General features: G+C 30.4%; 2 protein-coding genes across 4 annotated transcripts; one reads left to right on the forward strand and one right to left on the reverse strand.

The window, feature by feature from the left end:
- Positions 1 to 1,064: 1,064 nt before the first annotated feature.
- LOC112694101 (soluble scavenger receptor cysteine-rich domain-containing protein SSC5D-like) lies at positions 1,065 to 2,632 on the forward strand. Its single transcript, XM_025569474.1, has 2 exons — positions 1,065 to 1,591; positions 1,622 to 2,632. The coding sequence occupies exons 1-2, from the start codon at positions 1,284 to 1,286 to the stop codon at positions 2,034 to 2,036; spliced, it is 723 nt and encodes a 240-aa protein (XP_025425259.1). The 5' UTR covers positions 1,065 to 1,283; the 3' UTR covers positions 2,037 to 2,632.
- Positions 2,633 to 10,942: 8,310 nt separating this feature from the next.
- LOC112694107 lies at positions 10,943 to 53,592 on the reverse strand. Of its 3 annotated transcripts, none has more exons than XM_025569480.1 (6): positions 53,345 to 53,592; positions 19,178 to 19,329; positions 13,362 to 14,541; positions 12,812 to 13,260; positions 11,240 to 11,378; positions 10,943 to 11,150 (listed from the first exon to the last, which is right to left on the reverse strand). In XM_025569480.1, coding segments are annotated over exons 1-6 (1,977 nt in total). In that variant the 5' UTR covers positions 53,347 to 53,592; the 3' UTR covers positions 10,943 to 11,095. The 3 variants fall into 3 exon arrangements, with proteins under 3 accessions (XP_025425265.1, XP_025425266.1, XP_025425267.1); XM_025569481.1 differs by lacking the exon at positions 53,345 to 53,592 and adding an exon at positions 36,353 to 36,663; XM_025569482.1 differs by lacking the exons at positions 19,178 to 19,329; positions 53,345 to 53,592 and adding an exon at positions 18,406 to 18,510.
- Positions 53,593 to 72,089: the final 18,497 nt, after the last annotated feature.

Here is a 72,089-nt window from a genome sequence, read left to right on the forward strand (position 1 = left end):
TAGGGTATTAATTATATAAGTTATGGTTATTAATATTACGATTAATATTATTATGTCGTTTTATATATTATCATTTATGTATTTGAGTATTTAAATTTTTTTTGAAAAAGTTTCAACATTGTTTAGATAAGAATAAAACATATTAAAATAGCAGGGTTACAATAATATTTGATGTTAAAATAATTTAATCATTAGTTTTATATATAATTAGAAAAATGTTCTCTACGAAAAAACCAGGAAAACTCCTTAGAAAAATAGGAAGCCCAGAAGGTTTAGTTTGTCCGGGGCCCGCCAAAGCAGAGTGCGGCCCTGCTTATCACACTTATATTTTATCGTATTCAATTTTTATGTGCTCGTGTTACTGCTTATATTTGTATGCGTTTTAACTAAGTTTAAAACTATTAATACTTTTTTAAATTTTCAGCGAGTTACATTTTATTTGAGAACAATTGAAATCAATTTTAATTCAAAATACTTTTAATCTTATGTAGGTTTTATTCGGGTAATTGTAAGCAACGCCCGAATTATTATTAGATGTAATGTATTTTTTTAAACACCTAATATTAATAGTATACAATAAAACTCTTTTGGCCTATTTCACGGGCTTACGGATCACGATATAACGCACGTCCAAATAGTTTTTATTTCTATAGAACTCGAGCCCCTGAATATTATTAATTAACAATTAATAATTTTGTTCAAGGTCAAACACTCGTCAAACTGCAGCAGCCGGTCTCAACAGTACGCACGATACAATGTTCCAGGCGAAACATAATCAGTACCATAACTGTGCGCACATACGACGTTTTTGTTTTTCCATCAAATCGTGCGGTTTTCGCGATAACGCCGGCACGGATGTTTGGGTACGCGCGCGACGTGGCCCGTCGTCGTGGTGTCGGCGCGCGTCCCTGGCACGTACGTAGACTCGCACACGTTTGATAGCACAACGATAATAATAATAATAAAACAAATTTGTTTCGCATTGCAATTTGGCAATAAACGAGGTTACCGCCGCTGCTGCTGCTGGTGCCTCGGTCGGCTTGCAGATATAAAAATAAACGGCACGTCGCTACTGGGGCCGTATTATGCATGTAGTATTATATTATTATTATTATTACTATTATTATTATTGTTATTACCATCATCATCATCATCATCATCGTCGTCGTCGTCATCGTCATGTCGCGTACCTATTATACTGCTGCACCGGTCGCGGTTGGTGTTGAGATGTAGCGTTGCGCATAGCAAGGCATAGCAACTGCACACCGATCGCGCGCTCAATCATGACGTCGATTAACACGCGCAGGTCCTCGGTCACGTTGATCCGCTGCTGCCGTTACCTGCCCGTCGTCGTCTTCGTCGTCGTGGCTGTCGCGGCCGCGGCACCGCGGTCTGACCACGAAGAATTAGCGAGACCGACTGTCGACCACTCCGTTCGTCACCCGACCGCCGGTGATCACGTACCCGGGCGATCGCAACCCGGCGGCGTTCAGCGGACACGCCAGGACGTCCGCGACCCTCAGTCGTCCTCACCAGCCGGATACGTTCATTCCAACGCTACCACCGAGGAATACGTTCATTCCAACGCTACCACCGAGGAATACGTTCATTCCAACGCTACCACCGAGGAATACATTCATTCCAACGCTACCACCGAGGAACCCGTTTCCACTACGGTTACCGCCGATTCGTCTACGACGCCCGATCCGGCTACGGTGACCGATCCCATTATGGTGACCGATCCGACTACGGTGACCGATCCGACTTCGGTGACCGATTCGACTACGGTGTCCGCCGATTCGTCTACGGTGTCCGATCCGTTCGCGGTACTCGACTCGACTGCGGTACCGATTATAGCGGCTACTACCGAATCCGACATGTCGTTGCAGATCCCCAGTCCGCCGGGTCGTCACGACACACCGACCGCCATTTCAACCACGCCAATGCCGTCGTCCGTGTCTTCCGCCGCTTCGTGTCGGACGGTTTTTCTGATACACTTCGCCGCCGTCTCCGCGGCTTCGTTGCTCACGGCGTAGACAAACACGCGCTGTTCGTCTGCTGCATCGTGTTCGCACCGCCCAAGTAAGCCTCGCCAAACGCGTCCGGTTTTCTCTACGCAACGTTTATCTCCCCTGACGTGTAATTGCTTCCCTCCGAATTCAAATATTGTCTGTGTCGACGTACATCCATAACGTGGCCAACATCGTTTCCGCGATGGCTTCACGGGTGACCTCCGATGACATTTCTGTCTCTTCGTCGTAAATACGTTTTCATTGGTTTCTTCTATTTTCACAAATCAGACAACCAATACCATCTGATCAATCGTTTTACGTGTACTTATAGTACATTATATTCTATTTAAAATGTATTACCTTGTAATTTTTCAATATTTTTTTTTTTTTTTACTGCGTTATTATTCTATGCTTTCTAATACATATACAAATATGGCATCATTCAAGATGATATATTGTAAAAAATTAATTTATGAATTATTTCAATGTAAAATAGTTGTTGTTGAAATAGTTGTTACATCAAATGAGCAGTAGTTATCGTGGTGTCTAGTTTACGAGTATTGTTCTTTTTACTTTTTTTTTATGATTTACTAAATTTTGCAATTAGTTTTATTAAAATTGAAAATTAAATAAATATAAAAGTTATATTGTACTATTCTGTTCTATTTTATATTTATATTAAATAATATATTTGATTTCCCATCAAAGTGAAAATGTACAGGGGTTATTTTATAATCTCTAGCCAAACGTATTAAAAATCATTTTGTTCGTTTGAATTTCTTTAGTTTATATTAACTGTTTTTCTCCAAACTTTTATGTACACCCACGTATGAATTATGTGAGTTATAAAAGTGTTCAAAAAAATAGATTTTTTACATAAACATTGGTTACCGCGTTAATTATTGTTAACTAATAATTTACATTATGTTAGAGATAAATTATTTTATATTATATAATTTGTATAAAATATATTATTAAAGTCATTATTAAGTGTCTTGTGAATCAATATAAAATTTTTAAATAAGTAATCAATTAATTTTTAAGTTTACAAATAAAGAAAATAATAATTATTTTATTAAAAAAAAGAAGGTAAAATTCTTAATCTATAATCATATAATATAATACAATAAAAATATTATATTAATATACGATGAAAAGAAACTTTTCGACATTTTAATTCAAGAAACACTAGTTATAAATCTTTCTTCTAGTCTTTGGTATTTTCATACGGATTACGTGACATACTAAAAGCATAAATTAAACTTGTATTATTAAGTTCAGAATATTTTTTTGATGTTAATCTTGAGAAAAAAGACGTCTGATGCTCTATACATAAATAATATCGCAAAACTTGTAATTAAATTATAAGGAAAAATGTGTACGGGTAATACTGATGAATGTTAAATATATACTCGTATAATGTAGCAGTATAAAGTATAGTAAAATTATGACTTTCATATAGAGTAATACGTTCATAATTTATACAATAGATAAATTCTTATAAATTCTATATGAGTTAATATTATAATATAATATATTACTGCCATATATATAATATAGTACTGTTTAGTACTGGGACTAAAATGTTTCATTCGTCCGTTGGCCTCGTATTGAAAATGACTATTATTATAATCTAATATAGGAATAACAATTTAAAAATACATATACTTTTAAAGTTTTTCAATCAAAAATCTACATTTCATTTAAATACATTTTTATTATTTTGAGTTCTATTAAATGTTCATACTCAATAAAATTTTTGATCTGATAAAAATTTATTTGATTGAATTTTTTATTTCTTACGTGACACGTAAATAAGTATTTATTTAGTATTATTCGATGTAAAAAGTATAATTATTTATGCTATCCATGATTCGTTTGAGGAAATAATGTTTTTATAGTATAACATAAATATTTGCCATACTTATAGCTAGTTTTATTTAATTTTTCATCACATGCGTAAATTTGGTAGGTCACCTTATACATTACGCGAATGCCAAATTCCAAGCTATTTACATTTCATTTACAGGTTATCATAAAATTGTTATTTAAAAAAGTAGATAACACTATTATGTTTTCATTTAAAAAATAAACCGATCTCACTACAGTGGCATATTTACGGGGGAGGGGGGTCCCTGGTTCAAACCCCCCTTAACAAAAATAAAAAAAGAAAAGAAATACATAATGTTAAATCAACGTTTTATTACAAAAGTAATTGAAGAACTGGTGAAAAAGAAAACACGATTAACTTTTTAAATTTAAAATTTGAAATGAAGAAAAATGTAAGCTAGAAGATGACATTGTAATAAATTACTTTATTTGACAAAATATTATACTGATATTCTAATATATGTAATTAAACTAAAAATTAATTTTACTAAAATTGTGAATTTTTTTTCAGTTATAAAATATTATTTTTTATATTTATTTTATTTTTTTATTTCTTGTTTCAAAGTAGGATGAAATAAATAAGTTTTATCATATGACTTTTAAAAATCTTAAAAACCCCCTAAGAAATTATTGAAAATATGCCACTGGCTCACTAGAAAATAATATTTAAATTTAACTTTATACGTGCATATTTTTTTAAATTTAATTTATCATAATTATAATATAAGTAAATTATTGAACACTTTTTGTATAAACCACTTTATCTAGAGAAACTCAGGAAACACAATTGCCTTGTATAGAAAATGGAATTACACAATTATCATTAAATAATCGGGTTGAGAATGGAATTCAGCAGTCATATCGGGTTTCAAGATTTATATCGCATGTTTACATTTGAAGAGTTTTCTGAAGGTTAGTTATTGTTTATATAAGCATTGCGATGTCACTGTGTTATCAGTGTTATCGCTAAACGAATGTTCTAACTGTGCAAATAGTAATGTGAAAATACAAGTTCTCGTCCGACATAATTATAATATTCAAAAATAATATTCGAATGATCCAACAAGTCTACATAACTTTTAATTTAATAATCGCTAACTATTATACATGGAGAAAATATTTTCTATAATTAGTCAGCTTATCACAATAATGAACCGGATTGATCTTATCATTTTTTAATAATTATACGTAATGGCATAACTAAGATGGATCAGAGAGTACGGTCACATAGGGGCCCGAAGTAATACAATTTTTTTTCGAGTATGGTTAAATGTACTTATTTTAGACGAATTGCTGTTGGATTAAAAAAAGATTATGGTCGAACTTCACATGGGCTAAAAAAAGGAATTTCAACAAAAATATCATTTCATGAGGTTAAATATTAAGAAAACACTAATTTCCCTTACTACTTATAGGCTTAGGACTCACAATATTTTAATTATTAATTTGGTAAGAAATGATAACCTATTTTATTCATACCATCATATTAATTTAAATTATAAATAAATATTAAATAATAAAATGTAATTTACATTTAAAAACATAAAGTGTTGAAAGTATAACGGAATTTAAATTAGAGTTTAAAAAATCAATTTGTTCATTACATTTCAGTAGAGGTTAAACTATTGAATTATATTCATATTTAAGCATAGACCTAACTAAGGACACAAATAGAGTTTTAATTGTAATTTGGTTTTTAAAGCCTTTACTATTTCTAGTAATGAAGCCTAAATTAGAAGAATTATTATTGATAATATGTAATGATACAGCCAATGGATGGGGGAGGGGTGTAATTTCTCCCTTCTAACCATAGTTAACAAATATATTAATTTTCTACGAAATTTTTAATTGATCCATAAATGACCTAACAATTTAAATTGCTGATAACTTTTCAATATATTTTTTTAATGTTATATTAAAAGTATTCAAATGATTATTTCCTACCTGCACAGTATTTTAATCTTTTTTTTAACAATACATTTTCACATGACATTTTACATTTTTCATTAATTGATAAAATGTAATGTTATAATTTAAATTTTAATGAACTATAACTTCTATGCACTTTTATAATAATTGTTGAGTTAATTAAATCACATTTTTAGAAAGACTTTTGTATTTATTTATAACATTGGATTGTTAATCAATTACTTTCGAGTATATATTTCTATAAATTAAATTTTTAACTCATACGTTTACTGAAAAAATATCATAACATATCTTGAATGTTAAACAATAAAAAATATTGTGTAAATATTTAGTATTTATCTGGTCTGCAAATGTCAGGCACCTCGTCAGTGTTATTGTCACAATCGTCATGTCCATCGTGCGATGGTCATGATCACGACGATCACGTCTATGGTACACACTTGCAATTTCCACAAGTATGTTGCTGTAGAGTACATTCAACATGAGGTATTGGTTGTTTAGTACTACTTACTACCAATTGCTTGTCTGTTGAAACTGAAAAATTCATAACGTAATAATTATCAATCTCAAACATAAAATCATTTAGTTATGTTTTAGAAAATAAATTTGATTATTCAACGACAAGTTTAAATTTAAAAAAAAGATTCAAATAGGATTTATAGCAGTTATATAATTGATTTTTGAATTGGATATGTAAGCAATTTATTTTGTATGTTTGGTTACTTCGGAAAACATAAAACAATTTTGAGATAGTAAGTTCATGCGTGTTTCTATCAACGTTCGAAAATTTAAATATTAAGGGTGGTAAAGATATAGTTCAAGCATTGGTTGAAGTATTTCAGAATGGAGGAAAAAAATAAAATTAATGTTGCTCAAATGCTAGATAAGTATTTGAGCTTTTATCCAGACACAAAAAAATAATTTCTATAGAGTTATACTTCCTTAGCACCTCCTTACATGAACCTCTATTTAAATATTTAGCACATTAATTTTATACATTTGTATGCCAATTTACCAAACTTGTACGAATTTAGTTTTCGCATAACAAACAAAACACCAGGATGGTAGTGAAAAAACGTTTCCTCAGCACTCCTTGATGAAACCGATAGAAATAAAACGGTTTTTTCATAATTTAGTACAGAATTTCAAAGTTAGTATGCTTATTCACGATATTTATACTATCTCGCTTCTATGTCCAAATGGCGATTGCTGGATTGCTGTATATAGACATAACTTTTAACAAACTTTGTCATGTTTTAAATAAATATATAAGTGTTATAATGAGCAAATTATTTTGAAGGAGCTTCCAACTAGTATTTGTCTCCCGACCTTCTGAGACTTAAATCCGGCGCTGCATATTAAAACTACATTGGTTATTTAAATGGTTACAATTATTGTACATTAATTCATTACAATTGGTCGGTTCTTAAGGTCATTTAAAATTTAAAATATAGGTTGAAAAGTACATTTTTACAGATCAAAAAACCATTTTTTGATTGAGTTAAGTTGATAAGTTTCGTGACGACATTTGTGAACTCCGATAGGACTGAGACGTCGCAAGGGCATTTGAAAAAATCGGGATTCATTTATATTACATCAATAAATAAAGTATGGTGTTGACTAATATCTAATGATTATAGGTCATTTATCGTGTTATAAAAATACATTTTTTCTAATATTTGATATTTTTTTACTATCCATCAAATTTTTATCCTGGGTGAGGAAACCTTCCCGGAAAAATGCATAAAAGAAATACCGTTCTAAAATTTAGTAAAATTGTAAATTGTTTGATCTTCAGTTGCGATAGGCAAAAAATCTGCAAAAGCATTAGATACTTCGGTAAACGAAAGAAAAGCTAAACCAAATAAAAGATTTTGGTGCTTTCGTACGATACGATTATTTTTTTTCTTATATCATTTTGGCACTTATGTATTTTATTGCAAACTTGTAGGGAGCTTTGCGTTATATGAAAGTATCCGGTTCACTCATGTGACGACGGGTCGTTAAACTTCATGACGAGGCGAGCTTGCAAGAGTGTAAAAGAAGCATATCATTATGAATTGACAACATTGACCCATGGGTGGACTGAAGCCATAAAGAATCTGTTGGGTTTAAGTTAGTTTGTGATATAACTAATCTCACCTAATTAAGGACCAAACATAACATTTATGGAGGACCTGGATGGGATGGCCACCAGCCTTGCCAGTTATTATGAAAATGTATTTTATGAAAAACAGGCGCACTTTTATTATAATTACTAATCTCTAATATACTGTTTCGAAGATAACTTTTATTCTTTTAAAGGTTGAATGTTTTCAACTTCTTTCTGACGTATAATTCGTGTGTTACCAATCCGGGAGTTAAAGTTACAGGACACAGCTTATTTACTGCAGTGTTGATTGGTAACTACAACTACAGCTAGTGACCAATTAACTTAACCTAACTATTGGAACTTTGCACCTTTCCAAATATCACATGGTTGCTTTCGTCATAAATTCGTTTATTTATTTTGATTTCGTTTTATTATTCATTACATGTATCATGTATACCTATAACATGCAGTTGTTAATTATCGTTGTTAATTGATGTTTACACTTTCAACGAAGAAACCGATTAATAAAAAAAAGCATGTTAATAATTACAACCAATATACCAAATACACGGTGATCATTTTTTCGTACCATTAAAAATAGTAGATACTTCATTCATAATGTACTGCAAATTTGTTGATGTACAAAGATTCTGATAGTTCTAAATGTGTTGTTCAAAATACAGTATTATATAAAGTAGGTAGTGAAATATTCAAATGCACCCATTTATATACAAGGAAATAATTAACGTTATATATATTTTGCCGTTTTGGGTATTTATTGAATGTTTTCGTTGAAGATAATTACAGGCTTCCGGAACCATGGAATATACAAAAGGAACTTTAAGACACGCGTCATATTATAATTTAATGAATTGGTCTAATCGTGTGAAATCTGGGTGGATTACATGATATAAAACAATAAGACTGCCTACTCAAGTTTGAATACAAAAAAAAAAAAAAATAACAATACTAACTTGTCTCTACTATACAATAGGTTATACTGACATGTTTCAACGTTTGTTGTATTCATCAATTTATCACCTAACTTTGCATTATGTATATTATATATTTATATACAACCTTGTAGGGACAACTTAAAGTCTAATGTTGTTTTCCGTAATATTTAGTTTTATTACACACATTTTTGTCAAAATTCAAATAATTAATGGTGAAAAAAAGTTGTTTAAAATTTGTAAAACCATTTTTTGGTTTAAAAAATTAAATAATTTAACATAGCAATATTTTTGAATTCTGAAAATCAATTGAAATAATCAATTTAAATCTTAACTAAATAACATGGATAGTAAAACAGAAGAAATTATTTCTTATAAAAAAACAATTATTAAGCTTGAATAATTATGTAATCCTTATTATCATCGAATTCATTGTATACAAATCTATATAATCTATAACATATTTAACATTAAGAATCGTTTTATATTAATATATTTTAAAATTCTTTAAACAATATAGAAAAATAGGGTTATTATTCGTAGTTTTGGGCTAGAATACGATTGCGCAATTTTTCCTTTTTTGAACCGACTAATTACACCACGATTGTGCCCCGATCTCTTTTTAGCTGATAAAATCACAACACCATTGCGCACTAAATAATAATATGTGTATATACTATGTATAATAATTTATGTATAACATAAAATAATGTATACAAAACATACTTTCTACATTTAATTTTCATATACATGCACTCAAACTTATTACCTATTAATTCACAATTTTCCATCCCAATTATTACAGGCTTAGGGGTGTCAACAAATTATCATCGTTGGCTTGGTTAAAATTTTTTTTTTCTCTAAATTACATGTATGCTAAATGTATATACTGACATGGTTAACAGTCGAAATTTTTTTTATTAAAAATTGTTTTTTTTTTTCTTAACTAATAGTCATTAGTTGATATTATTACTAAAACTATCATTAGCTCAATTAACTTTTCATATCGATTTAGAAAAAGTGAATTTTGTGAATTAATAGTTTGAGTGCATGTATATGAAATTAGATGCATTGTATACAATATTTTATGTTGTACATAAATTATTATACATAGTATATACACATAATTTGGTGCGCAATTGTGTTGCGATTTTATCAGGTAAAAAGGGATCGGGGCGCAATCGTGTTACAAATTTTTTGCGTAATCGTGGTGTAATTAGTCGGGTCGAAAAAGGAAAAATTGCGCAATCGTGTTTTACCGATTGTATTGTAGTAGACACTATAATAAACTATTAAATATTTAGCCCTTTAGAATTAGGATCAATTCGTTCTAGCTTTTTCGAGTTCTAAGTATTTCTTCTTTTATATTACCATTTGTTTAATTTCTATTCAGTAAATAATTCATACTTCAGTTTGAATTATTCAGTTAATTTTACTTATACTTATCAAAAGTCAGTACCAGTTAATAATTGTATTCATACTAATTTAAAATGGCAGAAAGTTTGAAAATTATTGTACTTCATTGAAATCAGTTAAATAATACTATTACACAATTAGGTAAGTGAAAAAAACTAATTTCAAACTAAAACGATAATTATTAAAAATTTTTTATACACTTAAGGATAGTAGACCGATACGTAGTTTTATTTTTTAACGCTACTTTTGAATGGAAATTATTTAAAAAAAAACAGTTTTTGATATTTCTTAAAGGATCTATCTTAAAATTGTACTGTATTGTATTCCAGTGAGAAGATTATAATGCGCTTATGTTTTTACAATGTAAAATACAAGAAACCTAAGAGTTTATAAGTATAAAATTTATAAAGTGTCGTTTTCGTAGATTCTATATCTATGACACACCAGCACATGTCATAATAGAATTTTTTTAATTTTACCACGTAATTGTGAGTAAAATCTGAAACAGTTTCCAGTTGTGAAGCAATCTTCAACGGTCGCGTGCCGGCCAGTAGCTAGAGAGTACCTTTAAATATATTGAACACTTATATTGGTTTGATGACCCTATTGCTGGTCACTTTTGCATACACACGAAACACAGACGCACAAAATATCAGAAACAATATGTATATATATATATATATGTATATAGTATTTATGTACAATGTAATATTCGATTAACATTTGTCACGTGGATACATGACAATAGACGCAATAAATCCATTACAATGATTACGTGCAACGTCAGTTGCGGTCGTTATTTTTTAAAACGTTTGTGTTGCAGTAGCCGTCGTTATACTATTGCATCTGTGGTTGACGCTGAAAAAAAAACGTATGTATAAAAGTTATAGTAATTCATTTAAATATTTTTATTTCGTTAACAATCTATGTGGAAATCATAAACTTACTTGTAGGTGTCTGGAATTATTTTCCTTCGGCATATTTTTATCTCCAACGGACCTTGGCGCACTTTTTTGAAGCAGTTTATTGCTTGTGCATGCGTCATCCCGTTGACAGATTCGTCGTTTATACACAATATCTCATCACCTATAAACACATTTAATAGAATATATGAATGGTTATAGTAAAATATAATGTATCAATATATAGGGTCAAACTTTACGGAGTGTCTTTATGATTTTAAATTCCTCATATTTACTCTCGTTTATCTCTCTCACTGCATATACACAATGACGTTAGCATAATTTTCCCTATAGACTGTCAAAATAGTTGATCAAGGTTATACCAAGATTTACAAATAACAGTTCCAAATTTAAATACATATTTACATTTTACACGCGTAGATTTATAATTAAGTAACATTGATGTTTTTAAAAATACTAAATTTTAATCAGAAAGTATAGTTTTGTACCACCATTAGTTTAACGAATCGAATTTTTGTTTTAAATCTGTACAGTTTAAAATATGATTTAATATTAATTTAAGTTATATATTTATTTAAGAATTATTCGTCAGTGGCGGCACGATGTTTATATTCGAATGAAGCTGTTACTTGTACTTTTAGATAAATAAATATTGAATTTAATGGGTTCGAACCAAATAATGTATAATAATATTTTATGTCACATGTGCAAATTATATATTAAACTTTTCTGTCACACAACACCATCTACCCACCCCATTTTAGTCATGAAGCAGTTGCTTCAATAAAACCTGCTTCGTGCCGCCACTGGTTATCGCTAATATATGTTTTTCAATAATTCCGTAAGTCATAACCATAAGTATGCGCACATGGGCAGCAGGGTACTGGTTGTGTTCTTGCCGCCCCTGAACGGTTTAAATAGATTTATAAGGACTGAACAGTTCAAGTCGGGCTACCAAATAATGCACAATAAAAATTAAGTTGGTTATCCAAATAGTGTATTAAATTACCAAGGTAATTTTTTTGTGTTTAAATAGGTATATGCTATTAAAATATAACTGTAAATAATAACTAAGGAACGAATTTAAATGCTCTAAAAAACAAGAAAAATTCCTTAAAAAATACAATTTAATGCATTCATAGTAAATATTTTTTTTAAAAATTCACTAAAAAAGTACCTACTCTAAAAATTATTTTTAACATTGAAAATTTTTTTTGTTAGGTATGTGTAAACACTTATTCTTATTAATAATTCGTCTTTTTTTATCTATCATCTTGAAAATTATTTCCAAAAAATTAATATGCAATTAAGATAGATACATTTGTTACACGTTTACCTTGTGTTTCATATAAATTAAATACATTAATATATGAGCTTTAACTAAATTATTATCAAATTCTATACATTCTTAAATAAAAATGGCTTAAAACAAAAATTCACTAAATATGTTAAAAAATGTTGTAAAGAGTAAAAACGTCTTAAAAATGCAAAAAGATGCAAAATAACAATTACATTTTTTAATTCCTTGATATATGAAATTAACTTTATGCTTGTTTTCGAATGTTGAGCAATTAAAATCATGTATTACAATATTACCTTCTGTTAAAGATCCGTCTTCGGCGGCTTGGCCACTAGTGAAAATAGTTTTAACGAAAATACCCATTTCGCCTTTTGGTGAATCCGAGCCACCTACGATACTGAAACCTAATGATTTATGACCAGAACCCTTATAGAACGTCACAACCATGGATACGGTACTCATGCTCGGAGTTTGGGATTTCGACAAATGACTATTCATTTTGCTGGCTAAAACTCGATTAATCACTGATACGGCATTTTGTTTAGATTCGGCATTGTAACTGCGGTCATAAGTGATGAGCGAGTCCACGTGTTCGGATCTAGATAGTACGATGTCTACGTAATATTTGTTAGCTATCGAAAAACTGTGATTCAGTATTTTCTCTACATCGTACATGTCGGTAATACCACGTAATAATTTGCCATTGACGTTGATTATCTCATCGTTTACTCTAATCCTTCCGTCCCTGTAAAACGGTAAGTATAAATTGATTATCTGTTCGAGATTCGACGACCAAACAATAGTGATGTCATAACAATATAATTTAATAATTTCAACAATGTTTACCTGTACGCTATTTTCCCTGGCTCTAGTTTTATTACAATGAACCTAGTTTCGTTATTGTAGTTTGCCACTTGTTTGACGACCATTTTCAAATAAATACCGATGTCGTCTTCGTAACGAGATTTCAGCAGACGAATTATTTGCATACGGGATCGCAGCGTGTTGAGGTCAGCTGGCAACGAAGACAGGTCTGGTGTGCTAGACGGTGAACGGTTTTTGACGAACATTCGGCGGTGGAAATTAGGCGTGTCCTTCGACGTTCTATCCGATCGTATTCGATCGTTTATCTCGCGGTTTTTTTTATAGAACAGACACATGGATGGGACGTTGTAGTCCTTGTCACTGTGGCGTCTAGGAGGTGATGGCTCCAAGTGCTCCTCAAACTCGTTCAGACTGTCGGTGGTCAGCGATTTGGTGTCCCCAAACCCACTGTCTTCGTCGACCGCCTTCTGATGGTACGTGTCGAGCGTTCTGGGCCCGTCGCTATCGTATCCTGATTCATTGGATGAACTCAGGTTGCTAAATACACGTCGGTATTCCCTGTCATTGTCCATCTCTTTAAATAACTCTTCGGTAACGACTATCTCGTGGTGCGCGGGCCCACTCCTCTGCTTCACGCTGGCCCTCGCTAAATGGCTTATGACACTGCCACCGTTTTCTTCCGGTAGCACCGATAACCGGGACCTAAGGAACGCGTACGGGAAATTTGGTTTTTTCGTCCCCAATTTGGATATATTGTCGCAACTTCGCGTTTTCAGCGGCACGTAACCGGGTTCCGTTGGGGATTTAATTTCGCTAGAGTCATCCGTATTGTGCGAGTGAGACTCCCCTCGATCCAGGCAGTCGGCCGGGTCGTCGCCTTTCATGTACGACGTAGCTAAATGTGATGTCGACACACTTCTGTACAACTGACAATCGATTTGCTTTCTGGACTGTTGCAGTTTCTCCCGGAAACTGTTGCTATACAAACGCGAGTAACTCAGCATGCCGGTAGACCCGATGCGAGTGAAAAACCCTTTCAAAGTTGACGATTTGTCATTGGATGATGACGGTTGTCCTAGCGGCCACACGGCTTGTTTAGTTACGCTGTCCCTAGATGATAGGCTGTCCAAAGAATCCCGGGACTCGCTTCTCCTTAAAACCTCCAGCCGCTTTCCCATTTTCCTGCCCCAAGTAATTAATTCTGCAACGAATAATAAAATAAAAAATAATGTAATCACACATCAGGTTTTCCAAGATCCTTAATGTATAGAACAAACGTTTTATGGTAAGTAATTTAAAGGAGAGACAAATGGAAATACGGATTCTTCTTGTATATCACACTATGTATAATCAATTAACGAACGCATACTAATCGCCTTAAGATTTCTTACACGAGGCACGATGCAATATAGTGTATAACAATCGTGACCGGCAACAATTGCACTTGAGAAACCTATTTTTAATTTTCTTATAATTTTAGATCCTTTTATTCATAATGCTAAAGTCGTCTTATATCTACCACTCCTACCGAGATCAACCACTCGAATACCACTCAAGGTTGTCCGGTTTACGGTACGTCCAAAATTTCATTATCGTCCCAAGGACGTTAGCACAAGACAACGTTGCGCGTTTTTTTTAGCACGAGTATGCGCCTTCTTCTGGTATAATAAAAGGGTTAACGATTTGCCCTCAGGATAAAATTGTATTTAAACGAGTGTGATTTATTTATAAACTTCAGCTGTAGATATTACAGATGGTATGAATTAATTATCATCGTAAGAACTGTTTTTGATCGCTACTCAAATACATTGTCTGAAAATGTATGAGTTTGTTTGATTACACATAGTTTGTTTGTTTTCAGTAATTTTTTCTGTGTATATTATTGTTGTCTATGATAGCCATCGTAAGACTAGTTCTGGAGTTCACTTATTATGAAAACATATATCGATCAAATGTTTTATAATTGCGAAAAAATTATATTATACAGTGTACCGTTTTGATTATGTTTATAAGTTAGTAGGTTCACATGCGTTGAGTCAATGTTTTGTTAGTATACATTTTTATCCGTATTATTTGTAAATAATTATCGTTTGAAATACTAAATATATTTTATATTTTACCATTCTAAAATGAATCATAAGAAGTTTATTTATCTAGTTTACAATAATTTCTATTCAACAAATGTATTGTTGTAATTTTCTTAAAAATAATATTTACACATATACATATAAACCGATTTAAGATATATAATCTTAAATTATGTACATACACTTAAATTTTCAAGTTTAATTAGTAAATATTTTCTAAAAAGGCCTTAGGAATGTTTATTACGTAATAAATGATTTTAAAAAATTGACATTTGAATATTAGCTTTAAACACTGAAACATAAAAATTAATGATAAACTAAAAATAATTAGATTTATTATTTATCCTTTCCAAAAAAATGTTTTTCTACAAGAAAATTATTCAACTTTTTTTTGTCTTGTTTAAAAAAAATATATTTAAAATTACATTTTATAAAAACATGATCCAACGTTTAACGTAGTATGTATACATAAGTACATTGGTATAGGGGATTAACGGCCTTGGAAATTATAATTGAAACTATCGTTAGAATAAGTCAATACTTATTCAAGAATTATAAATACTTACTTTACTTTAGAATTATAAAGCGGATAGTGTAATGTTCATTTATTAAGAAAATAATTTAAAGCTAGTTTTTAACACAACCTCGATTTCAGTGTTGTACAAAAAATTTAGTTAAATAAAATCTAATTGCTGTATATTTTTGTGTTTTTTAAATATATATATCTACGCTTAAATTTGTTTTTAAATTGTCACTTTGGAATGTATAAAACGTTCAAAACAATTGTTCAAGTACTTGAATCAAGGAGGGTACGATCCGTAGAGTTACGAACAAGATTATCCAAGCGTACAAAGTATAAATATCTTTTATTTAAATAATATATTATGTATACATTTATAATGTAATATAACTTTAAAAATGCGTTGGATCAGAATGTGCAACAAAATCAGGTTCTTCAGTCATCCAGTCAGTCGAGTAGAATAACTCAATGATGTGTTTATGTATTTTAATAGTGACTGGATCATTGTAACATGAAAATATACATGTATATAGTTACAAAAACTACACGCATGTATCTACCTATTCATATTATACTTACGGACACATAATTACAAGAATTCGATGTAAATATACTATGTATTGACGAATTCGTATGGTTTTGTATTAAGATGTTACTGCACTTTTGAATACATAATTAGAGAGAGGCAAAATTAAGAATGTGTTTGTTCATTTGGAAGGTGGTTAAAATGCATGTTGTAATGAGAGGCACATGCGTTTTGGGCGGAGCTTTATACCATATGGTTTTAAAACGTATAATAATTGAACAGTGAGATTGCAAAACAACATAATCAAATAAGTAAGAAATTAATTATGGGGATGTGGTGAAATTTAACTCGCTCTTAGATTTGGCACTGTGGTTATGTAATTTGTATCGACCCTCTTCTACTAGTTTATTAAAATTTAATCGTTCAGAAATCAAATTCGATTTATACGGGAAAACTATTCGTTCATATTAGATATCGATAATATTTGTTTGTTTGTTTAAAAAAAAAAATAAATGTTCGAAGTGACTCGCAGATTTACACGAAATCTATGTCTTGAATATGACGAACATGTAGGCGCAATGCTTAGATGTGAAATGTGATGACGATGGGACCGGAAAGATTAAATCATCACGCATTCGTACGAGCGAGAGATGTGTATATGGTGTTCGCACGTTTACGCGTACAATGTGTAAAATTAATGGCGATCAAAAAGCAACGAGAGAATATTTTTTAATCGAGACATTTTGAAATATGCTGATAAATATTATGTAAAAGGATTGGGAAAAAAATGCGGTAATAAATATTGACTGGAAGCGTTTTTAACGAGTTTATCACTCCGCGTATAAAATATACACGTATAGTATTCTCTCTCGATCTTTTTATGTCCCACTCACGCGTATGCCGGCCGCACGTATTCCCTCCAAAACGTTTACGTACACACACACACGTACGGTGTTGATGTGTGCGAGCACATGCATATCGGTCCACAGCAATTAAACGGCATTGCAGTAGTAATTATAATGTGTGCATATAACGTAAGACGTGTGACGTTCCGCCGTGGCAGTAGTGTACACGTACAACAAATAAGTTTACTGTACAACACCACTCGCACGTATACGCACCACATGTATACGTGTTATTATGGTCGCGGTATTATATATTATTATTTTTTTCGTTATTTTAATTTTAATTTTTTTTTATTTGAATCTTTGGTTTTATTATTATTATTTTTTTTTTCGCGTCCAGCTTCTCCACCGCAAACCATGTAATACCAGTAACTGAAGCCATAAAAAATGTTTAATGGGCAAGAATCGTGTATTTAAAAGATCTATACAGTCTAATGGCATTTAAACACGTATAAATATATATTACGTATAGGTATACTATACAGCTGGTCGGACGTCTCGCGACTGCTTCCAGTAGGATACGACGAAAAATTAAAAATATAAAATAACGCTGCAACGCTTGTTACTTGTTTGTTTATTTACATTTATTTTCACACTACTTGCTACCCATTATAATACTAGCGCACCTTCGCGCACTACAATGTAGACGTAGTAGTGTACTACTAATGTAATATGTACCATGGAGTATTTTATTAACAAATTTAAACAAAAAACCGGAATACTCCGACTCCGAGGACGTTGTAACCGACGGTATTTTAAACGGTATGTATATTTATTTGTATATTATACTTGTGCATACATTTTATGTTATACATTTACGAATATTTTAGCGATTAGGTTAAATCGTGAATTTAAATGTCTATAAAAATGTTAAAATTTCAACTTAATTCTACTTTATCCCAACCGATATCCCACATATAAACGGGCTTAAATAGATAACTGAAATGCAGTTGTGCTAAAAACGAATAGGAAAATATATAAAGAATCTTAACCTATAAGGCTTATGCCAAATTCGTCGTGTATGTACATTTATATCGTATATGTCAGTATATATGGAGCTTGCCAAACCCATATTGTGACCGGTGAATGCGTAATTTAAACGTGTTTGACGTCCTCTATAGAACGTTCGAACCACGGTCATTGTTACAATCATACGTATAAAAAAAAAAAAAATTATCAGTAAAAATCGGCCCAAATACATATGCATATACTCAATAATTCATTTTAAATTTGTAAGAAAATAATAACCGATTTAATACCAATAACCATTGATTAACTGTCTTGTTTCAACATTACTTATTATGTATCATGTTTTCGAAAATCAGTGGTGATTTTCAATTAAATTTACATCATCGAATCGAATGCGGTAGATTAATACATAATTAAAAATTTTGAAAACTAATAAAAAATCAATAACATAAATAACCTCGGTGTATAAAAACGAGAAGCGACGTGGTAATACTGGAGCGATGAAATGTAATTGCTATATGTCGAAACAGAAAATGTATACAAAAATAATGTATTTGGTGTTTTGCAGTTTATTAATACCTAATTTATAGTTAAAATCGTGTAGATCGTAATCTCCTTACAACGGGTAGTGAGTTTATGTCCTTCGAAAGAATATTTTGATATTTTGCGTTCGCAATTATATTACAATGTTCCTATTATGTACATCAACATAGGTGCATGCGTGCCAAGAAAAAACCGCGAGGACAATAATTATTTTCTAAATATAAACATACACGTACAATTTATGCATCGATATCGTTTCGAATACAAATTAACAATTTTATACGTACTTCTTTTGACTTCAGCTGATTTGGGGCACTCCTCTAAAACAACGGCCGGCACGGCAGTAACCGTTTGGTAGAAACGACCGTCCATGTCCGGTGTCACCAACGGTTGGCCGTTTTTCTCCTCAACATTCGTTTTCCCGAACATTCGCATGGTCCTGGGGGAGAAAAAAAATACAAATTAACAAATAAAAAAATGACCCAACGTTTTGATAACACCGTGATGCAAACAATCACTAACGTTAACAATCAATCATTATATTAATACGATGACACTGAAAATATGGCTAACCGGTGGCGCGGTATAATATTAGAGTGGATATTGTTATTACAACATCGTGAGTCTGTACACCGACCATGACGGCTATACCATTATAATGTAATATACCGTGTGGTGCAGTATTGCATTATATTAGCTGGACGTGATTATTGGCGGTCGTGTACGAGATTCACGCGGCACGTCTCCGAGAAGAAACCTGCGGCCGATCGCCGCGCGCAAAACGCTTAATCTCCTTGACCGGAATATGGGTGCAGAGGTGGAACTAGGAATTTTTTACGCCCAGGGAAAATGTTAAAATTATGCCTTATCGTAGACCAATAATCAAATAGGTACTCTTCTCGAGAATTTTTTTTTAATAATTAATATGCAATCATACTTATTGAGTTTTAACCTAATATCAGTATTTAACAAAGTTAAAAATATCAAATTAGTTGTTAGTAATTACAAAAATTATAATCTCTAAAATTTTACGCTCGGGGATAAATCCCCGTCTTCCACCCCTAGTCACGCCCCTTTATAGGCGTTTAACATAGCAATGTCATCGTTGTTTACGTGTTCACGTTTTCTTTGGAAAACATGCATGCGAGGGCAGCCGGATGACATAGTGGTGGTGCGGCCGGTCCTACGGTGGCCTAAATATGTTTCGACGTCGATATCGCGTGAACCGTCGAGTACGGGTTTCGCCGAGAGCCCATCGTGCCCACAGATTTGACCGTGCCGAGATCGCCGCGATGTCCGTTGTTCTGGCGACGAGTTTCCGAGATTCTGTCCGACGAAAAACACTCGTATTCGAACGTCAACGATGCGAGTGTTCTAGTTCATCAGATATCGCGACGGTTTTTATTCATGCGCGAGCGCGGCCGCAAGGTAAAATCCCACCCGGGGCGAGATTAAAATTCTAAGTGTCAAAACAACGTGTATCTAAAAATAGACGAGAACAAAATCAAATACCATAGAAATCGGCGGTACTCGGGAGAATTTATAGCTCTAAGCGATATGCAGTCATGTGTAAACATTGTAGACTAATAAATACGTTCAAGATTATACATTTTAGATTATCTATAAGTATAATCAGTTTTACTAAACTTCATAAATGGATCTCAATGAAATTATCTTATAATTAATATGCGTGGTATTAAATTAACAATAGTTTTGAAATAAAAATTTCCAGTAGGGGCAATGGTCCCTTTGCCCCCCCCCCCGTGGGCGCACATGTTCGTGTGGTAAAGCCGTTGACGAGCCCGCGTTATAGAACAACAACGGTTCTGGCAGCTCCGGACTGATGGAGATCCGCCGCGGTATTCGGCCATCGTATATCGGCGACGGCTACGGAAACGCGTCTTTATGCGTTATGACAAACGGCAACGAACCGGTGGGAATCGGACAGGCAACGCGCGCGCACGTCAGATAGGCGGTGTTCGAACTTATCTAGATGAATTATCTAGATACTGGTTTATTCATCGTTTATCTTATCTATAAAATAAGTAGTAACAAGGTTCTATCTAAACATTTATCTTAGATGGATATTTAACCGATCCATATACATTTCAATCACTAGAATTGTGCGCGTTTTTAAACTTTTATTTAAATCTTCAATCGAAGTTTATAAGTTGTAGAATAAAAATGATACAATTTACAAAAATTTAAATAAATCCTAGATGTGCCGTGGGAGTTAAAACAACATTTATTGCACCTAATATAGGTAACTGTTTTTTTTAAAAAAATTAATTAATATAATTTTTGAATATTTCCCAAAAACGTTGAAATCATAGACCCATAACATAACTATACAACATACATTAGATACTAAAACACAATATTTATAAAAGAATAATAATTAACAATAGGTAATTTTACTAAATAATAAATTCAAAATTTCTTTGTAATTTTTGTGATTTTGTCTTAGTAAATTTATAGCACAAACAAATCAATTGATGGGGCGGAGGGTGATCACTTTTATCACCACTCCTCAAATACGCCACTAGTAGGTGTCTCCGAATCGAGGGTTTCCGTGATAAACACATGCAATATACGTATACACTGTTGTTTGGTCTTGGAGGGAGTTCGTGATGAATTCGACTCTTCGAAATGATGCATATAGGTATATAACACATTATTCTATACGTGTAAGACGCGACAGACAAGTGCATTAAATGCAGCAGCAGTTTTTTTACGCGTCGGGTTTTCGAGCGTAGTCGCACACAGGTGAACAACATCTGGCTGCTCGTTGCTGGTCTGATGTGGGGAAAATAAATCGTTGCATTTGCAGTCGCGCAACCCAGAATCGCGGTTCGGCCGTGTACCATACATTACGGTTTCGGGCCTGCAACATGCATAAATAGCCATTCCCGCCGCCCCTAGCCGCGCCATACGGTGCGGGTTCGCGTATGATGCGCCGAACGACGGAAACGTCGATCCTTCTTCATTGGTCCTGCACGTAATATTGTGACGTACATAATATAATTCGTGTATGTAAAATAAAAATGTGCAATCATGCTTACGATAAATCGTCATTTCAGAATCATTGGACGTCATGGGTGTTTTAACGGAGGGTAGGGGATTTTAATGAATTTTATGTTCACGTTTAACTGATATTTAGTTATAATCAAGGCTCATAACTTTTACCATTTTCATACATTTTTTTACAGGTCCTAGAGATACCTATGTGAGCTACAGATTTGTCTCAGAAAACTTAAAAAGTAAATATTATATGTTATTCTCTATATTTTTGCGTATTTCGAAGTTTGAATACTATATTTTATTTTTTTTTTTTGTGCACTGTGGCATTTTTTCTTAATATCAAGGAGGGAGATCTTATCTTGAATATCACAAAACTACCGATATTGAGGGCAGATTTGTTTCTAATATAATTGTTAGTATAATAGAAGCAGATTATCCGAATAGGTAAGCAATATTTATTATACTTTTAGTGAATATTTAAGCACATATATGTTATTATTTTCCATACATGACTTGTATGTTGTTTTTATATAAGAAAGGGAGTGTAGGGGATGAGCTTCCGTGGCTCATTTTGTAATACATTTTCATATCCCCTATAGATATTAAAAAACCCTAAGAACGACTCAGTAGGACGCGGTAAAACGATACAAGACCCACATTTTCCATAAACACGTTTGGAAACAACAGAAGTAACTGCGCGGGAAAAGGGACGAAAAAAAGTACATTTTGATTAATATATGATAACGCGAGTATACTTCATTTTCTACGAACGTTTTGTACGTGTACATAAGTATCGACAGATGATTCTTGCGATCACGATCTGTTGTCAAAATTGGACTTTATACGGTTCGCACTTGTATCAATAATTATTTATATACACATTATAGCGTTGACTATATTGCGGAACACTAGGTGAAAAAAATTAATTTGAAAATTAAATCCGGTTTGTTTTTATCGTTTAATTCGCTATAAACGCGCGAGCGTGTTAACGGTTTTTTATTAGAATAGGTCATTGCGAAAATTGAAATTTCTATTTTAAACTAATTACATACTTCTAATACGTTGCAATAATAATGAATGTGAATATTCCACGAAGAATACCAATGAAATCGATTCACATTCATTAATTGCAACAAGGTAGGATCGAATAAGCCAAAGTTTGTAGTGTGAAGTGAGCAAAGTTGATAATAATCATTTCAAAATTATAATTTCGTCGCATACAATATCAGGAAAATATATTTAAAATTGTTAAAAGGATGTTGCTGATAAATCGTTTCCGTACACGTATTGACATATCAACTCTAAATATATAAATATGATGATGTGAGACAAAAAGGAATTATTTTCTAAAAAAATATACCAAACATAATTTGCATATTTCGGAGACGTCCCAGAAAATTAATAAATTAACAGCCGTTTGGAATTCCGCTATTGTTTTTATGGTATCACCGGGTTATTCTTCTGTTCACGCAGCGATACACAATTGTGTGTCGTGCAGTCAATTGAAGGATAATGGTTATTTATTCCTATGCACAGGGAAGATCCATATGAATACATTATATATACGTACATATTATATAATTTAAATGTGTGGCGTTCAACGCAGTGACAATAGTATTCGCAATAGATACATAACATAGTATATTATACATTATATACAGTCGACTTGAGGTATTTCGTAGGAATCCGATGCGCTGCAGTAGAATCGCGCATTGTCCCTGGACAACCGGACGGTCACCAATGGTATCGTGTCCGAGAACCAGTTGGTTATCTTATCATTTGATAAGATGTTACGTATCGATAACTTATAGGGTTACCGAGATTTATTCGAACCCACTTTTCACGATCTAATTATACACGATCTGCCGAGCGATTAAAACGTACGGATCGCATGCACACGCAATAAAATGTTTGCTCACGCGGTTGATGTTAATAATATGATGGTTGTAAATCAAACATCACCCGTGCACATGTAACGTATTGCACACCTGTATAATACCATTCGTATACGCAAACACATTTTCAAGTGCGTCATATTCACTGTGATATATCTTCGACCCGAGGTTTTCATGAACGCGGGTCGTATACGTACGAGTATACGTACAGTGCCATACAAGTTCTGAAACGTTACGATCTGCACGTGTGCAGAATTTTTCAGCGGAATTCTCGAAAATTAAACGTGCCAAACAACATTTTTTTGGTTAAAGTTTCCGACTGTTCGACTATCGACACAGGTAGATTGTGTAGGTTTACACTTGTACCGTATCAGTAAGTAGCTCGCTATTTTTCGCTTATTTTTTCGTTAATTTTCATTTATTGTATACTATACAGTAGATCAGGGGCGTATTTAGACTTACTTCTAGGGGGAGGGGACTCAAATATTTTCTTTAATTTAGGCTCAAAATTTACAAGTAAAATTTTTGGTAATATTTATATCAGGCAAATCCTTAATATTTGTGGTTTTTTTTTTTTTTTTAATCTAATGCCGGATCCACTTAGAACGGTCTTTTATGTAGTTCTTTTTTAACATCTATCTGTGTTTTGAAAGTTTCGCTTGTGTTTTATCTAATTTTTCACTAAGTATGGATTGGGTCTTCAATCAAAATAATATATATTATATATCATTATATGGAACAAATAAACGTTATAAGCGTTATTGAGCGTTTAACGCTATAAATAATTTAAACGTTATTCAATTTAAGCGTTTAAATGTTATATAAATTTTTCCGTTTAAAAATTTTTCCGTTTACCGTTATTGACAATTAAAACGTTATGAAAAATTTAGCGTTTTGCGTTATTTAAATTAGTGTAAAATTTGAAACGTTTTCAAATGTAGTAATACTATAAAATAAATCATAATTTTTGTTTCTTAATAAAATACCCATTACTTATATAAAAATTGTCTTGATCTAAAAATTCTTGAAGGGGGCGATTGACCCCCCTCGCCTCCCCCTCAAATACGCCACTGCAGTAGATTTGTTGAACACACCCGAATGATGGTTTTTATGAAAGTACTTGAAATGACTCCGACTAAATATAAAACGTTTGCTATACTGTAAAGTACGTATAGGCGTTAGTGGCGTTTTAAAAAATGCGTTTTTTGAAAGGAATAACTGATCAGTTATATATTGCGTATCAATAAAACGAAAATAACTGCAAAATAATAACTGCAATAAGTATGTATTAAAGAAAAAAACTAAAACATTCTGTTCTTGTGTTATAATAATAAATCACGTTTCGTGATATGGTCAAGGAAACTGTATATGGTATCCATTTATGTTGTTGATATAACTTATAATATGTTTTATATAATTTAAGATTTTCTGATATTCCCGTTTCCTTTGATACGCTACGGTTAGGCGTACCGTGTGTTGCAAACACTAGTGTAAACCACGATTGACGATGAACATCGCGCCTACTTCTATGGTTTACATGATGTTAAGCCGAAAACGAACTATAAATATATAATAAATAAAATATACCGAACGTCCAAAACTATATATATTTCATATGGATTTGGACCTTTCGGTCGAGATGCTTTTTTCTAATAAAGTTTCGTAAGTTACTGGGGCCCGTTTGCACTGTATATCGATAGTACATTAGAAATTAATATTACGCATGTGTATTATATAAAATATTATATCTTCGTTGTCGATACTTTTATTCATTGTTTTTTTTTTTTTTTACTATTCGGACCTTAGATCACTAGATCACTAGTGTACTGTTGTAGTATACCAACTCGATGCACTGCAGTTGCGTGACGAAAGTAATGTTTTGGAGCGATTCCTCAAAAAAAAAAAATTGTTGGTAGGTAGGTGGCCCTTCTACCACAAAATACCTGGCGACTATACAGGTGTATCGTTGAAAATGGAATTTTGCTCCCTACCAAAAATGAGTTGAACACGTCACTGTACCTACTACGTGGGTCACGCGCACGCAACTACCTGTGACTAAATTTACGTACATACAGTGACTTACGTACCCGACGCAGAGGTGTTAATGCATTTTTCACAATTCGTGTCGTCCATCACCACGTGCAGGGAACACGACAGACGAGGCGTATGTCTACGCAAACAGGTATCGGTCGTGCACGTCAATATTAACCGGAATGGATATCGCGGGGCGAGAACGTTACGAAACCGGACGAATTGTCATCATCGTCTCGTCTCTTTGCGAACACGCGCGCGCCGACCCGGTCCGAGACGAAACGTTTTTCACTCCCCCCCCCCCCGCCATCATCGGCGTCGATTTCCAAACGGGTTTGATACTTCCCTATAATCGTACGTCGTTCGTTTTGATTTGTACATATAGGTGCGAATATTTTCATCGTTTTTTTCACGATTATTACTATTATTATTTTCGCTCCTCGAATACGCCGCTCACGCGACCCAAGTCGCCACTGCACACAGTGGCAGCGGCGATGGTTAATGGCACAAAACATCGCGTTTCTTAGGTGTTTATTTTTTTCCGATACATAAATTTTTTTTTTTTTTTTATCTTCCCTGCGCTATCCGTGCAATCCGACGTCGCAGCAATACGTACACTTCATGATGATGATAACAATACGTGTTCTTCTTTTCAATGTCGTGATGTGTGCTATTTGAATATTCCACACACACGGCACACAAACTATGCAGTTGGAATGCGTTTATGAATGATCGGTTCCCGCCCGTACGCACGCGCGCGCGTATATTTACGTGTATGCGTGTCTGTGTGTGTGCGTGTCGTGAAGTTTTCATCGACGGCGACGCGTTTCACGTTATGTAAACCGCTTCGGTTACACGCCCTTTCCGCCGCTACTTTTTACCACTACTGAATTGTACCTGTATACCTAACACTGTACTGCAGCGACCGACAAACGCCGCCGCCACCCCGGTCCGTGGACACACGCCTTTTTCGGTTTCGAGACAGTCGTTGAGGACTGACGAAAACAAAAAAAAAAATAAAATCAACTACTGAAATAACAACATGCTACTACTGTTATTATCGTTATTACTACGAGAGATCCGTTGAAAATATCATGTTAATGTCCTGAGAATCTACGCGCACTGTAGTTGGCGTGACGTGATTAATCGCACCGAAATCGCGCGCTCGAGGTTAGTGTATATAGTTAAGGTGACCATACATCCCGTTTTCCGTATTTTCATCACGTTGTCCTCAGGAAAATTTTCGGGACACTGAAATTTCCCGTTTTCAGAAAACAGTAAAAAATAACGATAATCGATTTTAATCTGTCGATGAGTTACTGTTTCTTCTATTTAGTTAAATTGTTGAACGATTTCGTGTGCACGTAACGTGTATATATTGTATGATTAACGTTAAACGGAATCGGTACAAAGTGGTGTATCAAAATATAACTATACTAATAAATTCATGATGTATCAACATGAACCTAATGTGTTTGAATACCGCAACATTGGCACTAACAAAAAATTATATTTCATGGTTCATTATTTCAGTCTTACAGTAATCGTCGACCGTTTTCTTTACGTCTTTTATATAAAAAAAAAAAAAGTTGTTTTTAATCAAAACACATTTTTTCGGTCCTGTTTTGAGTAGAAAAATATATGGTCACCTTATGTATAGAACAGTTTCCGGAAGTCGGCAAGTAGGTAATTATTTCTATTACTATAAACCACCTCGGAATCATCCGCGATCAAGTCCCGTGGCGTCGTCATCGGTCTCGGAACCGGATTACGATTGAAATGAAAACAATTACACATAATAATGTAACGGTGAAATTTTAATTCGCGAAATATCGCACCGACGTATCGCGGGTACAATATCTGTCCAACGATATTATATTACGTAGAAAACGATAAAAGTCGCGTCATGTTTTTGATTCGCGATTAGCGGGAAATCGTTGTTTCGTATCGGAAACGATCGAATTGCAATAATGCACCGTAACCATGGGTCATATATGTTCTTGAATTAATTACCGACGCACATCACGATCCGGCGAAACATATTTTTCGTAATCATTTCGCTTGCGACGTCGTGTTTCCGCCGTATGCGCGTTATGCCTACATGCCACGCGTACGAATACAATATGTAATATGATAATATTACTCTATACACTTATACGCGCGACTGTACGCACTCGGTTTGACGTGGAACATGTGTTATATGTTAGTAATGCCGAGTTCGTCGGGTATATCATCGAAGACAAGAGGTCATACCGCGCGGATAGATACACTCGGGATGTTGTGCAACGAAAGCGCGCGACCATCGTTGAAAGGAAACGATACTCGCGATACTTGCGAAGGCATGGTGATTTCACCCTGACAGCCGCTGATGCCACGACGATTTTATGCGACTGTCATTAAGATCCGTTTCGTTATAGGTTTAACTGGCGTAAGGCTTCGATCATTATATTGTAGGTACTGACCGCTATCGAATTACTGGAGCTTGTGCCGGAAGGGACACATAAATACCTTTTATAGTTGACCTATATTTCAAACATCACCGTTTTATCGTTACGCAATGTTGTCCAAGTGACTTAAAAATAGTTTTAAACCTTCTGTAACATATATTGCATTACGTGTGTACATTATATTTTTAACTATTGGTGGACCTTAAAATTTTTTTTACAAAATTGATTAAAAAGATTGGGAACTGCTGGTGAAACGTATAATATACACATATGTATAAAATATAATTATCTATGTCACGTATAAAATACCTATGTGAAATATGCACTTAAAATAAAAATACAACAAAATATGCACTTAAAGTGAAAAAAGAGCTGAATTGGTATGCAAAATAAAAACGACTGTTTAAAACTCGTAGTATTATGAAACTATTTTTTATATTTCTTAGCTTTGTTTTGAATGATTATTGAAAAACATGCGAACTCTTATAAGTTCTAGTAGCCCTAGTTATGACGTAAGACAAAGTATGTATAAACTTTTTTACTGATTGCATTTAAATTTTAAAATATTTTAAATAGAAATTAAAAATAACTCGTTGTTATTACTGCTTATTAACGGTAAAATACGATTGAGAACGTAATTTTTGGTAACACGACTGAAAATGCTTGAGTTTTTTTTTTTTTCCATCGTTGTCAAATGTAATCGATCGATAATATGAGCACAATAATCTGTTGATATTTATTGGACTTTTATCGGATTTGCTGGATGTTAATAGTAACTTTGATACCAGATACGCAAGAATGTCGGTTAAGCTATGCAGTCGTCGCACAAACTATTCGTCAATATAATATACTACATAGCATATTTATTAAAATGGAAAATAACAAATTAAAATTATAAGAAGCGAAATTATAAGTGAAGGCTTAATTTTATTAATAAGTAATACATTTTATAAAATCTGCATATTTTACAATTTTTTTTATACATATATGTATACACTATATTAGATATTTTTATAAGTCCTACATATTTTTAATTTTTTATTCATATCATATATGGCATATTATTAGGTGCTTATTTGTATACAATTATAATTATTAATTTATGACTTTTTTCAATAATATTTATTGTATGTATACTGAATTTTTCAAAAGCAAAATAAATGATATGGTAAACTAAGGTAACGTTACACTTAAATTCGTTCTCAGTCGTATCGTTTTTTGGATTTTTTTTGAGTCAGGGGTAAGTTCTTTGTTAATTTTAAGTGTTCCTAATCGTTCGGCCAAAAAGGTATAACGTTTTCAATCGTTCGATAGCCTTTATTAACCAAAATTTTTATAATTATTATTATTAACATAGTTTAATTATCACTTATCACAGCATTCATAGTTAATACATAGTGAAGAATTATTCCAAGAATAGTAGGAAAATCATAGTTTTCACTAAGTGATGTTTAAAATGTTTGTAACACCCAAAATAATAAATATTGATACATTTAATTCCATAACTTTCAATTAAAAATCTAGACATTAGTTTATAATACTGTATTCTATGATACCTAAACAAATACATTTAAACTGTAAAATGATTTGAAAATGAGTCACCCATAATTGGTTTATAATTATTTATTATGTATTAAGCTTTGGTCTTAGGTCATGATAATTTATCGAATGCAGAATATGTTCTAATTTTACTTGTGTTTCTATTAAAGTAATTGTTTATTACGTTGAAATCTAGTTTGAGATTAGTAGTAATTTTAATTGTTAAAATATGACTGAAACTAAAAAAAAACATTAGCCATTAATGTTTAAAGGAAAAATTTTGGTTTACTCGCTATTTTGAAATCGATATTTTATTTGTGTACAAGGCTGATCAGTTTACTTTATGCATTTAAACACTCTTGCGTACATGTTTTTTGTATTCATGAAGTATAGATTTCAACCAAAAACTGTTTTACGTTCTAAGAACAGTTTTTTTTTATCTTATAATTTGCTAATAATAAATTGTAAAGTTGTAAGCTGAATTCACATTAAATTGTAATGAATAACAACAATAGTAATTATATTTTATAACTTAGGTTTTTGACGAAATAGCTATACGATTTCATATTTGATATACTCGTGTGTGTAATGTAGATAATAATTATATTAAAAAAGTAAATACCTATTATTTAAATTTTAAATACATACCGATACAAATAAAACGTACTCTATTATTATCATATACCTACATGATCTAATCCAAAACCCCGTAACTAACTATTTATATTCGGTCATTGACCATTATTGTGCGAGTAATAAGACTTATGAATAGGTAAAGAAAAATATAACATTATGCATGAGGTTAGCACCTATATCAGAATTATTATAAATCACGTAAACTAAAAAGAAAAAAACAATTTTTTTTTTTTTTTAAACAATTAAAATTCACCAATTTAAATTACTCGATTATTCAACAGTTTAATAAACATTAATTACTAAAAATGCATTAATAACGTAAAATAAAAGAACATTTAATTTTACAAAAAGCTTCATACAGAATTATGTATATTACGTCAGAATGTTTTCATAATTCTTAATCGTATTTCATGTATTTGTATTTTCGTATTACAATATGGAATAGATTGTAGGTACAAATAAATTACATAAACATTACATATTAATATAATTATCAACGCCAAAAGTATAAGATCCATGAAATTACGGTTCATCAAAATGCATGAAGTCATTTTGAACATTGTAACGAAATATGGCAGCGCAATTCATTTGGGATATACATATATAAATAAATTAAATGATAGTAATAATAGCAATAACAAGACAAGTTAGATAATAATCGGCGAAGAAATGCATTCAAATGTGTAGCGATGATGATCATCGACCAGCCATGAGAAATTCGATACGCGCAAACTTAAATAATATTAATATTTTACTCTGATCGTTTTTCGAAATGGTGTTTTATTTTTCTCTGTTCTCTTCTAATAAAAACTTGATCTCATCATAATAACTCTGCAGCAAGACGACCGACCGTCCGTTGTGTGTTTTTTTTTCGTCTTTTCTTTGCATAATACTAAGCGTCGAGTATGGCGATCCAGTGACCCCCGCGGGTCTGCGTACACACGTTATATTATACTTAGGCGTTTGACAACAATAACCGCGACCGACGGAGACAACGCACAATAATTGTATACAATAATTATTATCCTTCGATGTCGCGCCCCGGACAGGTTTGTGTGTATCGATACACAATATACAATATACACCGCGCCGTATTGATGTACGCGCACCGAATTGATATCGTTTCGTGACCAAGGTGTCGCATTTGCATGTCCTCTATCTACACGGCTGTTATTATCTTGGATTCTTAAAGAACGGAGGAATGCGTGTTGATTTTATAATGCAATGACGAGTAATTTTTTTTTTTTTTTCTGTTCTACAGACGTTTTTTCGGATGGGAAATCTGCACGAAAAATTCCATACTTTTTAGATATGAAACTGTGCACGGACGATGTGTTATATGGTAGTGTTTAAAATGGAAGATGGAGATGTACATGTTCGATTTACTTAACGTGGTGTTAAAAATCCAGAACATCGGTCAATATTTTTTTTTTTAATACGCCATGACTGATTCCATTGGTGTTCTATATACCTATACTAAGTTCCCATCATATTTTGAATAGGTACAACGATCAAGAAATTATTAAAATTTCTTTCGAGTTTCTACAAATTCATATAACTTTACATTATAGGTGATGATTGCCTTCGCAGAAATTCGGTATCAGTGCCTTACGGCTATTCTCTTTTTTTTTTTTAAAAGTTCATAGTAATAAAATATTTTCACAGACAATAATATTGTCTATGATATTTTACATATTACATATTATGTAGGCACGTGTAGTTATATAAATGTATATTTTTTTACTTCTATGAATGTCATCAGTAAATTATTAATTTATTTGTCTGTTTTTTTTTTCCGAAACCTTTAACGCGCACTACAAAACTTTCGAACGTGTTTATTAACGTTATTAGTGTTTTATAATGAAAATTGTTGATAGAGTTATTGTTACCTTTCGGTAACATTTTTATATGCTACTTGATGTTAAATTGCAGAGGAAACCATTATAATTATAATAACAGATACATTACGCGCAACGCTGTTGGCTATTTTTAAATAGCAAAAAGCATTTATATAAATATAAAAATTTTTGTAATTCGATGATTACGCACGCGCATATAATCAGCAGAACAGTAGGTATTTAATTGTTTCGTCCTATACAGTATACACTTTCACTGCAATATAAGAACTACTGTGTATAATATACAAGCGCATAAAAAACAATTCGTTAACGCGATGTATATGTTTCGTAATGGCCATGTATTTGAATAATAACAGATGCACGATAGCTAATTATATTAATAATTGACAACAGTGCAATTAATCACATCATTAAGCAGGTTTATGTAGTCGATCTTATCCTAAAATCCTACCCAATAAAAAAGTGGAATTTTATTTTTACAAATTAAATGTTACTATAAGCCGCTGTAAAGGATTATAAAAACCGGCCACCTATAAATATTGCATTAAAATATCCAGTATACACAAAAAACATTTTTTTGTGTATTAAACCGACAATTTTTATTTGTTTACATATTTCGTGTCTTGTACTACTTGGCTATTCATGATCAAGTCTTAATGAACCCGAACAAATACATTTTACGAGATGAAAATTAACACGCGCCAAAAAGTCGGTTAGAATAAGTGTTTTTTATTGTTGAAAATGGCCTTACATAAAATATACCTCATCAAAGGGATGAAAATGATTGTATAACGAATGAAAACTGTAGAAAACTGTTTGTTTGTATGCAAAATTATATTGAACTCATGATAATCTGAACGACTCCACTTAACAATATTTACCACTATTGTGATTCTACTTATGCATGAGACATTATTCGAGGAAAACGATAAAATCATAGCGATTAAACATGGATTTTATGATTGATAAAAATTATATCTCCAACAAATATTAATCAATGCCGTCAATTTTTTAACGAGTATAGATACATATAGTGCTAAGTATAATATAATAAAAAAATATTATTTTATTTACTTTTTTGACAATTCTTAGCTTTAAAAATAAAACTCTGAATTTGCTAATCTTTTAAATTAAAATTATTATAGACTACATATATGATAATGAAAGAATTTATAGTTCCACAAAGAACAGCCATTAAATAAAATATTAAATCATTCAAGCATTCCTAAAGATGATATTTTATAGTTTAAGTTTAAAACGTATAAAACCGTTGTTCTATCAAAATTTCAACATGAATGATTTTGATAAAAATATACTAATAAAGACTTATAATCAAACGTGAATAACTGATATAAAATATTAAATTTTTTTTAAAATTTTTCACCAATAAAAATCTTAATAAACTTGCAAATATTATTAGTTTTTAATACCTATTATTGTAAACATCTAAATTGCATAGTAACAATAAAATTAATATAATTTTATGAAATGTGATAATTAATATAATATTTTTTTTCATAAATATTTCAAAATCTAGTATATCTTCAAGGTAAGTTTAATTATATAACTTACAGTGCATAAATATTATGTTTGCGAAAGTATTTGTAATGATTTTTGATTGCAAAAATGGATATATGTGTGTAAAACAATTTTAACACAAAATTATAATATATTTTTTCTTTTATAAGTACCTGTCACTTAACTAATACTTACATTAATTTAATTGATATTAATTCAATATAATTATAATATCGTATTTTTGTGAATGTGATATAAATTATAATGTATAAATTATCATCATATAAGTCTGTTGATTTAAATACATTTTTTATCGTGCTTAAAAAATAACTTATATTAATTTTTTTTAATTATAAATAAGTATATTATAATATGTAATTATTATTTACTAGAATAAAAATTAATTTATTTCAATAACTATTCATTTATAAAATATTTATTAATTAGAATATTTTATACTTAAAAAAGATTATTATTGTCTTAACAATGATATTTTATACTGAAATTCATACTATATAGTGTGAATAACAAATAGGATTTATTCCTAACAGTTAATAAATGTCAGTCCATTAATATTACATAATGTATACTCAGCTAAATGTCCCTATATATGAATGTTTTTCATAATAAACTCGTTAATTTTAGACTGGAAAACGTATTTTTCCCTTAGTTATAGATAAACATGTATAAAATACCAATAGATTTATGATATTTGTGATTTCGCAATGTTTTAAGTCCATATAATTTTGTAAAATATAAATGAATTAATAGTAATAAGCTTTCAATACATTTTATGAGTTCACGCATTCTTGGCATATGTTTTAATTGTGATTAAAACAAAGTTTAAGATGGTAAGCCAAAGTTTAGTTGAAAAAATTCAGAATCTTAATTATTTTATTTATTATAATTTCTGGGGAATTAATTAAATTGTATTGTAAGAAAAACGTTAATGTAATACCTTTACTTATTATTTTTTTTAAATATTTTATATTAATTAATTAATTAATTTATTTAATTATTTTATTAGCACTGATGAAAAAATTAAAATTTTTTTCTCAGGATATGGAATATCATACACATAAAATCTTTAATTGAACATGTAAATAAAGAAATGTTTTTTTCAATACTAAATTGATATTAATCTCTGAGATTTTTAAATCACTATCCATGAATTACGAGAAAATGTATTTCAACAAATGTATTATGTAACAATCAAAAGCAATAAAGCAAAAATAAAAATGTACACATATTAAAATTTTATAGCACTTTATACAATTTTGAATTTGATTAGAGTTACTATGTTTTATAACTTATAGGCAAAAAAAAAAAAACAATTAAGCTAAAATTATTTTTTAGAATGAACTATTATGAAGTAGTCATGTCTAATGTATACAAAAATGATATAAGTATTAAACCATTATATTTTTAATCAAAATTAAATTAAATTTTGCACATAATATTTTTAATTTACACTCAAGGAACGTAGTTTGGATGAAATAGTTGGTACAATCTCACAAGATTAATTTATTTATTGTGTAGCATGTTTTTCACTCGGTATTATTTATAATTATAACACCTGGTACTTGTCTATAGACTATTACATGATTGTTATATAACATATTGACTACAGTGTTTTTGCCATTTAGTAAAAAGTCTAGGTATCTAACACAATTGATTTGTTCGTTATTAACTACCGAAAAACAATATTGTAACAATGACATAATTGTATAATAAGATTTTTCGACTTTGAATTAAACTGTTAAAAAAAAAAATAAAAATAATTTATGAAATAATAACCTCAGAAGCATTTAACAGACCATGAGTATTTATTTTATTAATGTTAACAGCGAATCATAAGACGGCAAGTATTGCTATTGTATTCATTAATTTCAACGTTCAAACAGTACATACGTATCATTAAGTTATAAAGCTTATTTTCACCTACACTCGAGCTCTTGTATTAAGCGTATTATTTGTCATTTTCAGCGCGGTTAGACAAATTGTCGAGAACCGAATACCTAAAGAAAAGATTTACGTACCAAGAAATTAATGTTTTTAGGACCTAGTCGGATTAGTCGCCACCTATAGCGGACGGATAGACAATTTTATCAGATATTTTTAGCGCACTCGTAACACGGTGTTGATGCTATACCAGTAGGTTCGTTACGGCTTATGGCTAATAAAACGTACTACATGGCAAGTCTACGATCAGTAGAATTAATTTTGTGTTGTTAGCTTTAAATATAATATTAAACCGACTTATCATCATAATGAAAGGGAAGAACATTATCTGTGTTTTTTGATAATAATTAATAAGGGCCAGCTCACTGTAGTGATATCAGAACTAACGACAAGAAATTGGTTCTACTGAACACAGGTTTTCCACGTATTATGTTGTACGTTTGCAGAACGGAGACAAAGCACACACGCGGGTGTCCTCCTAAGGACGAGAATCGTAAAATGCGTTCGCGCTCGTATTACAACTATGTACAGCATAAAATACAACAATATCATACCCGGAAAAAGTTGACGAGCAAAGATCGATCCGTCGCTAATAATCATTGAATGTCCCGTGGGACATCACGAACGTGGCGGCGTCGTCATATTTCCCGCAGAACCGATGGAAACGTGCTCTACGCGCACACGTGTACACGCGTGTTTAATACGATGTTTTATGCGCACCGGAGTTTATACGATTTTTCATCGATCGCCATTAGCACGTGCGAATAGATCGCCCGATGGCCTGCCACCCGGAGCAGAGAGGTATGGAAACGAGAAAATATTCGAAAAACATTCGTCCGGACACCACGGGCGTCGGAGGAGACTTTACGCGGTCGACTGCGGTCCGCGCGGCGCGACCCGGGCAGTTGTTGTCGTGATAAATAATAATATATATATATATATATATATACAGAGTGAGTATATTATGTTTTACTCTCTCGCGGCATGTGGCCCGCGTAAAAACTTACAAGGTCCACCCACGCGCGTAACACGACTGCGTGTAGGGCCGACGACGGCGGGGAGGGAAACGACAATTCATTTCCAATTGAACCGCTTTTTTTTTCTCTCTACTCTCCTCTTTCCGTTTCTCCACTCGTTTCGGGAGGTTCGACCATTTACGTAACACCACGCAGCCGTAGCACGGTCAGCGACCGCGGCCCGCGGACACTTCCGGGTAATATCGACCGCGCGGCGCCCGGGGCCCGAAATCAAGTACAACACTTGTTTATCGTGCGCATAGTTTACGGTTATACACACCACTACGTGGTCGGTCGGACGCGAATAGTAATTGTTGCGGTGACGGCGTGGGTTCACGATGGCGGTACGGAAATCCAATACCGGAACGGGGAAATACACGGACGGCACCCAGATATTGATAAATCCGAAAACGTTCCGAAACAATATTATTACTGCGGGGCTACGCGATATAACGCACACCGCAGAGGTTTACCGCAACGTTTCTCCAGCCGATTTCACGATACTAAGGGAGGTCGGTTACTCCTGCCCACTACCCGCAGTTAATACCAATGATACCACTCGATGCCGCTATGCGTTCGCTGTACAATTATTTTACGACGGATCGATGATGACGATGACATGAATGTGCGTCAATTTTCGTTCATTTTTTTTTTTTTTTTTTTTATCAACATTTAATCGGTCTATACGTATTTACAACACCAACAAGCCGTGGTGTTTTTATGCGTATTCGTTGAGCGACTATGTGAGCTGCACTTGCAGGCGAAACGTCTTCCAAGCTCCGGTACATTACACAAAAATAAACAACCGTGTTATGATGCTCCCGAACAATCCGACGAACCATACAAACCCAGAGAGTTTTGTTTTTTTTTTTTTTAATATATTAATATAAAACCGCTATAGTATTGGGTGGCTAATAGTAGGTAATTATCGGATCATAAATTCAAATGTTTTTCCTTATATTGTTTACTGGATTATTTTAGTTGATCCTTGTATTACGTGTGTAAATCTATAAGTTAATTTTAACAAATTATTGGTCGCTCTCTAACATTTATAAGCAATAAGGATGTAGAAATTATTTTGATTTATGTGTATTGATTGCAATTTGAAATTTTAATAGTTACAGTATTATAGTTTTAAATAAATGAGCTATTATTCACGACAACGTATGAGTGTAGTCAGTGATGAGTTGTAGTGTTTATAATCAATCAAAATAGATTATAAAACCTTCATAAAATGATTATTATGCAAACGGTAAAGTGTAAACACGGTAGTCTTATAGATATTTAATGATTCGGAAATGTTTAAATACATTAGTAATAAATTATATAACACTTAGTTACTTAACGAAACTTATACTTAGTCGTACTTTTTCAATTAAAAAATGTGTTAACTATCGTGGTCATTTATACGATTGTATGTGAAATTTAAGTTGACTACATAAATATGATGATATAAATTCACGAAATAGATAACTATTAATATGATATAGTTATAATACTTTAAATCTTAGATGTTTTGTCTTAAAAATGGTTTTTAACATATTGTTCAGATACGTGATAACTTAAAATATCTATTTTTTAAATAATTAAATGCAACATATAATTTAGATTTTATTTTTAAGATTTTATGTTTGAGGATTTAGTTTAGATACGTTTAATACTTGCAGTTTGTTACATAGTCTATCGAGCCTGAAGCTATTAAATGCTATTATCATAAGTAACTTTTAATTCAAAATAACTGTAAAATAACAAAACAACAGAGTTTAATTTAAAAAAATCAAATAATCTTATAACATCGGAATAGATTAATTTTCTTTACGTTATTAAAACGATTTAGTAATAATTAAGAAATGAAAAACTTAATTAAACACGAAATGCAATGCGTGTTGTTGCATGAAACTCTAGTAGCACTCCCGGCTTTACTATTATAAAAATTAAATGGAAACTAAAATCTATTTCTTTCCATCATTGTTATTAAAAAGTGAAAGACGTCATTATACTCATAGATACATAATTTACTCGAACAAGTAAATTATAAATTATATTTCTATTAGTTTTTGAAAGTATCATTAGTATAGCATATATATGTATATAACACATAAAATATAGAAATTTGTACGAGCGTTGTGAATAAGTCTGTTGCAACATGAGTATAAATACATAGGACATAGGTAAATTAATATTGCTAAAATAACTTCTGTATAATTCTATGAAATACAACGATTGGAAAATTGTAATAATAATGTATTTTATTATTAATTACCCGGTAAAATATTAATTACGATGATTTGTTTTAGCGGACAGTTTATATGAATTGCTTTTTACATCATTTTAATAATGGCGTGAAAAGAATGCAAAAAAAAAATACATAAAAATAAAGTAACCTCTACCAGTATTCTTATGTATAATATGTATGCGTGTAATAACATATCGGTAACCAGTTTTCCGTGTACGCTACATTAATGCATAACTACACAACTGCTTCGTGTCAGGTTAGGTTAGTCAGCGGTACAAGACACAATATATGTAACCAACCATGTACCATATACCTAAATACCTACCATCTTTGTATCAGATTCGGTTTCTAAAAATAAAAAATTTAAACATGAAACGATTATTATAAACTGGGGGAGAGTCCACGAGAACCACCTGCGAAAAAATTAAACATTTACAAGTCTCGACCATCACATGTTCCTCGAGTCCGTTTTGCTGTCCAGCGTCACTATAAAACTGGTATCGGCGACTAATTAGCTTATCACGTAACGATCCTGTAATAGCAATTTCGTCCAAACACACCATCTGTTGATGTTTTCTGAGTATATATATATGTACGAATACGCAAGACCACACGACACGATTTCTGTTTCTCGTCAGCAAAAGATGCTATATTATGTAATTTATTTGTCTTGTTTAATTAACTTAGCCATTCTATTGAACTATCAAATATACAAAGGTAATCTGCAAGTTGACAATAAATGCAACTTTAAAACAATTTGTAAGAGGACATAAATAGCAATCTATTATATTAAAGTGTTGTTTGATTCCATTTTTTTGGAAATATTATACAAGAATAAAATCTAATTAATAAAACTTATGTTTTTTTCTGAAGTACCATATTTTGAAAAACATTTTAATAAACAGTTTTCTATTAAGTATCGTTTCTAATTTCCCAACAAAATTGATTTATGATTGTTTTTAAATTTAAAATAATAATACAATACAAACATATGTTGAGTACAAACTAAACGAGACAAGTGCTTACTTATCCAGTCTAAGTATCCTTTCAGTATTCAGTTTTTCTATGTCCGCAAAACATAACTCGTAGACTTGTGTAAGTTGTGTTACAGAAACATTAACGTGTTATGTATTATTTAGTATAGCTAAGTTAGTAAGTGCATATGTAATTTAGATACATTCACGAATTTGGGACATTTAATTGATAAATGACATTTTTGGATAAAATTTTTTCTGAGGATTGTGGTTGTACTGTATACCGAGTTAGCATGCTTAAAAGTTAAAACGTTTGTAAATAAACGACATGCACAGTAACGTATAAATCGAAAAGTAAAGTGCCCTGCTAATTAATTCTGATATTAACATCTTCACATAGTTTAAATAATTATCTGCACAGCGGAAATATGTTTTCATAATTATTTATCAATGTCAAGTGAGATTATTATAGTAATATTAATAATTTATTTTTAAAATGATCGTTAGTGGTGAGTGATAGTTGAAGTGTAATGAACAAACAAATTTTATTCATACTGATACACTATGATTTAAAATGAAACAATTGATTTAACAATTTGAACAACAGTCAAAGAGTAGAGTTTCAAGTGTGTAGTTACTATTTAGAGCATTATTCCAACTTTGTACTAACACAAGTGCACGGTATCATGATTGCTCCTTAAACTTATGATAAATGTTCTTGTGTACACTTGAAAACTTTCAATTTGCTTTCTAGTTTTAAAAATATTTATTATTTGTCAGGATATTATAAAATACCTACTCGTATTTTAGAATTTTCCTCGTATATACCTTAAAATGATATTCATTGTCTCGCATTGTTGAATCGAGATGTAATAATTTTTTATGTTTATAATATTCTACTGTTTAAATAAATGATCAGTATTTTAAAAAAAAAAAAAAACAAAATATTTTTAAAATTATTAATATTACACTTAACATTTTATTATCAATGCACTACATATTATGTATGTGTTATTATATAATAATAATAATAATAATATATTTTTTATTTATTATATATGATCGATCTAGATATTTTTAGTATGATTCGATAGTTCAACTGAATTCATATATCTTTATATCAATAAAAAAAATTGTTTATAGTAAAAGTTTTAACATTTGCTTATACATAAATAATGATTAAATTTAAATAATACACTTTATATTAATTAAGTACATACAAATTGAAAAGTTACAAAAATTTATCGCTAATTTTAACATTATAATCAGATTAACTTTAGACTTTATATTATACTCAAAACTGTTTTATTCGATTTAAAACTTCATGGTTATATGTATATGCGATCACGTTTGTTAATTAAAAGTTAAAAGCGTCAAAAGCATAAAATGTGTTTAATTGCAAAAGTTTTATTCACCGAACAGAATTATGTTGGCTGCTGCAGAGTTCAATAAATAAGTTATACGAAAAAAGTTTTTATTACGTATAATTTTATAAATAACTGCGATTGAAAAAGTGTTTTTTTTTCTTGCTGCTCTCGATCAATACAAAATATATGATGTTTTCAACTGCAGTAATGTAGTAGTAGTAATAGTAGTAGTAGTAGTAGTAATAGTAGTAGTAGTAGTAGTAGTAGTAGTAGTAGTAGTAGTAGTAGTAGCAGTAGTAGTAGTAGTAGTAGTAGTGGTAATAGTAAATATTTATATATAAATGTAAACGAGGTACATCTAATATTATTATTATTATTATTATTATTTTTTTTATTAGTAATTTATTATTTATCCGAAGAAACTCGTGCACGTGGCCTGATCATCGGCAACTGTAGCTGCGATACGATGTAAAAAATGCATGGTGTCCTTCTGGAAGATGCGTTACGTCAATATCATTGAAGTGGTGGTTGACTGGGGCAGAGGGATAAATACTGTCACCGTTTCAATACACGTTTAGGTATAGTGTCTTATTTTTTTTCTTTCGATCAACTTGTACGCTTTTAAAATTATAACACTTGACACGTTCACGTGCTCGCACGCATGAGTATGGAAAAGACGATATTGGGTTTATGGAAATGTGTGTCGGCATGATGACAGTCCATTACAGGTTCAGACTAACTGCAGTTACAGCAGTCGACGCGCCGTATACAAGACGGCAATGTCAGTCTAGAGAGACTGTAGTTCTCTTACGAGTATATTATGACGATGTTCAGACTGGAAGGCTGTTGACACGCGGCCGTCCAATTAAAAGGTCAACAATAATGTGTACGCGAACGCAAAACGTCGATCGCCGCATGATTTATAATACAGTCGAACGGCTGCGTGCACGTCGACTACCCCCGTTTTCTCGGAGACTTTAACTGATCCGCCAACCAGTTTTGACCTCCTCGTCTATATTTATACAAACACTTTATCCCTCCGCGGACTCGTAGTGCCATATTACCAGTACATAACAGTACGACGAGACCGATTGATAAACGTTTTACTGAATTTAGTCATTACTGCTGCAACGAATTATCGCTACCCATCTCATCATCCGCACGGCCCAGTGATCGTTTTTAATATTCGTTTTTTCCCGCCCCTCGAAATTATTTTTTTCTACAGCAACACGATACGGGAAACCAATTATCGGCTTTTCGACGACACTTCCTCTTCTGTATGCGTGCATTGTTCACAAAAAAAAAAAAAAGTTGGGCTTCTCGAATGTCGAACGGTCACGGAGAATGTATATTTATATAAAATTATAATACATCACTGATGTTGTAACCAGAGGACTTTTTTGGAACCGCGTTAAGCACATGGCGCGTTTTGTTGCACTCGACCGCGTTCAACGTTTAATAATATATTTTGGGAAAATATACGCTCTTGTTATAATAGTACATCTATAGAGGAGCCTGTGACCGCACGAGCATTTACTGTAAGAGAGACGAGGAGAGTTAATGAGGAAGTCACGGCCGATGAACCGTACGCTGACGGGTAGGTACAGTCCGAAGACCGAAATTATCTAGGAAAACTTTATTTGCTCCGTCGTGTTTAAAACACGTAACCGTGATTATGTTATAACGTCTATACTGTTTTGACTACTGCGTTACTATATACAGTTGTTGAAGCGTATGGTAACCATATGAAATCAAACAACGAACGATAAGAAAGTATTAGCACTACGGCATTAATAATCATTCACTCTGGAGTTATTATGAATTATTTTCTTTTACTACTTTTGAGTTGATATAAATAATACACTTTGAAAACGATAATAACAAACTATTTTACGTGGATTACTAAAGTTACCTTACTAAATAATTGCTGTGATATTCAAGTATTGAAGTTAATAGTATTTTTCCATTTTTTAATTACTTACAAATTATATCCAAATAAATTCAATGTATTGCTAGTTTTATGCTTCAGAAATCTTACAATTTTTGCTATTTTTTATTATTTTTTTTATTTTCTCTCAATCAGCATGAATTTATTTATACAAAAAAAAAAAAAATAAATAACAATCCGAACTACGATACACTATGATAAATTAATTTCACTTAATTTTTATATATTTTTGTACTTTTTGTATATTTGTTTGTATATATTATACATACATCGTGGTTTAACCATATTAATTTATTGGTTTAACCAATATTCTTAATTTATTTGTATAATAATTTCATTAACACCTACGAATCGTAAGTAATTTAATTTATAGTAGTAAATAATTATATAGATAGTCATTGTACCAGAACATTCTGCAAAAGCATTGGTGTATTGGTGTAGTAGATAGCGACACGACAGTCGATACTGCTTTCATAAACAATGATGTATTAAAAATTATTTTTGAAATATAAATATTCTTATTTTATACATCGATATCGTGTAAATGGTATGCTAATTTAAACAAGTACAATCTATTATCAAAGAAAACATTTTTAAATTACTTAAGTAGATATAACTAAGTACTCTACGATTTACAAATATTAATATCCATACAGACTACAGAGTAGATCTATAATCACGCGTTGTGAAGCATGATGCACGGGAAAATTGTTTGATTCTGTCCAAAGTTTTTAAAGTTGTTATGAATTATGAATGATCAAATCCGAACTTGAATATCAAGTATCAAATTAACAAAATATTTTGTTGTTCTACTAAATATTATAATTAGCATATTACTACTAAAATGCTAATGACTTGTAATTAAAATAATTCATATGTTTATACCATATGTTATACATATATAATATTTACAGGAATAGTTCTCATTTTCACTTGTACCTTAGGTCATTAGTTAAAGCACGATCGATGTATCATCTATTTTGATACCTACATTTATGGTATAATTACGTAATGACGTCTGAATGTAAAACACATTATTGAAATGAAACATTATAATTTTTATTTTTAACTTGAAATAAAATACTTAAAATTTATTTATTAACTTATGAAGATACAAAAATGTCTTCAATGTTTTATGTATACATTGAAATATGTCATTGTAAATCATTAATTTCGAACGACTGACTTATTTTGTTGTTGTTTATTCACAATTATCTATTTATATAATTATAGGTACATCATGATTAAAAATATCTTAAGATGGATTTTAGTATATTAAACTCAAACAAATTTCAGATTATTTCTGAAGTAACGTTTATGGTTTTTATGAACACATCGTTAAATATTTTTAGAAACAATTTTTCAATAACTATGAATATATTCATATTATACATTTATACATTTCACTTATTACATATTTTAAACTGTAAGTAAAGTCTCTTTATAGCCAACACAAATTTAAGAAAAATTAAAAATATTCAATTCACATAAAGAGCAATGTCCGTTCAGTGTTCTTTGGCTAGGGTATTTCAAATATCCGTTATAGTGAGAATTTTCTTTATTTTTTACATATGTGTGTATTAGATATGTATAAAATTCTATGAGAAAAATTGTAATTTTTTTTTTTTTTTTTGAATTATACATATTTATGACTTAAAAATAATAAATACCAAATAAGTAGTTGAAGTAACAACATGGAAAATAAATATAATATTATAAAAGAAGACGGTGTACAAATTTTGTTCTTCGGTAAAATATATTAATTAAACAGCACGTTCTAAATTTTGCATAATATCAATCACCAGTCACCATCCAATAATACATACAAATAAAAATAGAGAGGGAATTTTTTAGCTTTGGAAAATATATTCAATGTGATTTTCAAAGATCCGACGGGTTGCCGCCGATACGTATAGCAGAATAATTCTTATTATTAATGGCGGCGTTTACGAACAAGAAGAAATAACGATATTATTATGGTACAAATTGTTTCCCATAGTGAAAATTACATGCAATATAATGGTTCTTAGCTCGTGCTACGGATCGTAATAATAATTTTCATCGAATCGATTTAAACCTGGTGTGCGTTCAATACATAACTGTACTCAGACTTCCATTCAAGAAAAAAAAAAAAAATAACAAACTGATTTGACTCCAATGGGGTGTGTGTGCGTTGTGTTTACCTTGTGATTAACATTGTACCGGCTACCGTACGTGCATAATATTTAATGCATACACACATATATTAATATATATATATATATATATACATAAGTAATACATATATACCTTATACTTTTTAGTTTACGTAGTGGATAGCATCTGATCTGGCGACCAGTATTATTGTTTTTACCTTCTTGTTATAAATATAAATAAATATAATAAATATATATATATATATATATATATTTATAAATATAAACAGAATTTTTCTTTTTCTCTGTTTTTTATACTTAAATAGCGGCCCATAATTACGGTCGACCTTGAGCTCTGTTGGGTGGTCTGTTGGACCGGTTGTTTCGCTTTTGCCTTCTGGGGTCCCCCTCGACCCCTCGATAAAATATTACGCACGCACGCATGTGTGAGTGTATATGTTACTACAGTGTTCGTAAGCAAGATGAAGATATATTTTGATTACACGCATCACACTCGTTACTAGTATCCCTTTGCGAAATTATCGACTTTTGGTTAGTGTAAAGTATTTTTATTTTCGAAAGCATTCCCATACATTTAAAACGAAAGACGTGCGTTGCACCAATAACATGCCACGTCGATTTGTTGACTCATAAATCATACAAGTATTCTGTTGATAAGATACTCGTAAAACAATGCGTGATAGTTACTCGGAATACAAATTACACTGTGTGTGTGTGTGGACGTTGATGAGCCCATATGCAACGAACATAGTATATAGAGACTATGGAATCTGCTGCAAACAGACAATAGGCTTATATTATTACTATACTACGTGTAAACATGAAATAGAAAACCTAGAAAATGTCGAAACCATATATTTCCTGGTGCGTTACAAATTACTTTTCTATCAAAATATTATACTACAACGCTATTATTGCGACCGTACTTAAGTAGTAATAAAAATTCAAAATTATCATTTTGGTTATAATATACTCTTATCATACATATATTGTCATTAGTTTCATATCTACTTTTATTGTTGTTAAAAATTATGTTTCACAGAGTTTTCAATTATAAAACGCATATTTATCGCTTGAAAATTATACGTTGTACATATAAAAAATTAACGTACACTAATTCATGTTGTTTAATATAAAAATAAAATTATGGCATTAATGACACTATAAAAAATGTAATTTATAATGATAATTGTATAATAATTTTCTCTTGAAGCTTAGTGTTGATATAAATTACATCAATTAATCATTCAAGAATATGTCCAATTGCAATTTGCTGATAAACAATTCAATTTAGCATTTGTATCTTCTAATAGTAATTATATGTAAATATTAATAGTTAAAAATAAATATATAATTTAGTACCCTTGTCGGTTGAATAAAGACTTATTTATTAGGTCATTTGATGTTTATAAAAAGTGGTCTTGTACAATATGAAATTTCATAACGATTAAAGTTGATTTATTATTTATGTCTTAAATATACATTACTATTAAAAAAAATAAAGTGTTGATTGACGGTTCATAAATTTACCTCCACAGATTCCGTATTAGGTGATTTCTAAAATATTTAATTTCAAAAAAATGTTGAGGAATTATTTCTTATTGTTCTTATTGTTGTCAAACACATTTTTAATTATTCCACACTACCTGACAAAGATTTATTCATTGATTTCGTTATTATTCTTTTGCAGATAAAAATTCTTAATTGATATAAGAATAAAATATTAATATATTAATAAAACTGCAGCTTCCGGGGTTAAAAATAGTAAAAATAATAAGTGATTGTAAAAAAACGACGTGTGACACGATAGTATTTTCTTTTATGTAAATCCGAGGAGCGTACAAAAAGAAGGAAACGCGATATTATGGTCTAGTGGTTTTGTCATATCGTAGTTGTATTCTATACGTCACAGCGTGTGGCACTTTCCCAGTACAATTATACACGTATATACCCTTTATCCGACCGTATCTGAACGGCGAGTGTACCTACGAGTGAACGCAATAACTAATAATATTCTCTCGTAAATAGTATCTCAGTGAAAACTTTTAAAAATAAGTCAATAACGATCGAACGTGCGAACCTATAGCAATGGTCACCAGCGGTCAACAATAGAAAGCAACACGAGCACATGAGGAGAATGTTTTTTTATTTCTTATGTACGACCACCGGTGAAAGTTTTTCAGATATATTGACTATTATAAAATAAATATATAAGCGAATGGGGGACACTTTTATTATAGTTGATTATTATTCCAAACGTTATCTCACGTGCGCGGTTCATACGTACAAAGACCGAAAAAGCAACGATAGAAATAAAACCAAAGAAGAAAAAGATAATGACAATAATATAACACGACCAAAATAATAAAATGACAAGATGTATATTGTAATATCGTGATAACGAGTAAAATAAAATGGTTAATACCGTTAAACACAAGGGGGAGATGAGAATAAAAAAAAAATTAATTTCAAAAAACAAAACCAGTTTTCGATATCTGTTCTATTTCATTATGCACTAGTATATTATACTATGTATTTCTGTTTTAATTAGCCGGTATATATTAATAATAATTCGTATTCGTATTAAACCCCTGACTGGCCGCCCGCCACCATTGGTAATATTAACAATAATAATTACTTTCAGTGGCTGAATTATGTGTGGGCTACCTGAAGTTACGCCCGGTAGTCCCGAAAGGTAGAGTACCAGCCCTGAGGGAAGATGCTCTAAGACGTGTTTTTCCACATGTTCAACCTAGCGTGCAGACACACATACATAGACTTACGAGTAGCAGCTAGTTAACATATACATCTATATATGTTTCTAAACCGACTGTAGATTTTTTTCGATTTGGATAGCGTTAAACCACGAAGTCGTAATGTTTTTTTATCGGTAATAATATAGTGTAACGCCGTTTACAATCATAGGTCACAAAATATCGAAAATAATTTACTTTTGTTCTCGAACCCTATAAGAAATAAATGCGCAAAATGAGCCCTGTAACCACGTACGTTCATGAACGCCGCTTTATGTTTCACTAAAAAAGTTTTTTCGATTAATCGTTATAATGTTCTATTACTTTTTTAAAATTATAAGCGGCGGATGTATGTGTGCGTGTGTGTGTGTGTGTGTGTGTGTGTGTGTGTGTGTGTGTGTGTGTGTTTATATACGGTTTTTCATGTGCCTTGCGCGCGTTCATGTTAAGTATATAATATACTAAATAGTCATGACTGAAATATTGACGACTGCGAACGGCCAACGCATTCCATGCGGCTGACAGCGTGTAGGCATGTACAACTGGTAGGTAACTATACATACTATACATACTATACTAACTATACATACGCCTTAGCGAAGAAAACATCCTAAGTTTACCTTGGTATATACTGTATTGTAATATTTATGTTTCCGAAAACCTTTGCGCGAAATCACCGTTATCCCATGTGATGACCGTACTTGCATGTTAGTCGTTGCATACCCGCATTGCATATTGTTATTACAAACTATATTTTGTTAAACCTATACTATTCTTGATCAGTGGGTAGATTATGAAAAAGGAAACATAAGAAACGCCTGAATAGTAAGGCGTTTGAGATAAATAATATACCTAAGCTAGTTAGAAAGAAAATCATCGTGGGACGTCCTGGTGAACAGTTTTTTATCAGTTGATTTGGATTCTTAGTAATTTTGGATTTAGATCTTATAATGACCATAGTGTACCGTTAAATGAACACATGGTCAAAAGGGATCGTAGTATATCGTTCAGAAGAGTACAATTAATAAAAAGCTAATCGTATTATAATATAAAATTATATTTGTATTCATTATGCATTTTCATCTTATACATATGATATTTTGCCATTCAATGCTGAATATATTTAACGCAGTAAAAACATTCAAGTGAATTCTTTGACAATCATCTATTATTATTATTAGTGGCTAATACAACAATATTATTTTTAAGAAACCATAATAATTAGATGTTTGACTTTTACAATAATTATTATTTAGAAATGTACTGCAACTACTATCGGTGTGTGTATCATATTTATTCTATCAACTATAGCTGAATTAGGCATGTAATACAGTGTTTCGCTTACACAAGAAATCCAGAAATAACGTTATTTTTAATTGTAATTCTCTCTCATGCTCATGCTGAGCCGTACGTTCATGCTCCCACGTACTGTTTTCGTGGAAATAAAAAACCGTTTAGGCGTATCTAGCCACTTTGCGTGCTTCACTAGATTAATTTTTTTTTCGCCAAAATCGTTGTAATAAACAGGTACATCGTATAACGTATACACGTACGTGCTGTGTATGTATACGTAAATGTATGTGTTTATCGTATCATGGACATGACCGGACGATTGTATTCGGAATTGCGATTAAATGTTATTTTTTCGATAGTTTACGATTAATACGGAAGTAACATAGCTCATTACAAGCGTGGACCGAAAAATTCAATCAGACTGCTGATGACCACATACAACACATAAAAAACACGCAACCACCGTAAAAAAAAAAAATTAAAAAAACCATTATTTTACGGCGGTGACAAAGCAACAAGGAAGGAGAAGAGCACGTAGTGTGTATAATAAAAAGAAACCGTCGACGGTTCTCTCACGCGAGAGAAGGAAACATTCTATGTTCAAGTGCCGACGACGGAATCTTCTCGTTACGCGATCTCGTCGTAGCTGTTCTTCTCTTCGTTCGCAGCCATCGCATCGTATCGTACCGTATTGTGGGAGGGTACACGTCCGATGGACTGAGGGTAGGTTAGGCATTCCACTTTGTGTTGTGGCAGTTTGTCGTCGTCGGTCGGCCTAATGATGCAGTCATTACATACCGAACGTGTGTGTGTGTGTGTATGTGTGTGTGTGTGTGTGCGCGCGCGTACATTTAAGTGTAGTGCGCACGTGTGAGTGTATGTATATATTAATACGTGTGTGTGTGTGTGTGTGTGTGTGTGTGTGTGTGTGTGTGTATGTGAGTCCGAAGGCTTGAGGAATATAAAGATCGATCTCTAGCCGACGGTATCGTCGATGAACCATGTATGAGGTTACAACAACGCGCGGTGTGGTTATCATCGCGATGACCGCAACACCGTAACATCGTATATACATACACATAGGTAATAGTTACGTGATTATATTATTACCATGCGTACAGGTACGTGTGATGATGGCTCACAACGGCCGTGTGGCATACACGGGATACATACGCACACAAATTGATGCAGGCTCGTAGTCAGGATTTATTTCGTATATATTCATATACCGGGGTGTTTTTATCGGAGGGTTATTTTTTATAGGTTTTAATGAAACCTATACAGTACTACTCGACGATCTTCCCACCGAACGATCTAATGTACGTCACGAAAAAATTGTTGTACGCCAACAATATAGAAATACTCCGTGGTATAAAAGCAGCAGTAATCCATGACTATAATACGAATAGGTACGTTCGAAAAAAACAAATCTAAAGAAGAAAGACGTTTGTGAGTTCAATATTTTTGCATGAGTGAACGAAAACAGGCCAGGGTAGTGTTTTATACCGCGGGTTACAACGACACCCTTCTAGATACGGTGCGCGAGGCACGGCCAACCGACGACCGCCAAATTCCATTGTTATTCGTTTACGTAAATCATAATAAGTGTATTGGATATTATTGCGCACATAATATTATAATACTAGGTTGACAATAACACGGTAGCCGATTCGGATCATTTTGCAGTTATTTATTTCTTTATATCATTGTTATTACTATTTTAATCATTATTTTTATTGATATTATTATTATTATTATAAATACTATCGTGGATTCTGCCCTGTTCACGGAGGCGTGGCGCGCGTTTGGAATAAAACGTCGGCTGATTTTTCAACCGGCTACATTCGAATTCCACCGGAGACCGGGTCATCGCGTTACGGGCCCACCTGTCCACCTGTTAAAAGGTGTACAATGCGCACGCTGCAGCCGCGGTACATGACGTGTACGAAACGAGCGCTCGCGGTCCACATGAGACATTCGATATGCGTCGGTCCGTCGAACGGGGGTACCTGCACCGCGTCAGCCGGCACCTCGTCGTCGGCGAGAGATGTTGTCACGGGACTGCGGTGAGCGCGCGAGATAATACGACCAGATCTCGCGCGATACACTGACGCAAAACAGAGAGAGAGATAGAGATATATAAACAAAAAAAATCCACGCAGATCTTCAAACGCGATTGCAAGGCATGTACTACCACGGTAATAGTGATATTACGATATCCAATAATTACCGGTCGGCGGGTGACGCAATTCGGTCCGGAAGCGTCGGTCCGCATTCTTCGGAATCATTAGAGGATTCGTGAAACCGTCACGCGGCGACGGCCGCGAATACGTTTCTTATCTCTTTTCTCGGAGGCGATAATCAGCACCGAATATATATGTAAACTCGTATGTTGTACAGATTTGTACTACAATGTAATGCAATACCACCGCCGCGATTACGCTGCGCACAGTTAAAATCGTCTGCTTCAGTATCCCGGTCAAAAGACACACCGGAATACGCGACCGCGTGCGTGTGTGTGTTCTAGAATGCATTTATTTTTTTCGCGATAAGACGGATTTTTGGTACTTATTGTTGTGATACACGGACTGCGCGTTATACACTCGCCAGACCATCGTATACGAAAATGAATGAATGCAATTCATTAATCGTTACGGAATGCATGCGCGCTGCACCACAAAGGATGCCGCGGTTGAAAATCGTTTCGCCCACTGACAGGATCGAAAAAAATCTGATCATCGATCAACTGACAAGTATACAAAATATAGGTCTACGGAGAGAATCTAAAAAATTACCGATTGGCTGTTTGTACTTTTCTGTCTTTTTTTTTTTTTTGTCTCTAAATCTCGTATGCAAACGTTCATTAATTCGTCGGTGCGCCGTAGCAGGGCTACAGGTATTTCTATTTTATTTTCGCTACTCTAAACAATAATTTCATTCTCAAACAATATAACATTATGTGTCATGTCTAAATGTTTTTTTGATAGGGTCGCGTGTGTTGCGAAATTTTATCGAAGAACGCAACTTTTTGTTATTGATTATTTATTTTATATTTTATTTCGTCGAAAATAAACTATGCAGTTACATTTTAATGAAAACCAAATCAATCAATTCATTTAAAATGAAATTAATTTTATTCTCTCGTTTTGACACGTATTTCGAAAGCGTAAATTCATCATGCACAAATGTTTCGCACTGATGCAAACTAGTGCACACAGATTATAACGTATATTATAAGAATAACAAAAATAATTAAGATTACTGCAATAAACATTATACAGACACCAGTTATTAATAATTAGGTACTCATTACATTTATGCATAGTAAGATTCGATATCTTAACTAGATCTCCATATTTATACTTGGTTAATATTATAAACCGTTAAGTAGTTAAAAAAATATAAGATGTGTAAATTATTATATTATAAACGTATAGCCTTATTTCTCTTAGAAATAACTCTTAGATAAACATAAAATAAATTAAAGTCTATCAAAAGTTGGTAGGTAGAACTTTAAGCGCTGTAAAAATGAATTGTTGATAACCGTTTAAGAATGGCGCATTTCACTAAAAATTACTAATTTTGTAAATTCATTTTTTTAAAATTTTTATAATATTTCCGTGCGGCATACCTCACGCTATAGGATTGAAAATATATTATTGTATTTGAATATGTTGGTAGAATTATTTAATTATTTATAAAGAACTTTTCGCTGATAAGTAATTAATTCTAATAATATTTTATATGTATAGTTTTGCTAATCTATAAAACTGTAAAGAAATTGTATTAAAATAAGTACTTACATTTGTACAGACGTTTGTTCGAATTAAGTATTTGTTTCATAATAATCAGCACATCACTCAATTTGTTATTAAAAGGTATTGCATTTAACTGTATTATTATGAAAAAAAAATCAACAAATAAACAAAATAAAATATTTAAGACCAGTGCACTAGAGTTCCCGATGTAAAAATACCTCGTATTTATAATTTTATATACAGTCAGACCACGGTCGACCGCGAGAGACGAACACCGCCGGTTTGTGTTGAAGACTCTGTGCTGTCCAACGCACATGCCCCATGAGTAGGTACATAGTTGTTGAGGTACTACAACCTTCGCGCCATCTGACGGATAAATTTAATTGAAAATATTCGTCATTGGTAAAAAACATTGATCTTCCAATACATTAATTCTTAAGTTAGCCTGTTTTGGTGTACACAAAATAAAAAATAAAAATATGATTTTTAAAATGTTTTTGTACAAATTAAAATTCCAAATGCCTTAAAAATTATTAAATTTAAAACATTAAAAATGATTTAATTTTTTATTCGTATATTTTTCTAAATCTCAGTAAATATATTTCGAAATATATACATGCAATTTGTTCTTCATTAGTTATTTTTATTATGTATTAGCTAATAACTAGTTTAAGGTTATGTTATATAATCTTTACTAGTGGCGTAGCCAGAAAAGTATTTAGGGAGGTTTTAAATTTTAAATTTTTTCCCATGATTAAATACCAAGTTTTTAATTTGAATAGGTCCTTTAAACATAAATTATAATATAAAATTTGTTATCATTTATTTTGTTGAAACTATGAAAATTGTTTGATGATGATATGATATAACATTATACTTATATCTTAAATTATTGTATATCTTACAAAATAAGAGGGACATGTTAGGGGTTGTTATAACCCATTAACCATCTCGGCTACGCCACTGATTTTCATGCATATACTTAATTTAAAATATACGTGAAATCGTAAAAATTAGATCTAGGCAAAAAATATATAAAATATAATAATTTATTTTTATAAATAATTATATATAAAATATATATAATAAAATAAAATATATATATATATAATTATATTTTTATAAATAGTTATTTTTAAGCAAGCCATGAATTAAAAGAAGATTTTTTCTAAAATTTAAAAAATAATAATCAATTATATCGATAAGAGATGAATGTCTAATTAGTAACGATAAATTAATTTAAAAATAAATAAATGGTGATATACATTTTTTGTGTTTTGTAATACTCATGTAAAATATTTTAAATTTCACATAATTTTGTTGGTTTGTAGTACATTGACTGATTAAATATTTATAGGATTTAAATAAAATTATGTTTATTTAAACTTAAAAGTTTTTTAAAGAATGAATATTATTATTATAAATGCTCTAAATATATCATTTCACTTGATAAATTACTGAAAAAAATGATTCATATATAAAATATATAGAATGTAACAATTTAGAAATTTAAACGATTTTAATCATTTTTAAAAATGAATTTAATTTTTAGAATTTACTTATTTATGTATTTTCTATACATTGATCCACCAGATTTTTTTATATAAATAATTATTTACCATTATTGTTATCATTAAATGTAACTTACTGTGATTTATAGTTCAATAATTGAAAACAAAAATGACAACAACTTTATTCTGATGTTCATTATTTTGATTATAATTTTTTCGATGTTGCATAACATATATATATATATATATATATATCACATCGGTAGTTTATAAGAAACTAGTAATTAGTTCATTTGAGTATTATAACGCTGACACGACTGTATTAAAATCAGCAATGATTAATTATAAACATTGAATTTGGAGTATATTTTATTGTTGAATAATTTATTGAATAACCATGAAGAACAACGAAAATAGCTGCGAATATTTTATTTATATAATATGTAAATGAGCACTGGTCTATTTAAATGTGGTTTGTATATAAGAATTTAGGGTAGGAGGGGAGGGAGTAATAACTGCCTCTAGTGGCAGTAACTGCCGACGGTGATGATTTTTTTTTTTTTTACTGCCTTATTTTGTAGGTAAAAATTAAAAATATTTAATTTGTTAAACATCAAATATATTCGATAACTAATATTTATAGTATTGTATAGTAATTATCAATATTAGCGTTTATATAACATACTGAGTAATAGTAAATTAGGTAGCGAACTATTATGTAGGACACGTATTATTGTATAGTATACTTAGAATTTATGAAATATTAAAAATGCAACTTAATACATTCGTACATAATACATTGTACATGTATAATTATGTACACATGAATATAATTTTAATTTACTACAGGACGTTATTTTGAAAAATGTGTTTTAAAGTGACATTTTTGCCTTGGAATGCTAAATTTCTAAATATGGTTTTATTTATAACGCATTTAGTTAATATTTATTTTATGATATGCATGCACAAAATTAAATCAATTAGGTATAAGAAAATATGTATTAACTGTACTGTTATCAGAGTTGGGAAAAAACATCAAAATAAAGAATAAAAAAATAAAAGCATAAATAACTAATTTATTTATGAATAAAGAATAAAATTATTCTGAATAGTTTTATTCGTGGATAAAACAATTATTCAGAATAGATTTATTCGTTAAAATCATGAATGATATTAAATATAAAAATATATTTAACTTTTTTTTTTTAATTATTATATGTATTAATATGTATTATCTTTATATATATTATTTAAGTCTAAATAATAAGTCTATTATTATTATACATCGTTATTTAGGATTTAAATTTATTATTTATATGGCTATAGGGAATAACGAATAACTGAATAATGAATAACGAATAATAATACAAATTAAAATAATGAATAAAAATAAAAATCAATAATAAAATTAAAAGTAATTTTTTATTCAAATAATCAATCGAATAATATTTAATCGACTAATGCCCAACTCTGACTGTAATACATTATTTTGTTTATTTGGAAAATTAAATAAATAATGAATGTAGGTATGTAAAAAAGTAGGAAATTGTATCAAAATAGTGAAATTAATTAGACCTTAAGTCGATTGCCTAATCAATCATAGTGTAATACAAAATTGTTGTCAGAAAATACTTATACTTATTATTCCATAACTTCCCAAAAATATTACAATAGAATATTATAATTGCATACAAATATTATTTTTTAATTGTAATAATAATTTCATCGCTTACGAAATTGTTTGACGATTCATTGATCTACTAGGTATATATCTATTAAAACAAAACAGCATTCTAATAAAATTTATCGCAAAAATAAATTCTAAAACTTCAAATCTGTAGCATTATTCTTAAGCAAAATAAATACTATACAATTTTACATACTAACAGCATTTTCACCTATCCAGTGTAAAATAAAATAAATTATATTTATTTTTAACTCAACAAAAATTACATTTTATCATTGCTATTATTTGTGATTACATTTTTTCTAGTTTATATCGTATAATTAAATCAGTACTTATAGATAATATCAATATATACTCATTAATAGTGACGATTTCGGCATTATATTCGATATCTGAATTAGTAAAAGCTAATATCGAAATTGGGCGAAGCAGATTTTTTTGAATTAGAATATACAGATATCTCATTTAAACATTTTTGTCGTGTAGTATTTAAAAACATTAAATTCTTATTAGCCACAGGAAATAGGGACAATCGAAATAGTTTAGATATTTTCAGGATATGATTAAAATAATCTTGTATGAAATTTGTAAGTATGTTCTAAAACACAAAATTACTTATTATCGAAACAGCAATAAATTATTATTTTCTTCAGTTTTAGATAGAAAATGGTAAATAAATTAAGAAAACTAAAATGTATATTATAAGCCCATGTGGTTAAAAACTATTTTGTGTTCATAACGTGAACAGAAAATATTACTTAATATTTTATTTAATTACATATAATAAGAAAAAAGTAGTTAACTAAAGATTATACATATATGACTGTAAAAATTTCAAGAAAGTATAAATATACTAGTGGATAAAGAGAGAGTGAGACATACAATTAGAATATTGTTTTTTTTATTATCTACCTTGAAGTATGTGAAATAATAAGTAAATAATACGTATACTTAAAACATTATACTTCTGACAAATATTTATACAATTTTATTTATTTATACAAATATATAATAAACTATGATCTCGTGATCCAACGCTATAACATTTTACAAATTCATGACAATTTCCAACTTGAATTATTTAGTGTATAAATCATACGTTAAATGGCAATATATTCATTATTTTTTTCTGCTCTATAAAGCATGCATGAACACACGCACAGATATATGCATTTATACAAATATATATTTTTCCTTTCGAATTTCGTTATTTTAGATAGAGCACACACTCATAACTCAATGACGTTTAAGTCATGTTTATAAATAACTCTTTTCATTTTCTATTTTATTTTCAGTTTTTGGACTTAAGCATATTCTTATACGTTAGTTCTAAAGTTATGTTATACGTTAGTTAGAACTAAAAATTGTATGTATATGTAAGAAGACCACAAATTCGCAAATGAGTTTAATATATTATATAATGCATGGTATTTTATTCATAGATGAATATTTTTGATATTCAAAGTTAGGCATTTACTTAGATAAAAAATATTGATACGACACCTACTAATTAATTTTTTTAATAACACCATGTATTATACATACTATTATTATACTACTATAATAGTAGTTTTATATATCCTTAATGTAGTAAAACATCAAAATTATAATAATAATGTTATATAAATATGAAACTTAAACTAATATTTGTAATATCTTCTATAATTAGTTTAATAGCAATTTAGTTCTAATAATTTTGATATATTACGTACGAGTACACCATTATTTTTTGATTTCAGTATTTGCATGGATTGATTCAGTATACTCAATTTAATGGAAACCAATTTCTTGGCGATAATTAAAGAAATGAAAACATTTATTAAACTACTTAAATTAAATTCTTATATATCAGTGTAAGTTTATAAGACTTGTTGTTAAATGTAAAATTTTATTTACTATGGTATTTCTGATAAAATGATATTACTATGAATAAAGTATATAAGGTAGATCAATATAATTTTTTTATATTTTATAAGTTAAGGTATCATATTAACTAAAGATTTAATTTAATTTGAGTTTTTAAGAAATCTACCGTATTTAAGAAATGTGAAAATCATATTATCTGTATCTTTTTAATTTTTTTTTTGGGTTTATCTATTTAAATATTAACCAATATCAGTTGTTCTATTTATCCAAGTATAAAGAATAATAATATAGTCAAATCTACAGTAGTTTATAAAATATTTTTTAAATGTAAATCCATAAAATGTTTGTAAATCCAAAGATTGTACGAAAATCATAATTTGTATTTTCACCCATAATCCATATAGTGTATTTATACAAACAGATTATTCAATATATATTATATTATATAATATATATATAATATACACATATATTTATAGACTGAGACTTAAAAAAATTAAAAATTGAAACCTTAGAGAACTTCCTAGTATACAACCACCCATAAAACGTATAATTTTTTTTTCTATTTAAATGCATCTATGGTTATTTTGATTGAATATTTTTTTAAATTATTTAAATTGTATTATCCTGTAGATACGAAATTTACATTTTATAATATTGTTTTAATAATCAAACTCTTTTAAATTATAATTATTCTCGAAATATTACATCATTATTTGAAGATAATTAATATATTTAAAAAATGTATTAAAATCGTATACAAATTATAACTATTATCTAAATAATTAACACCGGCAATAACAGAAATTATTTATTTTCAAATAAAAATTTAGAAGGTTTATAAAACATTACTATTACGAAAGTCGAACAATGTTGTCGCAGAGTAGTAAAATTATGGTCCGAACGCATGCATACGATAGTTGTACGTTTATATATTTATTTATTATTATTTTTTAATAAAGTACACAATACGTGACGGTGCAGTATTATGAAGACGGCAGGATTAATGTTCATTTGTACTTGTAGAAGATATAGGTATGGGGATGTTGTACACGGGGATTTCGTCTAAGTCTATTCTGGTTATAGGACAAAGAAACGAACAGAATTTCAATCAATGTGCACAAGAATCCGAGAATCAGGAATATAATAATGACAACAAATGTGTAGAAAAAAGAACACACATACACACACACACACACACACACACACACACACACACACATCACATTTGTTATTATGTACCACTGCAGTAATCAGCAACAGTAACGTACCGTAGTGCACAGTGGTCTCATCTATGATGCAGTGGAGATTTATGATCGACCGCTTTGGAAATGTCATCGGTACGACATGTCTGTGATATGCCCCGCTTTTTTTTTCTCTCCATACCTTCCGTTATTACAGCCCATATATATATCTATAATATATATATAATATGTGTGTGTGTATGTGTATGCATTTATATGTACTTAAACGCCAATCTTTCCGCGAAATCATTATATACCTACACACGGCTGGGGTAAAAACCTGTTTAATCACTATACACAATAATGCTCCGCAGCCGGTCACAATTTTTCGCACCGCAAACCCTATTATCACGTCCTTTTCCGAACCGTCGTCGTCGTCGTCGTCGTCGTCGTCGCGACCCCAAAACGTGAAGTATAACATGCGTATTTTGTACGCATCGCGTAAGGTTGATAACATCATACCGGAACCGAGCGAACGTGTTAAACGAGAGGTAATTTAGTTATCATCATCATCATCATAATCATCATCAGCATCGTAATTTTCGTTCCGATTTTATCTGAACCGTATTAAAAACCATAATATTACTTGTTACACGATCTCGAAACTGCCCATCGTCGTCTCGCACCAGCGTTCATCAAAACCTTGCACCAAGTCTTATCAATCGTGTCCGCCGAGAACCGCGCGCGAACGTATGGGCATTTTGCCACACGCGTTATCTCGTACACAATATTATATATTTATTATACGCTTTGAAACGAACGCATCAGCAAAACTTATGAAAACGAACTTGAACATATTTTCGGGCACTTTGCCATGTTTTTCATAACCATACGTTGCAAAACGTCGTTTTGCAGCGTATGGTTATGGTATTCAAGTATCGTTTTCTACACACACACACACGAGTATTTATTGTGTCCTTAGGCTGTTAATTATATTATATTATTTATTGCAGTTAGTATCAAATAAATTACTTAACGTAGTGCCTAAATATATATGTATTGATGTGTCGTTTTAAAATGTTACTCCGTGAATGATACAGTGTACGCCGAATGATCTGCAATGTCGACGTATCATTGAATGTCTAACGACATTCGTTTTCCAAAATTGTATTTAGCTGTTTACAAATTTTAAATGTGTTTTAATTCATTTATAGTTTTGTACTATAAAAAAGATAATGTACTAGTGGTTTAATAGCACTTAAAACATGTGTTCATTTTCATACAGTTTTTTTCTACAAAAAACATTTAACTACTACAAAATAAATTTATTTGAACATAAGTATTTTATACTTGATCGACAGCTAAAAAATACGTTATTTAGTAGAATAAATATAATTAAAATCGTTTGCTGTTTTAGAATTAAAAACAGATGATCTGCAATTTTTTATAAGTATCATTCTACTAATATCATAAATACTTATTGAAGTGCTATTAAATGAAGTAGACATATGAGTGGAAATTAATAGTAGGTATATTACTATACAAACTACTTCAAGTGCGTATAAAAAATTAATGTTCTATAGGTACTCAAACAACTTGTTCATATAGAAGATAAGTCATCGTAAAATTGTACTCAGTAAATCAAAGTTTATTGTAGTTACAAGTTGCTCCATCTTTTTTACATGACTACATATACGTTATACTGGTGTACTTATTGAAATAATATATTTTGTTTTTTATTATTTATTTATAAGTACAAGTGGTTATTAAAAGTAAAATAATGCAGTTATCTATAAATAAATAAAAATAATAAGCACGATTAATTCTTATGTGATCCTTATTTCATGGGCTCAAGCAGTGTAAAGAGAAACATTGTCCAATTCAGATAGAGTTAATTGATTGCTATAAAACAATTAATTTCAATATTATTTACAGAATGAAATTAATTTTTAACTTGATACTTTTAAAAAGTTAAGAATATGTGAAGCAGGGGCGTATTTATGGGGGGGGAGAGGGCCCGGGCCCCCTCCGAAATGAAAAACACCATTGTTAAAGATTATTATTTTTAACATGGATACATCTTAATGCTGGGGGTTTCCGAAAATTTTTCGCGACACTGAGAATGTTGCTTATACGATAATTTAAAATTTTATATTAATAAAATATGTTTATTGTTTTAAGAAAATATGTGGTGAATTTTGAGTGACTCTAATAAAAAATTTGTTTATTATAATGTAGTTTTTATATTTTTAAAAAATAATAAATCATTAAAAAAATTAAGTTTCTTGTTTCTCTGATAGTGTAAAAACAGTCGAGAAGTCTTACAGCGTTAAAGTAATTTTTTTCCTAATAGTGTGCTTTCCTTCCAACCAAAAAATCAAATACATAATTGGCCCCCTCCAAAATGAAAACCTATATACGCCACTGATGTGAAGCGTATTAATTATTTTATCATGATGCGGAAAGTGGATGAAATATATTAGTCAGAGTTTATGACTTTACAAGTAGTACTTGTACCATTTTAGCAATAATTATTATAAGTCAAATTCGATTTACGTAAACGTATATTAAATACTAATAAAAGTTAAGATAATAATATGGATCAATATGTAAGCGTTTAATAAAAAAATAACGTTTCTTGTTTATTAATGGTAGAAGTGAGTTAAGCGCGAACACGACTACATAGTGCAATACATTTATACTAAGAGATTCTATTATTGATGATTTTAATAGTATTTATAATTTAAAATAATAATTTACTAGCACAATTTATTTGTTCATTAAAAAAATGACTCATGATAAGTAAATATTTTTGAAATTAATCGAATAACGATAAAAATCTTTAATCTAGTTTTTATTAGTTTTGTACTAAAATTATAAATCGAATTAATTCATTCATTAACAGACGTGAATTATATGTTGATGCTTAGTACCTAAAATAGAAAGTGAACAGTACAAGTATGTTCCACTACATAATAATGCATATCACAATGTAGTCATTATCTATTTATGATCGACATATTTATGTATTATATACATGTCTATTTAAATATCGTATGAATATTTTATTTTTAGAACACCTCAAATAGCTAAAATAATACGATTATCACTATATGGTATACTGTACACTGTAGACCGGACAACGATCAACGTTAGGTTAAGTTTAAAAAGATAACTATAAATAATTATTATTTTTAACGACGTATTCAATTCGTATTGAATCTACTAATATATTACTTAGTTGGAAATAAAAAAAAATCTAGTAGTAAATTCCTATATATTATAGAAACCAAGAAAATATTTGCCGACAAAGGATGTATTATTTTTGTCCAAGTAATAGCTTGTTGCGAACGTTTATGTTAACGGTTTTACTAGTATGTTTACTGTGACTACTTTATTTAGTTATTTTATAATTAATATTGAATCATTTAAACTAATTTAACTTAAACACTTTGAAGAACTAAAGATAATTGAAATAGCTGTAAAATTAACGAAGCCTAAAAAATAAAAATAATACTTAAACAGTTATATAAATAAAATGTTGGTATTAATCAAATTTCCAACATATTTTAGAATTATGCATTTATACTTTATATTTGTATTTATGAAATTATGATTAAAATATTGGTACACTATTATACAGAAATATATTAATTCTAATGATTATATTTATTATTTATTCAATGGACGGTAATAAAATTACTAAATAAAATTAAGAAATATTATTTTTAAAAGTATAATAACACTATAAGGCATTTAAATATAATACATTTTAAACAATACAATTAAAAAATATAAATAAGAACCATATTTAGAGTGCTATGACTAGGGCTCGGATGTTTGTGAAATTGTATATTTTTTTTATTGATCCAATTTAATGTGGACCTGGAAACAAATTTGAATCATATTTTATTAATTCAAATAATACAATTTTAACTTTGCATACTTTTGCATATTTTATGGTTTTATACTTTAAATTAATTTTTTGGGATTTTAAGAATATAAATGCATATTTTTATATATTTTCAAACTTTTTTAAAAACAACTTAAATTAACGGGTTCATAAAAGATAAATAATCGACCCGTTTAATTGTGTTTGTTTCAAAAATTTTAGGTTCAAGTTTGATCAAATTAAAAAAAAAACCCATATACATAAAATAAAAAAATATAAATTATAATATATTTTTAGTTTTTTATACCAAAGAGAAAATATATTTTACTCTGCATACTTATGTGTTTTTTTTTTTTTGATTAAAATTTATATTTTATGTTTCAGTGTGCATAAATGCATATATATTACAGTCATTTTAAATGTATAAATATCTGAGCCCTAATTATGACTATTTAAATTTTTAACTAAACTATTTAAAAAATCTTCAAATGACTTGACAAGTATGTTTATTGGAATATGATCAAAAGCGTTGGTATTGAATAAATGAGTTTTTGTTTAAATTAAAAAATTAAATAACCAGTTAGGCATGGAAAAAAAAATCATTCAGTATTCCAATCAGCAAATGCTACGATTTATATTAAAATTATATCTAAAAAAGTTAGAGAGTTGACCGTATTTTTCAATTTTTTCCGTAGACTCGACTATAGCATTGGTACAATCGAGTACAACACCACGTGAATAAATTAATAAGAATTAAAAATAATACTTTTTAATCGGTTCTCGTATTAATAATTTTTCATTTCCGACGTATACACGTTCAAGTACGTTCGGTAGAAGTTAGAAAATAATTTAAAGGTAAATTGTGTACGTCTTAGATTGGTGTTAAGAGTTTCCAACCCTACACCGGTTTCTGGACACGCGAACCCTTTATCGGAGTTGAAAAAATAAAATGAACCCATGCACAGCAAGAATCATAACCGCGCAAATCGAACAAAATTAAAACGCACAGACAACAGTGCGCGCCTGTGAACCAAGTGCGGACGTAGAGAACCGTACACATCTAATGCAACAATATAACGCTGTTGAATGTATAGACAATCGCGCGCGATGTTACATTTGTAGACGTAACCTCACTGTGGCCTGATTTTTATGCACAGTGCTGCGAGCGTTTGCGACGGACTTCGTGACGTTTGCAGCAACAGCTGTATAGACTTGTACTACACGTCTGATCTACCGTCATCGGTGGCGGATCTAAAATGTTGTTTTAGGGAAGGAAGCCCAAAGTTTTTAAAAAATTATAAAATACCTACTCTGTTATGAAAAACAAAGAAAAAACAAAAAACGCAAATAATGGTATAAAATACATGACTTTAAGTCACAGTTCTACATTATAGATAAAATTATTTTTCATGGTTCATATCATTGAATCAATCAGTCGTCCTATCACTTTTATCATATTGACTACAAAATAATCTAGATGCTTTATGAATTCATTATCAAAATTATTTTATTAAATTGTGTTATGTATAATTTTAAGAATTTTAAAACTAACCGAATTCCTAAGCCAATGGGGGGGGGGAGCCAAGGGACCTCTTCCCCTCTATTAAATCCAACACTGATCATTATTTAGGCACACGTTCGATGTTCTTTTCGGCTGTGGTTTCAGCCTTAACACTGAGGCCGACGGTAACAGTACGATCGCGTTGACACGGTTTCCTTCCGTCGACAACGACCGAACAATGAGAACTATGTTTCTGTTCAACCGCAAATCGATTGGCACACGAGTGTGTGCCTGAGAGTGTATTGCTATTATGTATCTAATGTAATACCGTTTTCCGCGATACAGTATGCGCATTTTTGTCGAGAGTATCACCAGTGAACGTTATTCACGTGTGGCGTCGATATGCTAAAAAAACGACACAACATTAATTTCATAATAATATAATTCACAGCGGTACTTGAGTACGAATTCTCATTGAAATACCAATAAATGCGAATCGAAATTTGACAAATCAGCCGATATGCAGATGCGGTTTCTGTAGTGTTTCTAGGGTAAATACACATTATCGGCATATAATAATACAAAAGTGCATGCATGTGAATCCCGGGGATTCATTTAAATATTAACATTATTATGGATCGTTGTACACAGAGATTTTATATTAGATCTACGATGTATATTATAAGTATTTATATACAAGTTATATATTTTTTTTTTTTTTTTAAATATTTTATGGTGGTTTAGGTATCTTGAATGTTAGAATCTTCTCAAACAATTAATGATTAGTTAATGTTGTTTTTACAAGAGCGGTGTTTATTACCGATTGATTAAAATATTACTAATAGTTTCTTTTTTTCAACTTTTTTTTTACGGACATTGAAGCCACAACCTTTTTTAAAACTACTATAATATCCGTTATTCGGTATGTATGCATTTCTAACCTTTAAAGTTGTTCATATTATAATACTCATGTATTATTGTGTTTCAGGGCGATAAATGACTCGGACCGAGCACATGAACGTAATAAATATAAAAATGGACTTGGATCCACAAGTTGTTTACGTTAAATTGATTTTTTTGTATTGTTTTGATTGAAAAATAATTTAAAAAAGAAAACTAAACACGATTAGACATTTTGACAATTTATCGTGGACCGCGAAAGACACTCATGCGTAAAGTTCGGTAGAATTACTGAAAACTGACAGCTTTCACTGACAGTCGACCCCTACCTCGAACTTTGTCTCTTTTCGTTTGATAATGCGGACTGTTTGTCGAAAAGAAATGTTTCTATGACAGTATTCTGCTTTCAGCTTGTAGTAAATGTATTTCCGCAGAAACTCGTTGATGGACGATGTATATTTATATCATTTTTGTATTTTTTCAGCTATATAGAAACTTACGTAAAGTGAAAAAATACGAATTATGAAAAATCGCAATGAAGTATTGAATCAAAAATAGAATATATATGATACATGTAATTTCGGTTTGGTCTCAACGCTGCCACCCCTACCAACATCCATTCGATTAATTATAGCCATAAAATTTATGTTTAATCGCTAAAGAAAATACTTTCATCGTTATTTGTGATACATGGTACCCGGCCTTTTTGGCTGGCGAAAGGACATTTTACCTAACAGATATTTAGGCGAACAAATTAATTTGTCAAATAAGTTTCATTCTTTTATATGAATAATATAGTATAGGATTTAAAATATACATTTTTAAACTGAACTTATAATTGGTTTGAAATTAATATAAACACGAATATTCCGATTATGTATAAGTATATTTTACTGATTTAAAAACCAAATAAAATATAGTAAAGTTTATAATGTTTATTTTTTTTATTTTTTTTTTTAATTAGAAAAAATATAATCTATACCACATAAAATAGTAGGTAAGATAAATATTTGGTTTAACAAGTATACAGTATATACATACAATAGAATCTGTTTAATTTGTTGTTCTAGGGACTAGTTACAAATAGCATATAAAACGAGAAATCTTTTTATGCAGTAAAAACAATTTAAACTGTATTAAAAAAAATGTTATATTACTTACTATGTGAATTTTGAAATGTAAGCTACATATTTTTTTAATTACCTACTTCGGAAAATAATCCTTAATATTTATTTCACATTTTTATGTTTTCAGACTACCTAGAGGAAGTTTTCAAATTTATTGAAGTGATATAACGTTTCGTAAGCATTATCAAAATATGTAATTTATCTTCTTGGCTTATAAACATGATCAAGTGCAATTTGTTATCTAGAGAATCAATTTTGTATCATCCTCTTTCTTCTCCTTCTTTTCTTTCTTTATAGAAGTCACATCTGTCAATGAAATTTTATTAGAAATTATCTGTTCAATGCTTCTAGTATTACTCGTAGCAACAACTTCGTCAATATCTGCGTATCTTGAAAACTTCTCCAATTCTTAAAAATCTTCATTGCTTTCGTTACTGTTATTATTAGTGAGATATTTCTTTTAATTTTATATTTTTATACTAATATTATTGACAGTGAGAGCGACTTATCCGGAAACATAGAGCGTATTATCTGGATTTAACTACATTTTGAACGTAGTACAAATCAAGGGATTCGTAAAAACGAGCGTATTTCGCGGGAGATCGTTGAGACCATATATGTATATCTTCAATGATTTCTACTGTGTAAATATATATATATATATATATGTAAGTTATATGAAAATTTAAAACAAATTTAAATATTATATTTAAATTTTATTACAAATGAAATATTAATTAATATTTTTAATAAAAGTATAAAGTTAAAAAAATCTTTTACGTTGATTTAATATTATTTTTCTGCTTGGTATATAATATTAATTATCATAATTTATTACTCAAATGATCTTATGGTATTGAAAATAAACACATCCATCAGTTAATTTTTACATTAATTAAAGCTCTGTGACCCATGGAAATCTAAAAAAAAAAAAAAATTAATTTAATAGAAAAGTGTATTCATTGATCATCATAAATTCAAAATTCTAAGGCTTCTTTAATGTATTTTTTGTTACATTTTAAAATCAATTATTGCATTAATAGTTCGATACATTCGAATGTTAATATAAGTCAATTTAGAAAGTAGAAAATTAATTAACCAATAAAAAAAAATGAATACATTCCTAGGTCTCTTGCTCCACTTAGAATTTAAAATTTACTAATCAAAATATTGAACTTTGTAACCATTTTACTTCGCCAATAGTCAGTACCTAATTATTAAAAACTTTAATTAAAACTTTAATCAATCGGTATTAAACTAAAATCATTCTCTACAATATAACTTAATGGTAATTATTAGTATTACCAATATAATATGTATGATATAAGTTACTCTATGTGGGATATTACTTTTATTATTAACGAGATCGGCCATTAGGGTTTACCCACCCAAATTTGTACACAATGAATCTGTTTCATGAAATGTAATCTATTGGTGTCACCAATGTAATATTCACGACCTCTCATTGTTTAATAAATCATTGTTGATAAAGAGAATTACACACTTCTGCGATCATTGAATAGTAATTTTCGTGTGAATCAATTTGTTTGTTCGGATGGTCAACGCTGCGAGGTTTGCTATAAAAACATATGCCATTTCCGCGGACTAAAATATATCATATTTTCGATGGTTGATAGCCATTGATAAATTTGACTTGAGTAAACTATATATACATCGTTCAGATTCAATAATATGAACAAAGTATTTGTATTTATGTTATTTTGTTTTTGTTTTTTTGCTTCCTACGTATTTCACGGCGAAATGTTAAACAAATGGGTGTTAAAATGTTAAACGAATTTATATCGTAGTTGTTGATAACTTTTTAATACTTTAGTGGTATGATTTTAAGTTATATTATCTCATAAGGCCATAATCGTTACTTAATCATACTTATTAAAATTATTATAAAAGCTTTGTGAAACCAAATAAGTAATTTTATTAAATTACAACACAGAAAACATAAGTTAAGGTTTTAACGTAAGTCAAGTGTAAGTTATTTAAGTTGTTGTTTTTCTTATATAATGGAATTTAGCAAATAAAATTATTGAAAAGTAAAGTTTTATATCTTTATGTTGGTTTTAGATGCTTTGGGTCATTAGGGATATTTTACATTATATTTCGTTACTATATTTGCTATGTATTTTGTTACAATACATTTTACCAACTAATTATTATTTTTTTTTGTAATATATTTATTTCGTTATATTTAAAAACGACACATTAATTATTTATAATAATTATATAATTAAAATCATTAACAAACAATTATGAAAATATTTTGTAATTCCGATAAGATGAAATCACTCTAATATTTGTCGAATTTTTTTTTCGAATTATAAATTTGTTTATAATCCGTATGTATAATAATATATAATTCAATAGGAAAAAGTGATGACATCAATTACGTATGCTAGACATGCATATATGTGAGAAAGAAGAGGCCAGTGACACCACTTCACAAATTTAAACTCATTCGTTTGAATCTATAGAATTGGTCGTTTGAGATTCTTACATTTTTACGTCTGAAGTATAGATGATTATTAGTATATTTGTCACGTGCAAAGTAAAAAATAAAGCATTCTGGACAATTTTCTAGTACTTGAAATTAGGTGCTGGACCACGTTTGAGAGATAGTGGAAAAATTATAAAATATGTAAATTTGCAATAGTGTCATCGCTATAGACCCATATGTTGATACAACATATAAATATAAATAATTCTAATATTAGCATTACTAAAATGATAAAATACGTATCAATAATTTCATTTGTCGTGATTGATTTGTTAAAACTTAATAATTAATCACTCATAAATTATAATATCGTAAATATTAATGCAGTGCGGTATTATATTGGAGTGATTTCTTAAATACTGTTTAAAAATTCAACGTTTATGTAGTTTAAAATTACTTTCATGCCTGCTTGATGTGTTAGTATTATAAATACCACTACCGAAAAGTTGACCCCAAAATCTTAATGATAACTGAATAGAATTTTAAATACTTATTTCTACTTTCAAGAAAAAATAGAAAAAAAGATTCTTGTAAATTTAATATACTAATATAATAAATACAATAAATATAATATTTTCAGTGCGTTATACGGATTCATCTCACACAAGGTACGGCATAGAGAAGTTTTATCGTAGTATACAATTAAACCAGTGGTTTCATTTGAGGGGAGGGGTGGAAACTGGGGCATTAATTCAACATATAGTCGGCATATTTAAAAAATATAAGGAGTCTTCAAGAGGTCAATTTTGTCAACAAATATTAACTGTGGTTGATCTGATCTCTTGAACCCCTAGATCCACCCCTGAGTGTCACCTAATAATTATTATTACATTTTTTCACGGGTTGTTTGCACCTGCGTATTTTTGGTCCAAAACCGATTTTTGTAAATATAATTGCTCTTTGAAAAGCGTAATCCGACGTTATTAATTTCAAAAACGGAATAGCATGGATGCGTGAAACTCTCAGTAATCTAATTTGTAACGAAATACAAATGAGGAGCAGCGCATCGTAACGCACTCGTGTGTTAGATCGCGACCATAAGACGTTTCTCACTTGCCGACACCGAGATCGCGCTGTGCTTATGACTTCGAAAAAATTGTATGGATGCTATCGAAAACCCAATGAAGTTCGGCGGAATCAACTGCGTACAGTCGAATTCGAGAAAAAAGTTTCTCTCTTACTTATAAGTTAACTTAAGGTCTAACTTAACGAACCCAAAGGACCCGGATCTTTGTCGAGAAACATTTTAGGTACGAGTGTAAAAATCAATTTCGTATGTTTTTTGTAACTATCCCGTGCTTTTCTTTACATGTCCATAATATAAATTTCTTTATATCAATTTTTTCAGTGAATCGAATTCACGTAGAAAAATGTAATATATTTTAATATTTTACCTGTAATTTAAAATCGACAATTGATCGTGCGTATGAATGTACCTACTGCGCTATTCAAATTTGCGAGAAAAACTACTGATAAACAGATAAAATGCAATGGTACACGGATATTACGTGGAATTCTCTCGTCACAATGAAGTGTTGATTAGTCTAATTCCAATAGATCATTATTATAGATACAACAGAGTATATTACAGGAATTTAAATTAATACAAACATGTTTAATTAATAAAAAGTACATCAAAATATAACCATTAAACACATAATACTTAATTCAGTACAAACGCGTACAAATACTTACATTACATTTTCAACTGACATAGTTGTTTGAAAACATTTAGTGTTTAAAACGTACCCTGTTTCTTATATACATTTGCGACATTTCACAACAGATCAGAAACATAAAATAACCGGAAGGACCTTTAAATCATATTATTCGTTTGAAATTTAAAACAGAACATATCTCAAGGATTCTCGACTATTTTGATTTAAAATTTAGAACTTAATTTTGAAATCAGTCTGGAATCTGTTTACTAAATATATTAAATAAGTACAAATTGATTTGTAATAAGAACTGTTGATAAATTATTAAAATAACGAAGAGATGAATAATGATAACTTTTGGTGTTAATCGATCAATTACTTGGTTATAAATTGTAAGGAAAATAGTTTGAAAAATTTTTTAAACATTGATTAATGTTTAAAAGCGTAATATTTTCGTGTATTTTATATTTACTCTAAGACTTAAATACAATTTTTTAGGTATTTAAATATTTCGAAATTCTCTTGTTGTACATTAAAACAGTTTTGAAGTCAAACAAAGTATAATCTAATATTGCGTCTATATTACACTTTAATTTTGAGACTTTGATTAGTTTACGTATGTTTATTACTTACATTAACATACATTATTCTAGTAATAGTAAAAAATACTAGTACAAACATTTTTGATACTCTTATCTTAACCAATATACAATTATATGTGTATGAATTAAATAATGTGTAATATATTATTATCAGAAGTTATTTCGATATTAATCAGTCAAGTGTTGACGACATATTAGAAAATGTTAACACAGGCCTGCTGGTGTGGTTTGGTGTATTTTTATAAATTGAGACTTAATTATCTAGAAAAAAATAAAACAACATATTTCTTATTAAATACACATAATGTCTTTTTTCTAAACATGATCTTTGTCAACACCGTCTTTAAATC

This window comes from Sipha flava, unplaced genomic scaffold (genome assembly GCF_003268045.1).
Source record: "Sipha flava isolate LNK unplaced genomic scaffold, YSA_version1 123_pilon_pilon, whole genome shotgun sequence".
NCBI lineage: Eukaryota > Metazoa > Arthropoda > Insecta > Hemiptera > Aphididae > Sipha > Sipha flava.

Bases quoted from the DNA above. Each gene is read 5' to 3' on its own strand.
- LOC112694101 (XM_025569474.1), top strand. From the start codon at position 1,284: ATGACGTCGATTAACACGCGCAGGTCCTCGGTCACGTTGATCCGCTGC. The intron at 1,592-1,621 runs CACCGAGGAATA...TTCCAACGCTAC, and splicing joins TACGTTCATTCCAACGCTAC to CACCGAGGAATACATTCATT.
- LOC112694107 (XM_025569480.1), bottom strand. The intron at 13,261-13,361 runs GTAAACATTGTT...ACCGTTTTACAG, and splicing joins CCAGGGAAAATAGCGTACAG to GGACGGAAGGATTAGAGTAA. The intron at 11,379-12,811 runs GTAATATTGTAA...ATGTGTTTATAG, and splicing joins AGACGGATCTTTAACAGAAG to GTGATGAGATATTGTGTATA.